The sequence below is a fragment of the Eubalaena glacialis genome, chromosome 10, assembly GCF_028564815.1.
Source record: "Eubalaena glacialis isolate mEubGla1 chromosome 10, mEubGla1.1.hap2.+ XY, whole genome shotgun sequence".
Classification (NCBI taxonomy): domain Eukaryota; kingdom Metazoa; phylum Chordata; class Mammalia; order Artiodactyla; family Balaenidae; genus Eubalaena; species Eubalaena glacialis.
The window spans coordinates 53898439-53970527 of record NC_083725.1 but is presented as its reverse complement, the minus strand read 5'-3'; the positions used below and the strand labels follow the sequence as shown (position 1 = coordinate 53970527).

General features: G+C 35.6%; 1 protein-coding gene and 1 pseudogene across 2 annotated transcripts; one reads left to right on the top strand and one right to left on the bottom strand.

Moving 5' to 3' along the window:
- Positions 1-11420: 11420 nt before the first annotated feature.
- Positions 11421-32898, bottom strand: CHORDC1 (cysteine and histidine rich domain containing 1). 2 transcript variants are annotated; one of them, XM_061202725.1, is made up of 11 exons: positions 32724-32898; positions 29260-29309; positions 26485-26541; positions 24211-24368; positions 22094-22197; positions 20876-20934; positions 16780-16850; positions 15459-15564; positions 13653-13772; positions 13072-13134; positions 11421-12783 (listed from the first exon to the last, which is right to left on the bottom strand). In XM_061202725.1, the coding sequence occupies exons 1-11, from the start codon at positions 32785-32787 to the stop codon at positions 12637-12639; spliced, it is 999 nt and encodes a 332-aa protein (XP_061058708.1). In that variant the 5' UTR covers positions 32788-32898; the 3' UTR covers positions 11421-12636. The 2 variants fall into 2 exon arrangements, with proteins under 2 accessions (XP_061058708.1, XP_061058709.1); XM_061202726.1 differs by lacking the exon at positions 29260-29309 and having other exon boundaries at positions 32724-32794.
- A 14009-nt stretch (positions 32899-46907) lies between these two features.
- On the top strand, positions 46908-50001 carry LOC133099849 (disks large homolog 3-like; annotated as a pseudogene).
- The last annotated feature ends 22088 nt before the right edge of the window (positions 50002-72089 follow it).

Genomic DNA, 72089 nt, shown 5'->3' with positions numbered 1-72089 from the left:
ACTAGTAGTTACCAGTGAGGAGGGGGAAGGGGCAAAATAGGGGTAGGAGATTAACTACTAAAAACTACTCTGTATAAAATATATAACCTACAATGATATATTGAACAACACAGGGAATATAGCCAATATTTTATAACTATAAATGGAATATAACCTTTAAAAATTGTGAATCAATATGTCATACTCCTGAAACATATTTTACATGAACTATACTTCAATTTTTAAAAAAAGTATTATACTGGCACAAAAATAGACACATAGACCAGTGGAGCACATTAGAGGGCCTAGAATTAAACCTCTGCTTATATGGTCAAGTAATATTGGATAAGGGAGTCAAGGGCACCCAATGGGGAAAGGAATAGTCAATTTGTCTTCAACAAATTGTGTTGGGAAAACTGGATAAACACATGCAGAGCAATGAGAATGGACCGTTATCTTACACCACTCACAAAAATTAACTTGAAATATATTAAAGATTTAAACATAAGACCTGATACTTTAAAATTCTTAGAGGAAAACATAGGGAAGAAACTCCTCAACACTGGTGTTAGCAATGATTTCTTTGGATATAACAACAAAAGCAAAACTCAACAAATGGGACTACATCAAATGTAAAAGCTTTTGCACAGCAAAAGAAACAAAATGAAAAGGCAACCTACAGAATGGGAGAAACTTTTTGCAAATCACATATATGATAAGGGGTTAATATCCAAAATATATAGAGAAGTCAGAAACAAAAACGCAAATAATTTGATTAAAAAATGGGCAGAAGACCTAATAGACATTTTTCCAAAGACATACAGATGGCCAACAGGTACATGAAAAGATGCTCAATATCGCTAATCATCAGGGAAATGCAAGTTAAAACCACAGTGAGTTATCATCTCATACCTGTTAAAATGGTTATCATAAGAAAAGAGGTAAGAAGTGCCGGTGAGAATGTGGAGAAAAGGGAACCCTTGGTACACTACCAGTAGGAACATAAACTGGCGCAGCCACTATGGAAAACGGTGTGGAGGTTCCTCAAAAAATTAAAGATAGAACTACCACATGATCCAGCAATTCCACTTCTGGGTTATTTATCAGAAGAAAATGAAACCACTAACTCAAAAAAATACGTGTACCCCAATATTCATGGCCGCATTATTTATAATAGCCAAGATGTGGAAAAAAACTTAGTGTCTGTCAATGGTTGAATAAAGAGAATATGGTACATATATAATGGAATATTATTCAGCCACGAAGAAAGGAGGGTATCCTGCCATTTGTGAAAATATGGATGGCCTCAGCACATTTTGCTAAGTGAGATTAAGTCAGACAGAAAACAAGTATTGTATGATATTGCTTATATTTGGAATTTTAAAAAGTCAAACTTGCAGAAACAGAATAAGATGGTGGTTAGCAGGGGCTAAGGGGTGGGGGACAAGACTAATGTTGTTTAGGGTACAAATTTACAATAAGTAGTAAAAAAAAGCTCTAGAGATATAATGCACAGTACAGGGAGTACAGACAATAGTATCGTGTTACAATCATCAAGCTTGTTAAGAGAACTTATTCCAACTACCAAAAAAAGGATAACTATGTAAGGTGATAGAGGTGCTAATTATCACCACAATGGCAATCATATTACGATATATAAATGTATCCAGTTAACGTTTTACACTTTAAATTTACACATTACATATCAGATATATTAAAACAAAAACAAAAACAAAAACAAAACACTCTAGAAGAGATTGAGTCCTGTACACCCAGAACAGCACCTCAAGTCTCATTAAGCATCAAACTTACACAAACATAGAGAACATACAATAAACTCCCATTTATCCATCTCCCAGCTCAAAGAATCATCCCCCCAAATAGAAAAAAAAAATAAAACTTTTTTCCCCTAAGCATATCCTATTCCGTGGTCCACATCCTGAGTAAGAGATTATTTCTCATAAGGATACTTGTGAAATAGCAAAGAAATATTTTGCTAGTGACAAATGTTTTACCTGTTTTATTACTGACATTTTTTTTTGGCTGTGCAGCACAGCTTGGGGGATCTTAGTTCCCCCGACCAGGACCAGAGGTTGAACCCAGGCCATGGCAGTGAAACCACTGAGTCCTAACCACTGGACCGTGAGAGAATTCCCTGTTGCTGACTTTTAAAATCAAATTTAAATAAGCCATGAATTTCTATTATAATGCAATAATTTCATCATCTAAAAAATCTAAACATGTTGCTTATATTGAGTAATATAAAAGTAAAATAATAAAAAGCATGTGAAATGTAATATAGGCATATACATTAAGAAATTCTAAAAATTTATTCTAGAGAAAATTGGAAAGAATGCCAATATTTGTGACAAAGATACTTACTGCAACATTTTATCATAGTAAAAAAGTAAACTAAATATTCATCAATGGGAAACTGCTTAACTTATAGTATAATAGTCATAAAGCTGATAAACTAATAAACATTTTTCATTTTTTGGTAAGTTGTCCGTGAGTTATTGTTGAGTTGGAAAAAAAATATGTTGATAAAACTGAATGTACAGATATCACACAAGTATCAGCAGTACTTATTACACTGGGGTGGTGGACTTTTAATCTTTGTACTTTTCTGTATTGCTTTAATTTCTTACATTGGAATATATTCCTCTTATAATAAAAACTACAGTAAGGCTGTTTTAACTTTGAAGAGAAAAAAGTACACAAAGTTCTGGGATGCAATAAAGTTCAAAAATAGAAACCTCTTTTTGTATCTTTGTAATTTACTAGTTTTTCTGTTCTGAGGATACAAACACCACTCATTTACAGATGCATACATGGGCTATTTTAATATTTTTCATATTAGCTCAGAATTTCAAAACTATCAATTGACCTTCCAACTTTCAAGTTTATATATGGAGATGACATACAAGAAAATAATTCTCCTCCAACCCTGACTTTTGAAGTACAGAAATGAGTTTGGTAAAACAGTAACGTGAGAAATAATTACCACACTGTAACGGATTTTAGTCTTGGTATTGTCATTGCTTTTTAACTTTAGTGAGTCATTTGCTCTTTGTTTCCTCTCTTTTTAGTAAGTCTGTATTCATCCACTTCTTTCAATCCCAAGTGTGATTATTCTAAATTCACGCCAACAATATCTTTCACTTAAATGATGTAAAAACTTCCTTTCAAATCACCCAACTTCCTTTCCCCTGTTGTATCACAATTATTGTAACTTCAGCCAGAATGATCTTCCTAAATGTGATCATGCTACACTCTGTTTACAGATTTTCAGTAGGGACTTCCACACTCCCAGGAATGATATAGTAGGTACTGGCAGGCAATCACTCCAGTTCCAGATACTAAAAAAAAAATGTATTAAATGCACAATATTTTTAGAGATATCAAAAAGCTGTGGAAGCAATGAAGACTAAATGTACTAAAAGTCTCCAAATACTGCTGAGAGCAACAACTGTTTACTTCCTTGGGGACATTTGCCAATTCTATGCATGGGCTAAAGGTCAGATTCGTCCTAGACTAAGGTACTTTAAGGGGAATATCAGCAGAGTTTCTGATGGCTGTATGAACTACCACGATGTACTGGAATCTAGAGGAACCTAAAACCAAGGCTGAGATGTTTGCTTAGGGGCGAAGGCAAGATAGAAAGCTTTGGGGCTAAGCAGACTAACAAGAGTTTTCCTAAGAGGCCATTGTCATCTCTCAACCCCAGGTCTTTCCACATCCTTGCCTTTCTCCATCCCCCCTCTCCTATTTGGTTAACTCCTACCCATTTTTTTTCAGGACTCTGGTGTCTACCCCTCCAAAAATCCATGTATAAAATCTACCAAACATGCTCTCACAGCAACTCTTTACAGGTTGATCTTTAGCATAGTTTTTATTTGATGACCTTTTGCTTTCCTTGTTGGAATCTTCTTTGGAAGCAGAGGCCAGTGTGTTTGGTAATTATCCCCAGCACATACGAAGTAGCTAAAAATGTTTTCTTGAATGAAATGAAATAATTAAGCAAAGGGATGGCTATAATAATTGAAGATGCTCACAAACTTTTATATCTTACCAAAAACATTAATAAGATCTGTAAATTTCATACCTACCAACTCAGAACAATTCCTTTGGGAGAAAAAAATATTAAGAAACCTAACCTCAACTAGCCTCAAGATTATCTGGCAAAGCATAATAATATATAAAAAGATCACCCATGTAGGCTACAGATCTCTCTTTGGAAGAAGTGTCCTATAATTTATAACATAATAATTTTACATGTGGTTCTTGATTCATTAAAACACTCTAGAGCTCAGGTTTAAGTGTCTTTCCCTGTACTTTGATGGGGACATCTTCCCTAACGTTTCACAAATGAAAACCTAGTTTTACATGATTGAAGTTAAGAGTGAATTTGTTTGCCTAATGCACTAATACTTAATTTTAATGCATTGCTTCTTTCACCCCATTACAGTGACATGTTATTTGCCTATGTACATTGTCTTCCAATCATCATCTAAGAATACAGATGTAGAAAACTGTTCCAGTCCTGCAGAAGCCATCCCTAATTCTTGTCAATAGCCCATCAGCCCTATAGAGGTCCTTATCAAGAAAGTCAATGGCTCAATTAACTACTGCAAAAGTTAAGAGCACATTATCTTTTCACGATAATTCACTCACTTGATACTAAGGAAGAAAAAACTAAACACTAATAAAGAAATAGCAGTTCCAATTTTAGGTTTTGCATGGTGACTCAGATGTCTTTAGTGTCATGGTGGAGAGTTTAAACAGGACTTTGAAGTTGAAGGCCCTCATTTTAAAATCCAATTTTGCCATCTGCTACCTATTGTGACCTGAGGCAAGCTATGTAGCTTCTTTTGCCTTTGTTTCTCTATCCATAAAATATGGATAATAATATATAATCATGGAGGTATTCTGAAGATAAAATGAAAAGCTATCAAAAGCACTTAGCAAAGTGCTTAGCACACTTGAATTGCCAAGCTATTGAATAAAAACTTAGTTATCATTATGTCTACAGTTCTGACTTGTAACTAGTACTTCCTAAATTCCTAAGCCTAAATCACAAACAGAATTTATGAAGTATTTTAATCTGATCAAGTGAATTATAAAGCCCTATTACTATACACCTACTTAAATGGGACAAGAATTCCACCTAACTAAATATCTTTCAATTCTGATTTTCATCATCCTGACATTGGCTTTCTGCTTCCTTAAACTTGTTCCCCTCCTTTGTGTCCAACTCAGCCTTTTTATGATGATAATTTAAGTAGCATTATGGGCAAGGGAGGGTGGGGCTGGAAGGAATCATTAAGGTAACAAAAACAGTCCAACCTGGTTTCAGGCCAGTCTGGGATCAGTCTGTTACCGGAATCCAGCTTTCATAATTAGGAAGCCTTTTAAAGTTTTACGAACAATTGTAATTATAAGGAACCCATCAATTCTAATAAGCCTAATGCATCATTTAAAATTTGTGGATTTTATTTCTAACAAATAATCTTTACATTTCCCTCCACCATAAGAATATATTATGCCTAACACTAAAATTGTTTAATGATCATACTGACAGAATCAAGGGTCTGTGGTGAATTTATGTTGTTTTTCATCCACCCAGCCTTCCTTCCGCTTTCTTCTGGTAAAGAACTTTTCTTTCATCTAGGGGACCCATTACAGGTGGTTTAGGTGGCACACGCTGCATATTCAGGATGTAAGCCTCAACACTCCTTTTTCAGGCTTACTTATCTCAATGCCTGTGTACTCCTGCATGATACAAAGGACAGGAATTGTCACTGCTTTTGGATTAAAGCAAGATGCTCTCAAAAGTTCAGAACAGTATCAACTTTGTACTCTCAAAGTTAGCTAAATGGTATATTTACATTACCGCCTATTTACTTATGACTTCCAAATTCTGAGAGGCAGACATGGCCTCGCTGTAAGCGTCAGAACTTACCAATAGCTTGGACTACTTTACCTGGGCATTATAGATTCCTTGGACTCGAGTCCTCTGTAAAAAAATCACTTCTTCCAAAATTCCCTATCTTGTTTAGGTGCTCCTTCTGTTTCAAAATGTAGGAGTTATCCTTGAAATTTCACCCTCTAATCCCTAATTCCTTTGAGTTCAAGATAAATCTCTTAATTTATCCGCTTCTCTTCCTACTGCTTCTGGTGTATTTCATGCCCTCGTCCTAAAGGGTCTTTCTCTTTAAAACACTTCTAATTGCACCTTTCATTATAATGATTATTTTATTTTTATTTATTTTTGGCTGTGCCGTGTGGCCTGGGGATCCTACTTCCCTGATCAGTGATCAAAATTGGGCCCTGTGCAGTGGAAGCGTGGAGTCCTAACCACTGCCAGGGAATTCCCTACAATGATCTTTCTAAAATAAAGTACAAGCCTTATTACAAATATATGAAAAAACCTCAAAGAAAGAAGTGAGGGGGAAAAGGTGCTCAGCTAACTCTGAGACTGTAGGAGTCTAGAAATGTAAGACTACAGGCAAAAAACTACCTAAGCACTACTCCAGTTGATAAATCTGTTTCCTATGGGAGATTAGGTTAAAAATTCTGATACTGCTGTACATGTATACTGAAACTGAACAAGTAAATGGATAGTGGATGACAGAAGCCAGGTTTTTACTGTAGGAGTGGGAAGTTACACATAAGCTAGGGGAGGACGCTGCAGTGATCTGTGTGGTAATGGACTAGTGTTGGAGAACTAAGTATGAACTCACGTTCACCTTACTATAGATACAAAGAGTTACTTATAGAAATATTTATAGATATGTGTATAGACAGGTTAGCATACACACATATATTTCCTTGCTATCAGCTTGAGTGTACCTAGACACAAAGATAAGTCAGCAATGAGTACACCTAATATCCAGATATTGGTTTCTAATACCATTTTCCAATAAAAAGAACCTAGAATCTTTGGAGAAATGACTGACTGGAGCATGCTGAAGTGCCAGAAGGTAAGAAAGTGCTAAAGAACAACACCAAAACAAAACCAAAAGTAAACCCACAATGACAGGCCAAGGATATGACAAAGGGACACACAGCCAACTGAAAGGCTACAAAAACCAAAGCTGGGACAATCTGAGAAACAAAGTAACACTGGATTATAATTCAAAGTATAAAAACGAGTCTACACTGGTATAAATACATAAATAAATAAATCAGGAGAAGAAACAAATCTTCCACACCCAAATATTCTAAATAATTTACATAGATACTCCACCCTTCAGAGGTGGAACATAGCTCCCCACCCCTTTTTAAGTGTGGGCTGCACACAGAAGGAACTAAATGATACAAGACAGGACAAAGAGTAACTTTACAGTTAAAAAATTGACAAACACTACCTTAGCCAGGAGATCAAAATGGTAAGCCATGTTGACAGTACGTACCCTTGACACCACTAATGAGAATGGCACTTTACCCCTGTGGTTTTCTTTCTCAAAACACATAAATTTAATCCTAAGAAAAACACCAGACAAATCCCAATTGGGAGACATTCTACAAAATACCTGACCAGTACTTCTCAAAATTGTTAAGGGTTTTGAAGAGAGTCTGATAAACTGTCAAAATTAAGAAGAGACCAAGGACAGACACATGATGACTAAATGAAATGTGGTGTCCTGGATGGGATCCTGGAACAGAAAAAAGACATTAGGTAAAAAACTAAGAAAATCTGAATAAAGTATGGACTTTGTTAATAATAATGTATCAATATGAGTTCATTAGTTGTAACAAATGTACCATACTAGTGCAATATATTAAAAATAGGGGAAAATAGGGGTGGAATATATGGGAACTCTGTACTATCTTCACAACTTTTCTTTAAATCCAAAACTGTTCTGAAACAAAAAGTTAACTTAAAAGAAATTAAGTTGATAAAAAGAAAAAAAAAATGCAAGCCTAATTAGATTTCCACGCTGCTAGTGTTTTCCAAACTTATCGTACAACAGAATAAAATGGAAATTCTTCCGCAAACTTTTGGGTATCACTCCAGAGTTTCTGATTTAGTAGGTCTGACAGGTTGGGGACCAAGAATTTGCATTTTTAACAGATTTCAAGATGCTGACACCTCTGGTCTAGAAGTGGTATTTTGATAACCAATGGCCTGGTCTACAAGATGAAAGCCAACAATTCAAATGATCCTTTGCTATTTATCCCCATGTTTACAATCTTATCTGTCCTTCCTCTGCATATCTTATGCTCCAGACATAAGATTGCTTTAACCAGCTCTCATATTAATGGGGAAAACAAAGATAAGTTTGATGCTGTTTCATTACACATTTTATCCAACACACAGATACGAATTCTTATCTACAAGTTATATACAAAATACATCACTATCAAAATGGCAATGGAAACTTTTTTGAACTGAGGATTCTGAAATTTCTTTGGAAGCTGTTTAGAGAAACTAGAGACCGTAAGAGTTGTCAAAACATAAATGATAAGTTTTTAATCCAGCTATTGTTATAACCAAAACCGTACAGACAAAAGGACTACATACTTTATTTTATAAATTTAGTTTCTAACAAAACATATGAAAGTAAAATTTGTTCCTGGTAACTAAACACAGTGTTACTAGTTTTCCATGCTATGTGCCAATGTTTTATGGAACCCACTAATTCAACTGACAGACATAAGCAGCATAAAATAGTAGTTAAGAGCACAGAACAGAAAGCCAGGTGCCTGAGTTTGAAATCTCTCCTCCACAACTCACTAGTTTTGCCGCTGGGCAAGTTACTTGTGCCATAAATCAGTTTCCTTGACTGTAACAAGAGAACCTACCTCACAGGGTTGTCATGAGGATTAAGTTCATATTCATGAAACTCCTTAGAACAGTGACAGGCCCATAACAAGTGCTACGTCTTTATATTTACATGAGCCAACCAACATGCCAAGTACTGTACTAGAAAATGGGGACATAATTGTTGGCCAAAACACAGTCAAGGTTTTATGTGGTCTATAAGAGTATACGAACGTTAACAAATTAATCATATAAATAATTAATAAATATGGAACTATAAACTGAAATGAGCAATATGAAGAAAAAGATCAGAGTGTTTTCAAAAACATTAATATACTCAGCTAGTCTCATTTTTGGAGGAGGGGAAAGTACTACAGGTTCAGGGAGACTACCCTCTCCCAGGCTTAATCAGTAATCTTACTTCTATTAGCAGTCTTAAAAAAGATAATTTAAGAACTCAATCACTTGAACACTGTATCTGCTTAGTCAAAAAGGATTAACAAATAAAATTATTTTGACACATAATCTTTAAGCAACATAAAAATGTTTAAGGCTGGAAGTTTTATTTCACTTTAGTAGACATTAAACGTGGCCTACTAAATTGGAAAACTAAGAAAAGGCATTAATTAGCATTTAATAAAAACATGCTCTAGAAAAACTGTTTTTCAAGGAATTCTTCACAACTAAGAATTATATAAAAACTTAAAATCAAACTATGCAAAAAAAAAAACACACAAAAAAACCTTTGCAAGTCCAGTATTTTAGAGATAATGCCAAATGTTTAAAGCAGCAGGTATCTATCTACACTTAAATAAAATAAGCAAGTCATACAACAACTCCAGATGAGTTTAAGTTGTACTCGGGAAGTAAGGAAGCAATCAGGTAAAAAACCAACTTCCCACCTACCCAGCAAACAAAAGAAATGAAAGGAAACACCTATTAACAAAACTTAAAAACAAGCTGGACTTAGCTTGCATTCCAGAATTGAGGCTATGGAATTATAACATAGGCAAAAATAAATATCAAATATGAATGCCAGGTCAAAATAATTTGCAATGAAACAAACCAAAAACCCATTAACGTTCTAATAGATAACTTAAAAGTACCTGGGCATTAAAAAAAAAATAAAAGGTTACAGACCTCATAAGTGAGCTTCTAAGCTTCCCTCCCCCTCCCCGACCCCCCCAAACCCTTGCAGTGGAAGCACAGAGCCCTAACCATTGGACCACCAGGCAATTCCCACTTTTAAGCTTTTAAGTGAATTTACTTAATATGGGTAGATGTATGACATGCATTTTCGGGCTGGGCAATGTCTGATTTGTTTTTTTTTTAAGCAAGGGGTGGTAAAGCAATAACCAAAAGTCACCTTAAAATATTTCCAAGAACTCTTTAAGGTTCTCTTCACCCTTAGATGGTTGAACTGTCTAAAGAAAACCAAACACAACAAGTTTTACTTAGTAAGAATTAAAATCTCTGGCATAAAATATAAATTTTAATAAAATAGATGATTGCAGTACTTTGCCAGTATATGGTTACAACAATAAGTTACAACATTGACCTATAGATGTCTATGATAGGTTGATTTCAATTTATATTTTTAATGGCTCATAATTACTGGTTTTAATTACTACCAAAATATTAGGATAGGTCTCAAGAACTACTCTTTAAATTGTGTTCCACTAAAAACAAATGGTCAAAATTAATGTTCAACTTTAGTTAACAGCGTTGTACCAAGGCTAATTCTTAGTTTTGTAAATGTTCTACGGGTATGTAAGATTTTAACATATAGGGAAGATTAATATAGTATATAAAAAACTGTACTTTTTTTGCAACTCTTCTGTAAATCTAAAATTATCTCAAAAATAAGAGGCTAAAAAATAATAAAAGTTCAAGTTCTTAGCACTTTTCTTCTTTTATACTAGTAAACGTGCCAGGCAAGAAAAATGGTATTTTATGTTTCCCATGTTGAGTCAGCTGTCAGATTAGTTGACTGCTTTGCTATAGTAATTACTATGAATGCTAAGAAAGATGAAGCATTTCTAGAGAAACAACTTAATAAATAAGCATTTTTTTTGACAGATGATATATATATATACACACACACATATATATATATATATATATATAAAGGTCAGTGCTTTGTAACTAACTCGTAGGTGAATAATACGCTTGCTTTAAATAGTTCACGGGCACATAACATATAAAGATACTGCTCAGGGGAAAAAGCCTCAAGAAGGAATCCTCAAAACAGGGTCTACTAATCATTACCTCAAATCGAATCAATTATCAATCCTTCCCCTAAACAATACACAAGATTACATGTCTCCAAATGAACCCACGTTCCAAAATTATGAAAGGTAACTTTAAAAAATTTAAATACAACCCCAAGTACTAGAAACATATACTCTATTTGAGTCCAATCTTCACTGCAAAAATTTCTTGCCATGGTATTTTAGTGTCATGAAAGCTGGCTGCCAATTTTTCTGTCTTTATACGTAATGCAGCTAAACCGTTTAAGAATTATATAACTACACCTAACAGTTACCTGTTAAGGGTAGTAGACTAAGATATACTATTAACTGAAATTGTACTTCTGCAAAGTTTTCTGTATAAGAAGTCCATTAATACCAAGAAAAGAAAAACACTCAAGGAGTTTAAGAAAATAATCATTTTAATCTATATAAACATAATTCATACCCAAACGTATTAAGTTCTGCCAGAGTTTCAGCTTTCATAACACGTCTTAATATCAGTTTTCTTTGTGAGCTCTGCACTGCCTCAAAAAGTAACTATCCTTTAATGACTTCAATTAGCATAAACAATCTAATTCTGTGATACCTATATTTAATCAAATACAATATATAATCAACATTGTATCACCAAGAATTGTCAAGCTGTTCATGAAAGCCTTAAAAAAAAAAAAACTCCAAAAGAATAAGCTATTTTGTTTATTTAACATGTAATAGCTGTCATAAAGCAAAGCTTAAATATTTACTTTTCTGATACCCTAATGTATTTCCATAAGCCTTTTAGTCAACAACTTTACAGACACTTTTCCATCAGGGAGGCCGGATCTTTGTAACTAATAAAAGATTCTAAGAGGGTGTAGGCTATAAATTAGGTACAATTCAGTCACAACACCATACAAAGACCTTATAAATAGTCAGGAAAAAGACGTTTAACATTATTGCTTAGTCTGATAAAATGGTGAATTTTAACCAAATTGATACCTTTATATTCTTATTTATGATGTTTCCTATACTCTTAAATCATACTGCTTAGCCAGTTATATAGGTACTGATGCAATTTTTAATCCAATTAGTTGTAAATGAATTGAAATTTGTTAATCAATGCATATATTCCCCATTACTACTTACTACACTACCTCAAGTTAATGCCCCCACAAAACGTAATTGCTGAGTGGAAAAAGGAATGCAGAGCTTCATCTCTTCCTTAAAGATTTTCAAGTATCATAGGAACACAAACTCATGAAAAAACTAATTGAAAGTTTGACATTCCATCTTGCTTTACTAATTACAGGATAAAAGAAAGAAATGTAAAAACAAATGTTTCTTTACATTTCTCTGATTAACATAATATACTACGAAATGCTGTAACTGTTGTGAGCTATTTTCTAGCTGCTTCAAGTATAAGACACAACTACAGTTCTATTAGTGAGGAGAAATGAATAATCAGTCTTAGGTAACTCAAAAGGGATACGGGAGGCACAAAAAGATAAACTGACTTTGGCTTGGACCTACTGTAGACCCTGAAACGCCAGATTCATCAACAACAACAACAACAAGAAAACAAGAGTACAGCAGCAAGCCACCACTTCACCACATATTAAGAATTCTGAAATAGTCAATAACTTTCTTTTCCTTCTCAACTCATTCTGTTGTATCTTCTTTTTGTTTTTCCTGGTTTTTGGCTGCAGGCAGTTCAAGGCTTGCCCATTGCATAGGTTCAGCTTTTCTCATGGTAATTTCAATCTTTGTTGCAGTCATAGTTACATAACTTCGCTTTACATCAATCACCTGCAACATATCAAAGAGAATTACAGTACACCTGGGTGCTTTTATTAGTTTTAGAGGCAAGTAGGTTGAAACGATAAACAAGATTTCATGTCTATGCCTATTCCTATTGCTAACAGTCAAAATTCCAAGCTTCTAAGGCCATTTCTATCCCTAGTTTAAACTTTTTGGTAAGAAGTAATGGTAAGTTATACATCTACTTTGCATCAATGCTTACTAAAGTACTGTCTTTTATTATACAATGGTATTTTAAATATTAAGAAAAAATTCTGCCGGATTCATAATACTTACACCCCATAATTTCACATTTTGATGAAATTCCTTCTCTCCTTCAAATACAATGTGCACATTTAACTGAAAAAGAAAAAGTTGATTAATTGATCAAAACCAAAGTAAAGATTTATGATGTAAAACACTGATTATAAAAATAAGAAGATACTGATAAAAATCATTTAAGCTATTTTAAGGAATTACCAATATTGTACTTTCCTTATTTGGAAAAACCATTAACCATTTTAAAACCATTAAAAAACCAATATTGTACTTTTTTTATTTGAAAAAACCATTAATTACCAATATTGTACTTTTTTAATTTGAAAAAACCAAGAAAAATTAACTTGGAGTTTCATATTGAGAATTAAGTTCCATTATTATTTGATATTCTAAGCTACTACAGTATCTCCATGCTTCAGAAATAACTACTATGCAGAAACTTCATTTAAAATAGTTTCTGTGAAAGTAATTTCAAACTAATTTTCAAATGGGGAAGATTAAAAGATCTTAAAAACAGCTCAAACAAGATCAATATTTTATAAGACATTAACATTAAGAATAATGTATAATTTTTACTCAAAGATATTTAGTGTACTTACCAATGTACTATTTGCTACTACTTGACTAAGTTCCGGAAGTGAATTTTTAGCATATACTGAAATGGTGACTTCACCCCCAGTCTGATGCCAGTCATGTCTACACGGAACAACCTTTTTCCCCTGTAATGTAAGAGAAACTTTATGAATTTACAAAGTGCCACTTAATTAACCTCTTAAAAAGAGTAATTTGACCCATCTAAATTGAGAACAAAAATACCACACAAAACTGAGCCCTTAATGCTTTTAAGCACAAACAACTTCTAAAGCTCCCATCAACAAGTTAAACCAATAAAATAAAATACAAAGAATCTTATAGTTTTATGATTTGAGAACACACTTTTGAAGACTGAAGTGAAAAACACATTTGCTTAGCAGGATAAACCAGACAACATCTTAACCTCATGCATAAGAACTTTCCATTTAATTTTCTACAAATTGAAATTTGGGAAAAAATAATAGATTAGTTATAACTATCTGTTGTTGTTATTGAATACTTTCCTCTCATAATAACATGCAAAAAAGGGTGAGAATTTGTGGAAGTAATCTTTTGATTACTATTATGAAAATATTATTACCTATGAGTGATACACTGCTATAACAATAACTATCCGAAAGTCAAATTGTGATTTGTTCTATAACTGAGGGTAATTTAATGCAGGAAACTGCGAGACACTACTGTTTTAAAAAGTAATATTTATATTTTCGTACAATTATACTAACTGAATTTAAATTACTTATATGACTTACATTTTTTTGCCCTTAGCCACCTGGCTTAGACACTCAATACTTGATAACTACATGCATTAAAAAATAACAAAAAATGTGTTTCATCAAGGGTCATACTATGAAAACTTTTGAGCATAAAACAACAGTTTATTTTTTCAAAGCAAAACTTTCAAACTTTTGAACCTTGGAGAAAATACAGGGAGATTTCACTTTTTACTAATAAAACATTGCTAGAAGTTTTGTGGTAGATAAATTATTATAACTTAATGGATACATTTATAATACCTAAACCCATGTGTTATTAAAAAGCAGAAACTATAAAATATGCAAATGTAGACTAAATGAATTCCTAAAGTAATTTGAACATAAAGACACACACACTGAAAAGGTTCATTGTCTTGAGGTTATTAGTGCCAATACAGCACATAAAACTAATTTAAGATACATTAATAATAGCTAACAAACGTTTATTTAGCAAATAATTGCTTGCCTTCTTACAATTTAATGGGATTTGGGGGGATTATTTACACAGACACAAGTCTTTTTAAAATGCTGTCAGGGAAGTAGGTACTGATGCTTTCTCTTTTCTTTTGATAAATTTCCTGGTAGCAAGCAGAGGCTTTCAAAACAATCCCAATGAAACAAGTGTGCAATCCTTCTCTTCGGCCACTAAGAGTATTTGTACATCTGTACATGGTTGAATGATGTTAAGTGGCCAAAAGAGAATCAGAAGTCTAAATGATTAATAACATCAAATGACCAGAAAAGTGATTTTTAAAAAACAAAAACTGGGAACAAGGTATGGAATTACAGAAAAATATGCTTCAATTTAGGCTAGCTTAACTATTTCACAAAAACCTACATATTTGCATCAACATACACAATGGCTACTTTGATCAAAGAGCAGTGCTTTGAGAGAGCTTGACTCAGATTAACTCCAGTTTTTAGGCTCATCAAACTTTACTGTGTGACGGAGAGAAAAACTTGTTTTTTTAAATCTAAAGACAGAATAATCTCAAATCTCTTCAAAATGACTCAGATAAATACACTCCAATAAGCTATTTTTAAAATGCTACTTACAGCATCCTTTTTAGTCCACGTGTGTTTCCCTGTTGTACAGCCCTCTTGGGCTAAGAATGTATTAAAATCAGAAGTTTTTCTTCTGCAACAGCTCCAGTATTTCATCCTTTAAATTATTATAGAAAAATTTCAGAAATAAAATCTCACAATCAAGTTCAGAAGTGTTAAGTGATAAGTGACTTAACCAAAAAAGAAATAAGTGTGTAACTTTAGTATCTTACAAGTGTCTAAATTACTAAACAATTAAAACTACCAGAAGACTATGAGAACCTACTGTATAGCACAGGGAACTCTACTCAATGCTCTGTGGTGACCTGAACGGGAAGGAAATCCAAAAAAGAGGGGATATATGTATACATATGGCTGATTCACTTTGCTGTACAGTAGAAACTGGCACAACATTATAAAGCAACTACACAATAAAAATTAAAAAACAAAAAAATAAAACAACACCCCCCGCCCCACCCCCAAAAAACCTTAAAAAACTACCAGAAGACTAAAGTTAAAACCAGAATGCCATTTAGTATAGCAGTTTTGGAGTTCCTGAGTGAAGATGCTTAAAACCATCACAAAATCCAAAATCAGCTTTTCACTGATAGTTCACACTCCAGTTTCCTCATGAAGCTACCATGAAGTGGTATGACCAAAGATTGAAAACGTTCGTATTTTAATAAACCAGCAAAGTGAGAACATGCAAACAAACTAAAAATAACTGTTTACACAACCTGTGATGGTCAAGCCCAAAGCAGGTGAAACCCACTATTATTTACTTGAGAAAAATCTAACACTGGAGGACAAAAATTACAGTAAAACTTTGGGTTTGAGTCCTGAAGAATATGGAAACAGAGTGGAAGATTTTAATACAGTTCTGCGTTTCTATAAACTACAGGGTAATATATTGAGAGGCTCTCAACTGAGAGCTGTGGAAAAGTATGGGTTTTCTCAGATGCCACAATGTTGATGTCTTAGTGTCCCAGGGCCCAAAATTCCCAATGTCCTACAATGCACAGCACAGTCCTTCAAAGAAAAAAAAAACACAAAAAAACACCTGTTCAACTCAAATAGAAAGAGTATCACACTGTAATAGAAGGGAATACGGAAAAAACATGAGGTTTGAATCACAACGGCCACTTCATTGTAATCTTGTTACAGTTTTCCCATGTGTAAAAAGAAGACAAAACCCACATTTCTAGGTTATTGTAAAAATTATATGACAATGTAAGTAAAATACCTAATATTGCTGCATGGCATTTAATGTTTGAAGGCATATTAACATTTCTAACATCTACCATAAAGTTTTAATTAGTCTGGTATAAGTTACCCTTCATGGAAAATAGGTACTCCAGAATGATATACACAGACTTCTTCTAGACTCTGTGGACCCTGGTATGTCTAAAAGAGAAAAAGAGACGAAAAAATTAGTTTCACATCTCAATGTTACATTTCACATGTATTTGCAAGTACTGGTGACCTCTATGAACTATGAAAATGCCCAAGAGATAACAGTTACCTAGAACATTCATAAATTCACCTCAGGCCATTCCAATAAGGAATGAAAAATGATTCCTTTTTGGATATGCTTAAGTTTCAGTTCCCTGTGAAAAAGGCAAATATAAAAGTAGGCAAAAGGATGTATTCAGATACTTTCAGACTTTTGCATATGAGGACACACCCAAACATATTCAGGTATGTTCTATAAATTTACAGAACAATATTGAAACCAAGAGATTAGTACTCTCATCAGAAATACAGTTATAGGATGATTTATGTGCATAGTAAACTCTGTGTGATCATTATGAATTAAAATGGAAAATCTAATAAGCAATTCTGGAAGCCCCAGATGATGATTTCTTTTCCCTACGAAGCGTAAAATGAGCTGCAGACCTATATATATATCCAGGGTTTGTCTGGAAGATCCGGGCCCCATTGCTGCTGTAGATGAAGGCTCTACAGATGAATTCACAAAAAGTTATGTTAATAAAACATAGATGCAGCCAGTAGTATATTTTCTATTTTGGTATTTACAGCAACCATCCTACAGTTACAGAAAATAAAATTCTGTACATTTACTTTTTGTAAATTCAAATTACGGGGTGTGTGTACCTCCTGAAGATATTCCATAGGCACACAAAACTCAGTATGTTAGATTCTGAACTTAACATCACTACTGCCCCCCAAACCTCCTACTCTTCTTCCCATCTTATTTGATGGCACCATATCCACTCAGTCTTTCAAAGCAAAAATTCTGTAAGTCCTCTTCAATTTCTCTTTACCCTCTACCCATATGTAGTCTATCACAAAATCCTGTCAATCTGACTTAAAAATATCTATCAGTTTAATTTGCTAAACTTCCTCATGATCACTAGCAGATTTTAGGCAATGAAACTATGCTAAAAGATTCTAATTAATTTCTCTGCCTTCAATTTCTGGACTCTACTACCTAATTAAAACATGTATCACTCTCTTGTTTAAAGTCCTTTAATTACATCTACCTCACACCATATACAATAATCAGTTCCAGGTCGTTTGCACATTTAAATGTGTCTCTATATATGAGAAAATACTCATGGCCCTAAAATAAACAGATATCTTAAATAGGACACAGAAAGCCCTAGTCATAAAGGAAAAGATGAACAAGTTGAATTTCATTAAAATTAAAGAGACTCTGTTTATCAAAAGCCATTATTAAGACAGTGAAAAGGTATATAGCCTCTCGGACAAAGGACTTGTAGCTAAAACATATAAAGAATTCCTAAAATCATTAAGAAAATGTCAACTTAATAGAAAAACAGATAAAAAAGATTTTGGACATGTCACAAAACAGGATATCCAAATGGCCATAAACATACAAAAAGGTAGTCAACATCATTATCAGGAAAGTGCAAATTAAAACCACAATGGGAACATTCCACATCCACCAGAATGGCTAAAATATAAAAGACTGATATTACAAAGTGTTACCAAGGTGTAGAACAAAAGGAACCAGCCTAATATATTGCCAGTAAGAGTGTAAATACAACCACTTTGTAAAACTATGTGGGAGTATGTTAAAGCTAAACATACACACACACACACACACACACACACACTATGAACCGGCAACACCATTTCTAGTCATATACTTAAAAGAAATGTGTACATGTATCCTAAAAGTCATGCACAAAAATGTTCACAGTAACATTAATCAAAAAACTTTACAGGGCAGTAGAAAGGATAAATTGATTGGTACATTCAAACAATGGCATGTTTTAAAGCAATGAAAATGAACAAATTACAGCTACATGAAACCAAGATAACCAACATTTTATTAAGCAAAGGAGGACAGACACGAGTACCTGTTCCATGATTCTATTTACAGTAAGTTCAGAAGTAGGCAAAACTAATCTATGTTGATAGAAAAAAGTGGTTACCTTTGGAAGAGGAAATAATGAATGAGACGAAGCATAAGGAGAGCTCTGCTTTGTGAAAATCCCTTATGCTTACATAGAATTAACATATTTATATATTTAATGTTATATTTCAATGAAAAAACTTTAAAAAAATTTCTTCAATGGCCAGCATGACCTAAAGTAAGGTTTTGAGCAGTATAAAAGTCTTTCAGGATCTAGACCCTACTTATCTCTTATAATCTCAACTTTACATCAGCAAATTTTGTACCATTGTTATTGACTATTTTTGTTTTCTGTATATTACTGCTATCACCTCTGCTTGGGATATCCTTTCCCTCTTTGTCCATTTATAGAACTGCCATTCACTTCTCAAAGTTCATCTGGGATACCTTTGCTCTGATCTTCCTCCATTACCCTACCACTTGCACGATATCTCCCTCGCCCCAAGAATTAATCATTCTCTTTTATCTACTACTTCTACCTTATACACATGTGAATGCATTCATATTTCCATCTCTAAATGAGCAAGGTGACGTCAAATTTAACATGAAGGAAGACTGCAAACCTGCCCCCAAGCCTAACTCCATTTTCTCCTTCTCAGTTAATGGTGCACAAATCACCTAGATCAGGGGTCCCCAGTCCCCGGGACTCGGACCGGTAGCAGTCCGCGGCCTGTTAGGAACCGGGCCGCACAGCAGGAAGTGAGCGGCAGGCAAGCGAGCGAAGCTTCACCTGCCGCTCCCCATTGCTCATGTTACTGCTTGAACCATCCCCCCTGCCTCCACTCCAGTCCGTGGAAAAACTGTCTTCCACGAAACCAGTCCCAGGTGCCAAAAAGGTTGGGAACCGCTGACCTAGATGCTTCACTTCCAGTTTATTAGCAAGTCCTGCTAATACTTCCAAATATCATTCATTCCACACGTTTGTCATGTGCCAGGCATTGTTCTAAGCACTCAAGACACAGCAAAGAGAAAACAAATAACATTCTTTCCTTTTAAACCTTAGTGCAAAAGGGGAAGGGAAGGGGAAGTTAGATGGGATAGAGCATAAGCAAAATAAATATGTAAAACAAGTAGTGTGTAACAAGGTGGTAAATGCTGTGGAGAAAAAAGGAGAGTATGGAATGTTGGAGGGTGTGTAATATTATATGGAGTAGGCAGAAAGAAGCCTCACTGAGATGTCTGAATACATCCTACATTTAACCACTTCTCAAAAACATATCCTAATGCCTGGTCTCCACAGTAGCACCCTAGCTGGTTTTCCTTCCCGATTCCACTCCTGCCCCATTAAATTTGCCACTTATCAGCCAAAGACATCTTTTTCAAAGCCCCTCCTTAAACAGACAATGGCTTCCTATTATACTTAGAATAAAGCCCAAACCCCTCACTGTAGCTTATAAGGACCTCCATAATCTTGCCTGCCTCTCATACTCCCTACTTTCGCACGCTTATCAAACCCCCACTGACCTTTCTCATAATTTCTCGAGTAGCCAAGCTCTAATGCCTCTACACATACTACTCTCACATCTACTCCAAGGTTTACATAACTCATCTGCTACATTATTCAGAATTCTGATTTAGTGTCACCATATCAGAAAGGACTTCCCTGACAAGTGCACTTAAATACTTTTACTCTATCTCCTTGTCTGCTTAATTTTCTTCAAGTCTACCTAAATTCACAGCATTTAAAAACTTATTTGTTATCCTTCTCCCAAAATTAGAATATCAGCTCCATAAGAACAGAGATTTTTGCTTTATTTAATACTATATTCCCAGCCCCTAAAACAATGTCTGGCACATAGTAAGTGTTCAGTAAATGCTGACTGAATTAGAACTATTTATTCCCATGATCTATTAGACACGGTGCTCCTTAGAGACAGTCTCTTATCCATGTTAATAGCCCTGCTCCATGGAATAGTGCCCAACACATAAAAGGCACCCAAATGTTTGTCTAATTAAGTCAATTACTCTCTTTTCTCAAAATTAAAAATTTACTTCCATGACACAACACAAATTTTACAATATATACCTTCGAACACCCTCCATTTTTACATGAGGTTCCAATCTTAATTTCATCACTGTCGTCTTCTACAACAAAGAAAAAAACCAAAATAGAAACATTAAAATAGAACAGTTTACTATAGTGCTATTCTTAAAAAGTAAACTATTCCATAAAACAAGTATTTAATAAAATAATCTAAATACATAAAAAATACTGATTTTTAAAATGATTTTAGATAACTAAGTTTTCTGTGTGACCTTTCATGTAATACACTTAAAGGCTAATAAGAAACTAACTATTATGAGTAAGTCTTGCCTATATCCCCAAATTGATATATGACATGACACATTTCTATTTTACAATGCAATACTATATCCAATAACTTAACCCTACGTAAAAGAGAAATCATGAAAGGGTTACTTTTTTCCCCAGATACCAGGTGTAGGTCAGAGAATACTGAATATATTTTATATCACGCACAATGAAACATTTACAACTATCAAAAAATTTTAACTCACTGTTAAAAAGTAATGAGTAATAGAAGAAAAAATTTTTAATTAACAGGTTCTCATTTTTAATAAAGACAAAATGGAATAATCCACATATTCATTTTGTGGTTTTACCGGCATTCAGTAAACAAAAATAAAAAATAAGTTCTTTACTACAATGTACTCCTTTTTTTTTTTTTTTAAATTGGGGTATAATTGCTTTACAATATTGTGTTAGTTTACGTTGTACAATGAAGAGAACCAGCTGTATGTATACATATATCCCCTCCCTCTTGGACCTCCCTCCCGCCCCCCTCAATCCCATCCATCTAGGTCACCACAGAGCACCAAGCTGAGCTCCCTACGCTATACAGCATGTTCCCACTAGCTATCCGTTTTACACATGGCAGTGGACATATGTCAATCCCAATCTCCCAATTCATGCCCCACCTCCGTCTGAGTCTACGCCTCCGTTCCCTACGTCTGCGTCTCTATTCCCGCCCTGCAAATATGTTCATCTGTACCATTTTTTTGATTCCAAATATATGCGTTAATATATGATATTTGTTTTTCTCTTTCTGACTTACTTCACTCTGTATGACAGTCTCTAGGTCCATCCACATCTCTACAAATACACTACAATGTACAATGTACTACTTTTTCGTATTTATATATGGTAAACTACACTGCTCCTGTCTCTTTTAGATAATTGGTTAATTGAACAGAAAAAATTACAAAATACAAAACAAAACCTTACCTTTCTTATTTTCTTCATTCCCCGATGATAGTTTAAGTTTATCAAGTGCTTGTTTTAGGGAGGCAGATATTTTTAATTCCAAATTTGTCATTGGTTCATCTGGGCTGGAGAATTTGCAAACTTTATTACCATTACTGATGTACCAAAATATTTCTTTGTACTAAAAATATACTTAAGACTCTACTTATGATACGCCAAATGCCTTGTCAATCAAGTTTTTCTCTTTAAAAAGTATTTTACAATAACTGCTATTAATACAGCTACATTTCTAAGTCTTAGCAGGAAAAGTTCTGATATTAAATATCAAATAATCATGCTATTGTCAACACATTAAATTATTAATCAGTAGGGCTAATGGGAAGGAAGTAAAGAGTAAGAATACAAATTTGTTAAGATGAGCAACTCCAAGGAAGGGACTGCGAAGTACCTTTACATTCCACGCCTAAGCAAAACACTGAGCATGTAATAGGCAATAAACAGGTACTAAGTGAATCCATATCCCTACTGGTGGAGATAGTTCACTTTATGTGGACACTAGTACATGCAGCTATAAATTCAGATACAGTTATATCACAAGGCAGTTTTAGTAGGGTTAAAAAAACAGTAGCAACAATGTCCCCTAACATTTCACAATGGTTTAGTGTTATATGTACAATCTGGTTAAGGCACTCAATAAGTATTAAGAATATTAATAAATGTAACAATAAAACTGAAAATCCTAGGTTATTCATTCTACATTCTTAATGAAAAACCTACTGATATAGGAGGCACTAACCAAGTACACAAAAACCTATATCCTCAGTCTCTACAATACTATCTAATGAATTTACGATAAAATATTTAATTTCTCTCACTTTCTCTTAAGTGAAATTAGTAGTAGTCCATAATTAAAAAAAAAATTAACTCATCCTGTCAATTATAGTAGACTCCACTATAACATTTAATAATGAGCCATGCCAAAATTCTTGGCTTTTTCTGACATTTTTTTCCCACTGGCAAATCAGCCAGTAAGGCATTTGGTAAAATCTCTCATGATATGAATAAGCTGGATATAGAACAAAATCATCCTAAGTAGTTTGGTTAAAAAAACAAAATAAACATCAGAAAGTCTCTTTGGGTTCTTATCTTGGTCGGGCATAATTCAAGATGCTATAAATTTATTTACATAAGATCAATAAAGAAAAAGCTGGGAAAATCATGAGTCCACAGTGTGAATAAAAATATCAACAAAGGCCATGTGTGAGGCCAAAAACCATCTGTTTTTTTAAGTCCTGTACTTTGGTTCTAAAACAATTCAATACTCAAGTGCAATATGAAGAAGACCTGGTGTTAACAGTGGTACCCAACATGCATGTGTGGGATTGTAAAATAGAGTCTAGTGGATCAGGAGGTTAGTATGAAGTACCTGTGTAATTCTACTGCAAAATGACCAAAAGCTATTTTACAAGTACGTTAACAAATATGCCATGTAAATTGAATCCATTAAAAATTGATCAGTAATGAGATTAACAGTTTTTAGGCAAACTGTTAAAAGATGAGAGACTAGGCTTGTTCTAAGTGGCAAAATATGGACAAATGAAAGAAACAGAATTTGACTCAATACAAGGAAAAGTTAAATACTGAGTTAGTAACATTAAAATGAACTGCTTTAAAATAAAAGTAAATTCTTCTTCAATAGAATTATTTGAAAGGAAATTAAATATTTTTCTATCAAGAATGTTCTAAAAATTATTTAAGAAACAGTGGTAGATTGGAAAGGAAAGCCTCTAAGTTCTTTTTCAACTCAAACTGATTCCCTGACAAGGCCGATTCTTTTACAGAATTCCACTATGCCACCGTGAAAAAGATACACACCAAGGCACAAGAAAGATGTGTGGCTCCCCCGCCCTGAGCATAACTGAGTACACAGTGAACAAACCTGTACTGCAGTTCTACTGTGTATATGCCCTCAAGGGAATAGAAATGAAAGGTATTATCTAAGAGAAAACCAAATGGTTCAAAAGTGGGTGAACTACACAGTAGCTGCAAATGATATTACGCAAAATCAGAAGAGAAAATACCAGGAACAAATGCTATTATTCAAGTGTGACAAAAATATACAACTGTATAAAGTATACCTTGGCCTTTTTATTGCTTCTATTGGTTTAGGGGCTTGAATGATATGCTCCTGAAATTTGGGTTTCAATTCAGAGAGTTCTTTCTTCTCAGTAGTCTTGACTTCAGGTTTGACTGGCTCGGGTGGCTTCTCACTATCATGCCTTCCTTTCGTACAGCCCTGTTGGTGAGAGGTATTCATTCACTGAGAGTTAGCCTATCGTCTACTTCACATGCCATGATATAAATACTATTTTTCAATTCTTTATTAATAAATTCAAGGGCATGTTTTCTCCACTTTTAACACACTGACTTATTTTAAGAAACTAAAAATAGAACTCTAAACAATATATTTGTAAATGAGTTCTTACATGCGAATAATGCATTAAAAACAGGCCTTTAAATTACACTTAATAAATATCTACTTTACTTATTCTATTAAAGGTGCAGCATAAACTTGTTTACAGAAGACAAATTCTGGAGATCTCACACAGAGAATTCTACAAATTATTTATACAAAAGGGCCCCAATTTGAGTCTCAGTTCTCCTACTACCTAGCTATATGACCTCGAGCAAGTTAATTAATCTTTTTTTTTTTTGAAACCACCAGTTAAAACTTTATTTCTTTCTAAATCACAAAGAATAAGGCATAATCATTTTACAGAGAAATTAATAGTTTAAATGTTTCACTTCTATTAACAACAAGGGTAGTTGATTTCAACAGATCTCAAATTCCAAGAGTTCATATATATAGAGAGACATACATGGCTCCAAAAACTTTATGACTTAATTATTTTTAAAATTATTTTAAATTATTTATTTATTTTTTAATTGGAGTATAGTTGCTTTACAATATTGTGTTAGTTTATACTGGACAGCAAAGTGAGTCAGCTATACATATACATATATCCCCTCTTTTTTGAATTTCCTTCTCATTTAGGTCACCACAGAGCACTGAATAGAGTTCCCTGTGATATACAGTAGGTTCTCATTAGTTATCTATTTTATACATACTATCAATAGTGTATATATGTCAATCCCAATCTCCCAATTCATCCCATTCCCCCCTCTTTCCCCCTTGGTAGCCATTTGTTTGTTCTCTATGTCTCTGTCTCTATTTCTGCTTTGTAAATAAAATCATCTATACCAATTTTTTGAGATTCCACATATATGCGTTAATATATGATATTTGTTTTTCTTACTTCACTCTGTATGACAGTCTCTAGGTCTATCCATGTCTCTACAAATGACCCAATTTTGTTCCTTTTTATGGCTGAGTAATATTCCATTGTATATATGTACCACATCTTCTTTATCCATTCCTCTGTTGATGGACATTTAGGTTGCTTCCATGTCCTGGCTATTGTAAATAGTGCTGCAAGGAACACTGGGGTGCATGTGTCTTTTTGAATGATAGTTTTCTAAAGTCAGTTTCCTCATCAGTAAAATGGAGGCAATGGCATTCAGATCTTTTTTGAGAGGATTAAATAAAACAATAGAATACTTCCCATATCTGGCAGGTGGTAAACATTCAATAAATGCTAGCTACCTTTTCTATATTCCATTGAGTTATACATACATTTTAACATCCCTGAAATCATAAGGTAAATCATATGTCATTTAATTAACAACTTTAGATTTCTTTCTTAAGGGTACACAAAATAATAGTGCATCTCTATGGTATCTTAGATATGATAAAAATTTACTGTTCCTAACTGAAAATGCTTTAAATTGTTGCGTTCCTTCTTTTTGATGGTCTTTTAAGACTACTAACATCAAACAACAAGGACCTACTGTATAGCACAGGGAACTATATTTAATATCTTGTAATAACCTATAATGGAGAAGAATCTGAAAAAGAATAGGTATATATATAACTGAATCACTTTGCTGGACATCTGAAACTAATACAACATTGTAAATCAACTACACTTCAATAAAAAAATAAATTAAAAGTTAGAGGAAAAATAATAAGCTGTAAGAAAAAATTCTAGGGTGTAATTTTGATGTATATAAAGGAATAAAGTACACTAGAAATAAAAAAAAAAGACTGCTATCAAAAATAAACTTAAACTGACAAGTGGTTAATTAATATCTTGAAACTTTAATCTCGAAAACAGATAAGTTCCTTATTTTAAATGCCATAGAAGGGAGGTGAGTAAAAGAAAGGTACTATCTGTGAGTTAACAGGGACTAGTCAACAGATGTCCAAAATCAGACTCCTCAACTCTGGAGCTCCCCATAATATGTACTTTTTGGGAGATAATCTAGGGGGAAAGGAACCCATTAATACTTACTGCAATGCTTAAAAAATCAGAAAAATCAGTTGTTCTTCTCTTACAGCAAGACCAACCCTAAGAAACATAAGAGGGAAAAAAAAAATGAAAACTCTATTTGTATGAGAACCACAACCCACTAAAACACTCTATTTGGATTTATCTCCTTGAATCCCGAAGTAACCTGTATACACATAATTTTATAGTTTTTAAGTGTTATAAATAATTCACCTAATCAAGTGAAATGATTAGTCTTTGACTTAAAAAAATGAATTAACCAATATTAAAAGTGATTTGTGCTGTGACCCATCATGAAAGGAAGCACCTTGAAATATGGAAACAGAAATTGCTTCTGTTTTCAAGAATAGTACTTGATTTTTAGAAGAAAAGCAATCTATAATTTCTAGAAACTATTTTAAAGGATCTAGGGAGTAAGTGAAGTGCTTTACTTTAAAAATCCATTAAGTTAGAGATAATAATTATAATAATTCAGTTTCTAAACAAACTCAGCATAGTTGTTCCTCAACAATAAGCATTCTATTTTCAGAAAAACATTAAGTCATGTAGCAGCTTAAGCACTGTTAGATCTTTCAAGGTTAAATGATCTTTTCAGTTAGAAGCATACAAATATAGAAACTAATGCTGTATGAGATTTCTGAACAAAGTATCAAGTAGCTAAACAATAAATGGCTTTAAGTTATCATCTATAATTCCAATGTAGTACAAAGAATAAGGAAATAAAAATGCAGCAGACTCAAAGCTTGGGATGTCTCAAATTCAGACTAAGAGTCAGCCTTGCACATATCCATCTGGGCCTCAGTGTTTTTCTCAATGTATGCATGAAGAATTTGGTAGTGACTATTTTCACCATATGCCCTTAAAGTTTTTTAAAAGGAAAATGTTAAATATTCTACAATTCATATTTTCCTTTATTCTGAAATTTAATTTTCTTTTACTCTGAACTGAAATATAGATAAAAAATTACTAATTACTACAAAATTAAATATAAGGTTTAATTAATATAGATAATATTGTCACCAGTAAAGTTATTTTATATGAAAAAAGCTTTACTGTCTTAATTCTATATGAAGAATTAGGTATTCTGGGAATATTGGGATACATACATGACATAGATTGTTCCCAACTGCCGATCTGAGATCTACGGTAGTCCTCAGTAAAATGTGAAAAGGAAATTAAAGTATGTAAGTATAAGGTTGCAAACTGTCTTTTCTTAAGGACTGCTCTTTTCCCTGAACATGCCTTTTCTAATTTAAATATTAAAATGTTTTTTCTTCTGTTAATGCTATGTTTAACTTCTCACTTGGTTAAATAGAAAACTGACAACAGTAGACACCATACTGATTTATGTATTTTGCCTGAAATCTACCGGGCCGTGAAATTCAGTAGGCTTGGAAAGTCTAAGTCTTCAAATGTTTATAGAGACAATAATAAACAGTAGAATCGGAGCAGAGAAACAAAAACACTTCGAAGTAAAATCAGTAAATTTAATTAATCAGAGTAATTAACACTTGGGTAGTAAAAAGAGGAGCAATGGACTAAATGACTAGAAAGTTAGTGATATCACTAGCAGCAAACTTGAAAGGCAGGCTATTTTTGGAATAAGGGGTCACTTCAGAACTCATCTGTGCTTGCCAATGACACAGATAAATGAAAATATGTTGCAGAAGTCACTGGCATAGAGGTGACAAGAATAAATTAAGGACAAGAATGAATGAGCTGAATGAGAGAAAACAGGAAGCCAAAACTGAGAAGTGAAGTATGCCCATGGTTAGGAGACAGGAGGAAAACATCACAGGAAAACAAAGTACAACAAGAAAAACAAACATAGAATAAATGGCAATTTAGGAAAGATAAAATCCCCTCACCCCCAGCAAAAATAAGTATTCCCACAGAACCACAGTTTCTATCCCCATAAAAGCTTGTAAAGAGGCTAAAAAGATGTAAGGAAGAGTCAGATCATAATTTGCCCTACTGAACGTTTGTTCTGTTTTTCTCACTCAGAACTAACCATATTAACATAAACTTGCTATCTGCTTGTACATCACTGTTTATACGTGGCTAACAGTTAAATACCAGAAAGGTCCAACTACTCCCTGAAAGGTAAAATTAGAAATTCAAAGGGCATCGATAATTTATAAACACATAGGACTGTTTATGTTCCTAAGAATACCTAAAACCATGGCAGCCACACTGCAACAGTTTCTTTTGAGATATACAAGGGAAAATGTACCACATTATCATAAATTTTAAAAGATCAATAAACCCAACACAAAAAAACCTGATCAAACAATATTCTATTATTTCTCTAATTCTACAGAACATCAAGGAAAACAGGTGGCATCTCTTTTCTGTACAGTATTACTCTAAACTTTCATGTCTGTCCCAAGAGTGGCACTGTTCAGTATTTATAATAATGTTCCCTAAAATTCAGAGCTGCTCTTATTAAACAGCACCTGCCTGATATATTGAAAGATTAAGAAGTGTTATGGCTTCTACAATTGCTTTCATTTCCCCTCAAAGTGAAGAAATGAGGGGCACTGAAAGTAAGAGTTGGGATAAAAGTAACAATTTTAAAACTGGAAAAGCCCTTAAGATCACCATCTACTGTCCTCTTTGCCTTTAGTGGAGCACTTGCTCAAAGCACCCCAAAATGGTCATTAAGAAAGCAGAGAGTCACAAGCTGAGGAAAAAAAAAATGAGAAATTAAAGATTTAGTATTATACCTCTGAGCTTACTATACAAATGTGAAAAGACTGAAATGTATCAAGTTCCTACCTTTAATGCATCATGAAAGACTGGAATGCCTGGGTGGTATGTGCAAGCGTCTGGTCAAAAACAAATGAAAAAAAAACCACTTTATAATGAAGAAAAATCATCATTTCCTTCAGTGTTAGCATATAATCCTTTTTCCATATGCAGGTAATACTTTTTCTTAAAAATTCAGTAATGCTTGAATTTGATGCATGACACACAGTGCTTAATATAACATTGTATTAAAATAGTAAAGGTTAAAATTCTAATTTGAGTATGAAAGCTATAAATAAAAACACAAATAGCTCAAGTATAACAAATTATATTTTGTATTCCTCTAATCTTCGTTGTAAAATTTTTTAGTACCCGAACTTCAAGCTCCAAATTTTGACCATCATATTCTGTTTTTACAAAAATACTATCAAATTTAAATGTTCTTATGTGCATCGATCCATAAACGTTGCCTAAGAGATTCCCTAAAAAGATATTTTGGAAGAACAGGTTCAAATTTTAAAAAACTGATACAATATCTAATTGCTAATTTAATTTTCCTACACAGGTGTCAATTCCTAGATAGAAACCTCATTAAAAAGAAGTTTAAATTCTACAATCTATTTTCAGGCTTGTCAATCATTGTTAGTCTATTATTTCCCTACCCCTTCCCCATTACACCACCAAGTTTTACTTAACTCTTAAGAAAATGGACTTATTATAGTCTGCAATATATAGAATTACATTAAAAAAAACAACAGATAATAGACACACTTATTCCCTAGCTAGATAGCACCATGAGCTCAGAAAAAGCATGTCAGCTCCACACCTGTGTAATTTTCTTATAAGGCTACTTTGCTCAAACTTTCACGTCTCTTTAGCTCTCAATTGTCTACAACCTCTGATTCCTGGTGTCGCCTTAAAATGATGAATTTCTGGTACTTTTTCTCCCTATCGCTGTATTAAGTCAGTATGTTTTCCTTCGTTACTACCTAGAGACCATTCTAGCTAATGAAGCAAGAAAAGTGTCAGGTATTTTCATGGTACGGTAAGTAGGCCCAGTTTAGGAAGATGCTATTAATTAAGGGTAGTAGTGGAGCTGAGGGCTGAAAAAGGAGATTCAAAGTAGAAATGAATATGCAGAGGAATATAAAGTTGAGAGGGGAATCAAAGTAGAGAACAGGTAGAATATTTTCAAATATCAAATTTACATACAGTCAGAGGCATAAAACACATAATGTCTGACACAGTAAGAGGCATGATCATAATAATGGACAGTTCTGGCAGAATGGCAGGAGTGAGTCAGGTCTTAACCATACAACTAGTATAAACAAAATTTGAAAATCAGTGCTACATAACAAGCAGATGGACATTTTCCTCTTTAGTATTTTTTTTCTTTTTAAATGAGGTTTGCCAGTTTTGCCCAAAGTAATATTATGGGTAAGAAGCTACAACACAGTAGCAATTAAGAGCCAAGGGCTTTTAACATTGAGTCTGACACTGGCTCAAATTCTGACTCTGCCTCTTGCAGCTGTTTCAGTTTCCTCGCACGTGTGGATTGAATAAAATACTGTTTGTGAAGAGGTGTTTCTTCCAGAATAGCTATTTTTAACATATGCAAGTTACCATGTGTCTTTAAAACACTCATTTAACTTTTGTTTCAAATGAAAATGTCCTATCCTCTTAGAAAGGAGTCTTCTTATTTTAGTCAATACACAAGGTCAAACCTCTCTCGTCCTATAAAACGTTCTCCTAATCAAGTCCACAGTTTGCTATTAGCTCTTGTCTTTACTCCCTAGCCCCATTTTCCATCAACCAATTCACTTGGAGTATTTATTCTAAGTCTCTAAAATAACCCCAATTTTGCTAAAGCGGATAAACTTTCAGCAACCTTAACGGAACTCTCTGCTGAATTTAGTATGGTTGACGCTCAATGCTTGAGACTGTCTACTCCTCTGGTTTTTCTGGCTTCCCCCATCTCTTTCCTGGGCACTGTACCATTTCACACACACAAAGCTGACTTCCAAAAAATTGGCTGCATCTCCCCTTAAAATTAGGCTGGTACATAACACCCTATAAATAAACATATTGTCCCACTCAACAAAGCATCAGTCTTCCCTTTAATATTAAAGTAAAATATGTACAGACACTAAAGCAATTACTTTTTACGCAGGCTACCAACAGTAAAGGGCTTTGAAACCCCTCATTCCTCGATGTTTTCATCCACTTAAGCCTCACAATTTTCTCCCTGAACTTCATATTAATATCGTAAAAACGATTAAACTTATCTTTTCCTCAGAATCCTACCAAAGATCTTATCATTTTAAATTATGTCCCCAATTCACCTGTGCACCAAGATAAACATTCAGACATCTCAAGAGGTGAAAAAGATTTTTTAAGTATCAATTTTAACCTCGTACACAATGAGGAACCATGTTGCTACCATGCTGAACTGTGCTTCTCTATTAAATGCGTATAACAATAGACACTTCACAGAGGTGCTGTGAAGGTTAAATGAGATAACATAATAAAGTGATAGACCAATGTCTGGCATATAGAAAACATACAATAAATGCTAGTCGAATTGAGAAAGTGTTATGCCTACAATTTTCAAGGATTCAACTCACTTCTTTATCCCATTCACCTATCAAAATTCAAATCCACTGGTCAGGTTCTGTTGTTCACCTAGTCTAATCACTAACTTTCACCTTACATCCTTAACTCTACACCTGGGTGCTGTAGAGGACATTCAATCACTGTATCCTATAGACCGCATGGTACTAAATGGAAAGGCCATTGCAAAAATACCCAACAAACATGGCTACAAAGTAAAGGAATGTATCTCCCATTTGGGCAGATGTATCAAAACTTAACAGCGTAAAGATACAAAATAATTTTCTTAACCAAGAACGTTTTAAAGAGTAAGGTTAAAACAGTGAGTGGGTCGAATGAATAAATCGACAGCAGGCTTTCAGACAAATACACTTCTATACTAATAGAAAGAGGCCGAATTTAAACGCTAGGATAACCCGCCCGCCGCCCAACCCTCCAGTCAATGTCGGTCTGTCTCTGACACACGGACACAGCAAATCAACCGCAAAGCGAGCCCAGAGCACCTGGTTAACTTTTGATTCCTTTAAGAGACGCTGGGGGGTGGGTGGGGAGGGGGCGAGGATAAAGATGCTCTAAATTCCAGGCCAATTAGAGAGTGAGCAGACAACTTGGGCAAACACGTGCGCCCGAGAGGGCAGTGGGTCCGTGGGTCCGGAAGCTGCAGAGGGAGAGGTTCAGACGGCGTTGCCGCGGCGCCCGCAGAGCGGTCCCGCGCCCTTGGGCGAACGGGGCGGACGGGGCGGACGGGGCGGACAGGCGGGAGGGGCGGCCCGTTGGGGGCAGCGCGGTGCCGGCTTGCGCGGAGACCCGGGATGCCCTCCGGCCCAAGGGCGTCCCCGGGAGAAGGTGGAGGGGAGGGAGGGCCGGCGGCGCGCTTCTCTTACCATCGGAATTGGTCTCGGGATCGAAGCGCTGGCCGCAGCCTCGGTTGTAGCACAGCAGGGCCATTTTCTCTTCCCACCGCTCCGGGTCAGGGCCAAACGCCTGGAACCGCCAGACAATGCCTTTACAACTCCCCTGTCGCAACCACCCGTCTGCGGGCTGGGGCGGCTGCCGGCTTCCGGAAACGGCCAGTTCCGCTTCAGGAACCTTCGCGAATTTTCCGGTCGCGCAGGCGCACAGGCGATGGGAAGAGGCGGAGGAAGCGCGGGCGGCCGGCTGCAGGCGGGGGCCCTTATAGGTGGGACTACGATGGGTGGGGGGCCGGTGTCGGAGATGCAGCCAAGATATTTGCCGGAGAGAAACCTTAAAGGCTGGAAATGTAGCCATCCGGAGCACTGACGCGCTCTCTCCGGATCTCCTCACTCATTGGCTGCGGGTATCTTGCACAGCGAACGGACCGCCCTGCCTTCTCGGCCCCCGTAGGCCGTCATCGTGCTTCCTTTCGAGACTGTAATTACCCCTAACAGCCTGATCGATATGTTTGTTTGCTCCTTAGCTGCCTGAGAGTAAGTGTAGAGTCGTACAGTATTTCCGAATCCTCTTCCCTGGAACGTGGTTGCTTAATAAATGATGAGGAGGATGGTGGACGAATCTCCCTTTGTGTCTCCCCTGGCCTGATCTCAGAAGCATTGAAGAAGTGTAGGCATCGGGAGCAATTTTGATAACGAAGTAATTGAGGTCAAATCACATTGAAATACAAAGCACTTGAAAATTAGAATATCAAGGGAAATGTTGCTCAATTACAGCGCTAAAATGGTCACTATTGCTCTAAGACGCTGGGGTAATTGTTATTATTTCGTGTTAGCGTCCATTTAATCAGTTTGCGATGCTGAATTCTCCAATCCTGGATCATCTGGTAAGATTTTATCAAAAGCATCTTAAAAAATGTAGTGATACATTAATGGGCACACGCAAACAACCCTAGTTCCAACGTATGTTTACCAGACTTGGTGTATTTGAAATAAAAGCAAATGCTTCTTGATAACAGGTATACAGAACAAACAAAATGTAGTATCAGTATTTGTTAAGTAGAAGTAAAAAGCTATACAATATTTCTAACGATCCCAAGTCTGTTAATGAGAAATGAGTTCAGTCCTCCCACCCCAATAAAGAAGACTTTTCTTTTTCTATATTCCGTTTCTCGATACCTAGAAGTATTAAATTTCTATGTAGTCATTCTAACATAGATATATACAATGTTGTATTCTCCTTTATTTTACCTAAGGAGTATTTTTCTGTTTTGTTTCATAATCACATTATGAATGATGAGGTAGATTTCTGATGAATAAATGCACTATAATCATTCTTCATTTAATCTCACCAACTTTATTATACAGTAAGCTTCAGTGATAAACTTATTGTATGTTGTTTTTCTTATTTTAGATTTTTGAGAAGTAGCAGTAAGGTGTATGAACTGAAAAAACAAAACAAAACAAAACCCCACAACATAAGAGCTGTAAGTTGAGTTTTATTCTGGGTATTATAGAGGACTCACGCCCAGAGCAGCTCTGAGGAACTGCTCTGAAGAAGTAGGGGGAGGAGCCAGTGTGTGTGTGTGTGTGTGTGTCTGTGTGTGTGTGTATGATTTTGGATAGGGAATACATGCAGTCAAGCACACATCTCAATAAAAGGTTTTTGCTAGCCAGGAGGAACAAGTATCTCAGTTAATGATTTTAGTGCCTTTTTTTTTTTCTATGTAAGGGAAGATGCAAGATTTTGGTTTCATTAAAATTCTTCCTGAGATATCTAACTATCTAGAGGGCCTATTTTGCCAAAGCACAGAGTGCCTCATCCTGTTCTTCCTCCTTAATTCCTTTCAGGGTGTACTGCTGGTCAATGACTACAGTGGCTAATGACTTGATCCTTGTAGAAGTGGATGGTGTGCAATATTCTTTGTTTTGCAAGGGCTTAAGCCTTTTAAAATAATTTTAGGACTTTAAAGGTATATACTGTCAATTGTTTCCAAAAAGGTGGTATTAATTTGCTTTTTCACCAGCCATGGATGTGAGGAGGAGCCATGAAGAGGTTTAAAAAGTTGGTTGTGGCCAAATCCACTTTCTGAGTATCCTAGCATTATCATAACATTGCACTGTTTATCAGTAAGCTAACTCATCTAAATGGCTTTAATGTTTATTGTCAGTTTTTTTCAACTATAGCATTTTACAATCAGAAAATAATAAATGCTTATAATAGATAATTTGAAAATATAGAAATGTACGAAAAACAAATCAACAATAATTCTACTTCTCAGCAATAAGTATTGAGATCACTAAAATAACTGATAAAATTATTTCCAGTGGTTCCCCCCTCCCCCCAGGCAAGTATTAGTATGAATGTTAAAAAAAAAACCAAAAAACAGAACTGGAGTCATAGTGTATACGGAAGTTTATGTTCCTCTTTTGGGTATTTTAATAAACTACACAATTAAATTATTCCTAGTAAGAAAAGAAAGTATAGAGACAGTGCATTCCACTTCACCCCCAACACTTCATGTCCATTCCCACACTCCAGTGCTGACTACCAGGAACTGTTCAAGAAACTTTGTGGTGGTAACACACATAATTTATATAGCCTTTAAATCCAGCTTCCACCTCCCTACCCACCAACACACACGAACTATTACATAGTATCTTGAGATTTTTCCCATGCTATGAAAGCAGTGCTGTAGAATAGCTAAAAGTGGAAAGTGGACCTTTGGAGTCAGACTGGGATTCAAATCTTAGCTCTGCAATGTAGTGCCTAAAAGACTTTAATCATTTCAGGAAATCTGTCTAGACTTCAATTTTCTCTTCTGTCAAATGTAAATCATAATAATTCTTTAGAGATCATGTAAATGTTGCTAGTGTTAAAAGCATGGAAATCAATTAAAGTGTGGAAATCACTTGTAAAGCTCTTTAGTGCATTGCCTTGTGCATGGTAGGTGCTCAATAAACGAAAACTATTTTTACTTTGAAATGTTCTACAGAAATCATATGACCAAATGGTATCCAATCCTATTGCCACAAATACCAATATTTTCTTAGATGACATAGGCATTCTTTGTTGTTGCACACAGATGTGGCTTCCGATATTTTTCTTTTGTAAATAATAATGTGATTAACATTCTTATATACAAATATTTGTATCTCCTTTTTTCTCAGCTTAGATCCTTGAAAGTGGAATTTCTAGGTAAAATAATATGGACATATTTAAGATGAAATATACACCTATGCTACTTTCCAGATAGATTATACAAATTTACACTCCCAACAGCAATAGATGAAAGTCCTAGGTTCACAGCATCCTTCCAGCCTTAAATACTATAACTTCTAATAATTTTGCTTTCTTTGTGTTTTGTGAATTCACTCCTCATATCCTTTGCTCATTTATCTTTTGGAGAACTAAAGATTTTTATTTTGGTTTTGAAGAGATTTTTATAATTTTAAAATATTAAAATAGACATTTTTGAAATATTTATTTCATAGTTGACCTTTCTTATTTATCATTTTTTGATAGTAGAGCAATATTTAATTTTTATGCAGTCAAATTTATGCATATTTTCCTTTGTGTTTTTTTTTTCCCCAGTGCTTTTATACTTAGGACCGTTGAGTCAACTACTCCCGTAATACTGTGTATGCACACACATGTATACCTACTGTGGTTTATTTCTGGGCTTTCTATTCAATTCTATTAAATTATCATCTGTTCTGTTTCACTTATTATTTCACCTGTTTTCCTTAATTTTATTTGTTCTTTTTTCTTTTTTTTAGGTTAAAAGCCTTAATTTCTTTTTTTCCCCTTGTTCACAGATGAAATAATTTAAGGCTATAAATTTGCCCTTGCATACTTTAGCTCCATTTCATAAATTATGTAGTCTTATCATTCTGCTATTTTACTAAGTAGCCTAAAGTTGTGGTTATATATATATTTTCATATCACATATCACAAGAATCTGAGGACTAGATATTTAAGTATTTGAAATTTGCAGTGGTAACATAGCTTTTAAATATTATAACATACATATTTTATACAAAAGATTAGATGGTAACAATATGAATACCAATGTTGTTCTAGCACAACATCATGGCACAAACTGTTCTTATCAGATTAAGAAATTTATGAAGCAGAAATGTACTTGGGCTTAGTTATGGTGCATGTACAATTTTATTTACTTAAGCTGTGATGGTGTACGAATTACATTAGAAATCTGATTGTCAGAATTTACAAATATTTTTTACATGGAATAACAACTGAATTCTTTTTTGTGGTGAAGCCTATGTTGAATCAAAAAGAAAAGGAAAAAAAAAAAGACCTAATCATAGCAGTACCTGTTTTTCTTTTTGCTTCCCTGCGTCCGTCACATTTTTAGAAATGTCCTGAATTTATTTCACTACTTTGTAAACCAGTATAAATGCCCTACAATAGTGTTGCATATTTTGTAAGTGATTCTTCCAAAATTTGGTTAGTTTTTTCCAAAATAAGCTGAACATCTTTAACAGAAACAGTTTATAAATTTGGATTACCAGAAACCCTTCAGCTTTTGAAGTCCCTTGAAAATTGCAATTTAAAAAAACAAAGATTACAAACAAGAATACATTGAAATTTATCCCTACAAAACAAAGGAGGAAATAAAATATAAATAAATAATCAGAGAAACTAGAAATGATAATTTTGTATATTAGAAAATATTGGTTTATGTTTATACTCTTTAGCACGTGTGAGCTTTTTGAAGAATACTTTTCATAGTGTTACCCATATTTGAATTTCCATACAGGCTGCAATCCTGATGGAAATAATTTATTAAATTCTCATATCAAAATTGGAAAGTACTTTTTCTTATAATAAATTCTTACTTATTTGTTTTTACTTTTTAAATTCCCACCTAAGAGGGTGTCCTTATTAGTTTCAACAGCATCATGAAATGAGAGGTGAGAATCGTACATGTTTCGTGCCCCACCTCACATTCTCTTGGCCCATCATTTTATTCTACTCATTGTGGATGTAACCTAATGTCTCATTTCAAATGAATCACATACTTTTCGTTCTCTATTCCCAGATTTCTCTGGTGCCAGTATGTATTATAAAATGTCCAAGAGAATCCAGTCAGCCCTTCTGATGCTTACCAAACCTGAAAGTGGTAGGAATAAACATCTAATGGTGCAGCCCTGACCAAGTGTTGGATGGGTCCTAGTGGGTAAGTGCGCCTGAGTCTGTGTCTCAAGTGGACAATTCTGCAATGTATCCTACGAGGCTTCTTAGACGGATTGAGCCCAGCTATTTACTGCAATAATCATACTGCTCAATAAGATATCCTAGGATTCAATTTTCTTTCTCTCCTTCTCTTTGCAGTTTCCCATTCCTCCTCTTTGGGGTGATTTCCTAAAATAGACTGTTAATAAGCTTTTGTCTCCAGCTCTGCTTTTGGAGAGGACCCATGCTGAAACAAATTGAAATATGTTGAAATGTGTGCATTCTCACTGAATATCTTTTTTTTTTAATTAAACCTTCAAAAAATGAAATTCTTCATATCTCAGAATTTTATGGACTACATGCTCTATTAATAGAAAAAGAAAAGACAATTTTACAGGCTGTAAGTTTGAAGATGTTGTCAATTAGGAAGGATGATTTCCTTGTGCAATAATTGCTGGCATTGCCGTCAAATTACATTTTTACATTACATCATCTAAAATGCAAGCCTTTCTAAACAATTTCAATTTTCATTAAACTTTGACACTTTAGATGATGCGTGTGAGCGCTAAATGACTTATTTTGCTCAGATTTGAATAAACTAATCAAAATTGTAAAATTTGTTGCTAAGTCATTTATTTGTAGCCCGCTTTTATGTCATCTTATAAATACAGAAATAATCACGAAGACTTACAGTTTCTAAGTTCCAAAATTTTATATGCATGGTCCTAATATTGGAGTATTCTAGACTACATTTTTTTCCAAGAAGAAAGCCCATTTTAGAGATAGTTTCTTTTATATCTTCCTTACTTCAAAATTAAAAACTTTTATGCAGTTTGTTATAGTGTATAACAAAGATGTTTTCAAAGAACATCAAGACAAACAAATCCACTTTATATATCTAACTAAAATGTAAAATATTTGAAAGCAGAGCTTTTTGTCTGTTTATTCACTACCATATCCTGAATGCTTAGAACAATGATGGACACAAGATATGCACTCAGTATATATATATTTTTTTCTTTTTTTTTGAATTTTGTTTTATTTATTTTTTTATACAGCAGGTTCTTATTAGTTATCCATTTTATACACGTCAGTGTATACATGTCAATCCCAATCTCCCAGTTCATCACACCACCACCACCACCCCCCAGCCGCTTTCCCCCCTTGGTGTCCATACGTTTGTTCTCTACATCTGTGTCTCAATTTCTACCCTGCAGACCAGTTCATGTGTACCATTTTTCTAGGTTCCACATGTATGTGTTAATATACGATACTTGTTTTTCTTTTTCTGACTTACTTCACTCTGTATGACAGTCTCTAGATTCATCCACGTCTCTACAAATGACCCAATTTTGTTCCTTTTTATGGCTGGCACTCAGTATATATTTATTAAATAACTTGAATGAATGAACTCATATGTACTCAGTAGAAAGGAGCTAAAAGGTGGTAAATTCATAATTAATTTGTAGCTGATGTTTTTCTTTAGCTTGTAGAATTTGGAACAAAATTGAACAAATTTAAATATAGAAATTAATTTAGAGATATTTATATTACAATTAACAAAACAAAATTAGACTCCAGAAAAGATATAGATTAAAAAGTCCATGTAAATTGAAAAGTCAGTTTGCATGAAGGCAGAAGAAGGAATACTTTTAAATGTTAAGGGGTAAGTTGAAATTTATTATTTTTTAAAAGACAAAGTAACTTTTTAAAAAACCAAGTTGAAATTTATTATTATTTTTAAAGCCTAACTATGGGTAATTTCAGGTTCAATAAGTCTTGCAAAGCTTAAACATTGTTATAAAGTATAAATTTTGTTCCACAAGGTGGCAGCAAAGATTTATTTTAGAATAATTAGACACCCTCCGTCATCATACCAAATGATGGACATTTTTAAAAGCTACAATGTATAAGGAACGTGGGGCATATTTTTTCTTATTCCTTGGAGGTACCGCTTCATCACGAAGGTTCTCTCATTGGTGGCTAGAGTATCTGTGATTCCTTATACTTGCCTCCTCTCTTTTAAATGCTCCACCTCCATTTCACTTTTCATATACTTCCAGATTAACCTTAAATTACAAATCTGAACATGTCACTCATTAACAAAAAAAAAAAAAATTCAATAATTCCCTAAACCATGCAAAATAAAGAATAATGCTTTTAGTTTATTCACTCAATCAACTCAGTAACTATATTCTATTTACAAAGCACTATGATAGGCCCTAGGAAAAGAAACAAGATAATGCATGGAGCTTTCCACTTTGGGAATTACAAACATGTAAAGATATAGGAAATTGGTTCAAGATGGTGGAGTAGAAGGATGTGTGATCACTCCCTCTTGCAAGAGCACCGAAATCACAACTAACTGCTGAACAACCATCAACAGGAAGACACTGGAACTCACCAAAAAAATACTCCACATCCAAAGACAAAGGAGAAGCCAAGATGAGATGGTAGGAGGGGCTCAATCACAATAAAATCAAATCCCATAACTGCTGGGTGGGTGACTCACAAACTGGAGAACACTTATACCACAGAAGTCCACCCACTGGAGTGAAGGCTCTGAGCCCCATGTCAGGCTTCCCAACCTGCAGGTCTGGCAACGGGAGGAGGAATTCCCAGAGAATCAGACTTTGAAGCCTAGTGGGATTTGATTGCAGGACTTCAACAGGACTGGGGGAAACAGAGACTCCACTCTTGGAGGGCACACACAAAGTAGTGTGTGCATCAGGACCCAGGGGAAGGAGCAGTGACCCCATAGGACACTGAACCAGACCTACCTGCTAGTGTTGGAGGGTCTCCTGCAGAGGCAGGGGGTGGCTGTGTCTCACCATGAGGACAAGGACACTGGCAGCAGAAGTTCTGGAAAGGACACCTTGGTGTGAGCCCTCTCAGAGTCCTCCATTAGCCCCACCAAAGAGCTGGGTAGTCTCCAGTGTTCGGTCACCTCAGGCCAAACAACCAACAGGGATGGAACCCAGCCCCACCCATCTGCAGACAAGCAGATTAAAGTTTTACTGAGCTCTGCCCACCAGAGCAACACCCAACTCTACCCAGCACAAGTCCCTCCCATCAGGAAACTTGCACAAACCTCTTAGATAGCCTCATCCACCAGAGGGCAGAAAGCAGAAGAAAGAGTAACTACAGTCCTGCAGCCTGTGGAACAAAACCCAAATTCAGAGAAAGGTAGACAAGATGAAAGGCAGAGGACTATGTATCAGATGAAGGAACAAGATAAAACCCCAGAAAAACAAATAAATGGAGATAGGCAACTTTCCAGAAAAAGAATTCAGAATAATGCTAGTGAAGATGGTATGGGACGTTGGAAAAAGAATGGAGGCAAAGATCGAGAAGATGCAAGAAATGTTTAACAAAGACCTAAAAGAATTAAAGAACAAACACCTAGAAGAATTAAAGAACAAACAAACAGAGATGAACAATACAATAACTGAAATGAAAACTACACTAGAATTAATCAGTAGCAGAATAACTGAGGCAGAAGAACGGATAAGTGACCTGGAAGACAGAATGGTAGAATTCTCTGCCACAGAACTGAATAAAGAAAAAAGAATGAAAAGAAATGAAGACAGCCTAAGAGACCTCTGGGACAACATTAAACACAACAACATTTGCATTATAGGGGTCCCAGAAGGAGAAGACAGAGAGAAAGGACCCGAGAAAATATTTGAAGAGATTATAGTCAAAAACTTCCCTATGGGAAGGGAAATAGCCACCCAAGTCCAGGAAGTGCAGAGAGTCCCAGGCAGGATAAACCCAAGGAGAAACACGCCGAGACACATAGTAATCAAATTGAAAAAAATTAAAGACAAAGAAAAATTATTGAAATCAACAAGGGAAAAATGACAAATAACATACAAGGGAACTCCCATAAGGTTAACAGCTGATTTCTCAGCAGAAACTCTACAAGCCAGAAGGGAGTGGCATGATATATTTAAAGTGATGAAAGCGAAGAAGCTACAATCAAGATTACTCTTCCCGGCAAGGATATCATTCAGATTCAACAGAGAAATCAAAAGCTTTACAGACAAGCAAAAGCTAAGAGATTTCAGCACCACCAGGCCAGCTCTACAACAAATGCTAAAGGAACTTCTCTAAGTGGGAAACACAAGAGAAGAAAAGGACCTACAAAAAAACCCCATAACAATTAAGAAAATGGTAATAGGAACGTACATATCGATAATTACCTTAAACGTGAATGGATTAAATGCTCCAACCAAAAGACACAGGCTCGCTGAATGGATACAAAAACAGGACCCATATATATGCTGTCTACAAGAGACCCACTTCAGACCTAGGGACACATACAGACTGAAAGTGAGGGGATGGAAAAAGATATTCCATGCAAATGGAAATCAAAAGAAAGCTGGAGTAGCAATACTCATATCAGATAAAATAGACTTTAAAATAAAGAATGTTACAAGAGACAAGGAAGGACACTACATAATGATCAAGGGATCAATTCAAGAAGAAGATATAACAATTATAAATATATATGCACCCAATATAGGAGCACCTCAATACATAAGGCAACTGCTAACAGCTATAAAAGAGGAAATCAACAGTAATACAATAATAGTGGGGGACTGTAACACCTCACTTACACACACAGTGGACAGATCATCCAAACAGAAAATTAATAAGGAAACACAAGCTTTAAATGGCACAATAGACCAGATAGATTTAATTGATATTTATAGGACATTCCATCCAAAAACAGCAGATTACACTTCTCAAATGCACATGGAACATTCTCCAGGATAGATCACATCTTGGGACACAAATCAAGCCTCAGTAAATTTAAGAAAATTGAAATCATAGCAAGCATCTTTTCTGACCACAGGGCTATGAGATTAGAAATCAACTACAGGGAAAAACTGTAAAAATCACAAACAAATGGAGGCTAAACAATACATTACTAAATAACCAAGAGATCACTGAAGAAATCAAAGAGGAAATCAAAAAATACCTAGAGACAAATAACAAGGAAAATACGACAATCCAAAACCTATGGGATGAAGCAAAAGCAGTTCTAAGAAGGAAGTTTATAGCAATAAAAGCCTACCTCAAGAAAAAAGAAAAATCTCAAATAAACAATCTAAACTTAAACTAAAGGAACTAGAGAAAGAAGAAAAAGCAAAACACAAAGTTAGTAGAACGAAAGAAATCATAAAGATCAGAGCAGAAATAAATGAAATATAAACAAAACAATAGCAAAAATCAATAAAACTAAAACTGGTTCTTTGAGAAGATAAACAAAATTGATAAACCATTAGCCGGAGTCATCAAGGAAAAGAGGGAGAGAACTCAATAAAATTAGAAATGAAAACGGAGAAGTTACAGCAGACACCACAGAAATACAAAGCATCCTAAGACATTACTACAAACAACTTTAGCCAAAAAATTGGACAACCTGGGAGAAATGGACAAATTCTTAGAAAGGTATAACCTTCCAAAACTGAACCAGGAGGAAATACACAATATGAACAGACCAATCACAAGTAATGAAATTGAAACTGTGATTAAAAATCTTCCAGCAAACAAAAGTCCAGGACCAGATGGCTTCACAGGTGAATTCTATCAAACATTTAGAGAAGAACTAACACCCGTCCTTCTCAAACTCTTCCAAAAAATTGCAGAGGAAGGAACACTCCCAAACTCATTCTATGAGGCTACCATCATCCTGATACCAAAACCAGACAAAGATACTAAAAAAAAATTACAGACCAATATCACTGATGAATATAGATGCAAAAATCCTCAACAAAATACTAGCAAACAGAATAAAACAACACATTAAAAGGATCATACACCATGATCAAGTGAGATTTATCCCAGGGATGCAAGGATTCTTCAATATACACAAATCAATCAATGTGATACACCATAGTAACAAATTCAAGAAGAAAAACCATATGTTCATCTCAATAGATGCAGAAAAAGCTTTTGACAAAATTCAACAACATTTATGATAAAAACTCTCCAGAAAGTGAGCATAGAGGGAACCTACCTCAACATAATAAAGTCCATATACGACAAATCCACAGCAAACATCATTTTCAATGGTGAAAAACTGAAAGCATTTCCTCTAAGATCAGGAGTAAGACAAGGATGTCCACTCTCACCACTATTATTCAACATAGTTTTGGAAGTCCTAGCCACGGCAATCAGAGAAGAAAAAGAAATAAAAGGAATACAAATTGGAAAAGAAGAAGTAAAACTGTCACTGTTTGCAGATGAAATGATACTATACATAGATAATCCTAAAGATGCCACCAGAAAACTACTAGAGCTAATCAATGAATTTGGTAAAGTTGCAGGATACAAAATTAATGCACAGAAATCTCTTGCATTCCTATACACTAATGATGAAAATTCTGAAAGAGAAATTAAGGAAACACTCCCATTTACCATTGCAACAAAAAGAATAAAATACCTAGGAATAAACCTACCTAGGGAGACAAAAGACCTGTATGCAGAAAACTATAAGACACTGATGAAAGTAATTAAAGATGATACAAACAGATGGAGAGATATACCATGTTCTTGGATTGGAAGAATCAACATTGTGAAAATGACTATAAAGCAATTTACAGATTCAATGCAATCCCTATCAAATTACCAATGGCATTTTTTACAGAAGTAGAACAAAAAATCTTAAAATTTGTATGGAGACAAAAAAGACCCCGAATAACCAAAGCAGTCTTAAGGGAAAAAAACCGAGCTAGAGGAATCAGACTCCCTGACTTCAGACTATACTACAAAGCTACAATAATCAAGACAGTATGGTACTGGCACAAAAACAGAAATATAGATCAGTGAAACAGGATAGAAAGCCCAGAGATAAACCCACACACCTATGGTCATCTTATTTTTGATAAAGGAGGCAAGAATATACAATGGAGAAAAGACAGCCTCTTCAATAAGTGGTGCTGGGAAAACTGGACAGCTACATGTAAAAGAATGAAATTAGAACACTCCCTAACACCATACACAAAAATAAACTCAAAATGGATTAGAGACCTAAATGTAAAACTGGAGACTATAAAACTCTTAGAGGAAAACATAGGAAGAACACTCTTTGATATAAATCATAGCAAGATCTTTTTTGATCCACCTCCTAGAGTAATGGAAATAAAAACAAAAATAAACAAATGGAACCTAACGAAACTTAAAAGCTTTTGCACAGCAAAGGAAACTACAAACAAGACGAAAAACCAACCCTCAGAATGGGAGAAAATATTTGCTAACGAATCAACGGACAAAGGATTAATCTCCAAAATATATAAACAACTCATGCAGCTCAATATTTAAAAAAACAAACAACCCAATCAAAAAATGGGAAGAAGACCTAAATAGACATTTCTCCAAAGAAGACATACAGATGGCCAAGAAGCACATGAAAAGCTGCTCAACATCACTAATTATTAGAGAAATGCAGATCAAAACTACAATGAGGTATCACCTCACACCAGTTAGAATGGGCATCATCAGAAAATCTACAAACAACAAATGCTGGAAAGGATGTGGAGAAAAGGGAGCCCTCTTGCACTGTTGGTGGGAATGTAAATTGATACAGCCACTATGGAGAACAGTATGGAGTTTCCTTAAAAAACTAAAAATAGAATTACCATATGACCCAGCAATCCCACTACTGGGCATATACCCAGAGAAAACCATAATTCAAAAAGACACATGCACCCTAATATTCATTGCAGCACTATTTACAATAGCCAGGTCATGGAAACAACCTAAATGCCCATCAACAGACAAATAGATAAAGAAGTTGTGGGACATATATACAATGGAATATTGCTCAGCCATAAAAAAGAACGAAATTGGGTCATTTGTAGAGATGTGGATGGATCTAGAGACTGTCATACAGAATGAAGTAAGTCAGAAAGAGAAAAACAAATATTGTATATTAATGCATAGATGTGGAACTAGAAAAATGATACAGATTAACCGGTTTGTAGGGCAGAAATAGAGACACAGATGTAGAGAACAAATATATGGACACCAAGGGGGGAAAATGGTGGGCGTGGGGGTGAGGCTGGTGTGATGAACTGGGAGATTGGGATTGACATATATACACTAATATGTATAAAATAGATAACTAATAAGAACCTGCTGTATAAAAAAATAAATAAAATTAAATTAAAAAAAAAGAATAAAATAAAGATGTAGCTGCAGCAAAGTACTACCTAGAGAAAAGTATGATTTGGGTACTGTTGAGGCACAGAAGAAAGATGGGGGAGTGAGTTGAGTGTGACTATGGTCACCCTGATCTGTAATTCAGGGGAAAAAATTTGGGCTTGAGGGAATAATTAACATACAAGTATAATTAAACAGCATGTAAATATTATTGGTGAATTTTTAATTGACTCTCCAATTTTAAAATTTATACATGATAATTGCAAAAGCATTAAAAAACTATAGAAATGATTAATGTGAAATTCACCCAGAATATCTCCATTGCCTACTAGCATTTTGGAATATATATATATATATTTTTAGACCTAGCTTACACAGACACAACTCGTACTTGTATACTCTAAATATCTATATATACAAATATATCATAAATGGGTCATAATACATATTCTGTTTTTGTAACTGCAATTCACTTAATGGTAAGTCACGAAAGGGGAGCTGGAGGGGACAGCAAATGAGACTAAAAAAAAGTGGTCAGGAAGCAGTATAAGAATGGGGAGAGAGGCGGAGGGTGGCAGGCGCCGCTCCTTCTCCCCCACCCCGCCTCGTGTGCCTCAGGCATCTCCTCCTCCTCCCTCCCCCTTCTCCCCTCCCCCTCCCCCTCCTCCTCCCCTCCCTCCACATGCCCCGCTTTGGGTCCGTGGTCTTCCGCGAGAGACAGAGGGGCCAGCCTGAGCTGACACTTTCTCAGCCCTAGACCTGGACTCCCACCCGGCGCCAGAATACAGTCGCTTTGAATCGAAGATACATGACTTGCAAGAGCAAATGATGAACAGCAGCATGAGCTCTGGGTCTGGGTCAGTCCTTGCAAATGAGTGAGAAGAGGTCCTTGTATGTCAGGGCCTTGTTTGATTATGACCAGACTCAGGACAGCTGCCTGCCGAACCAAGACCTCAGCTTCTCCTTTGGTGACATTCTACTGTCATTAATGCCTCTGATGATGAGCGGTGGCAAGTGAGACTGGTGACCCCACACGGAGAAAGTGAGCAAATCAGTGTGATCCCCAGTAAGAAGAGGGTGGAAAAGAAAGAAAGGGCTCGACTGAAAACCGTGAAGTTTCATGCCAGGATGGGGATGATTGTGTCTAACAGGTCCACCAGCCACTATGGAGAACAGTGTGGAGGTTCTCTAAAAAACTAAAAATAGAACTACCATACAACCCAGCAATCCCACTACTGGGCATATACCCTGAGAAAACCATAATTCAAATAGAGTCATGTACCACAATGTTCATTGCAACACTATTTACAATAGCCAGGAAATGGAAACAACCTAAGTGTCCATTGACAGATGAATGGATAAAGAAGATGTGGCACATATATACAATGGAATATTACTCAGCCATAAAAAGAAATGAAATTGAGTTATTTATAGTGAGTGGATGGACCTAGAGACTGTCTTACAGAGTGAAGTAAGTCAGAAAGAGAAAAACAAATACCATATGCTAACACATATATATGGAATCTAAAAAACAAAAACAAAAACAAATGGTTCTGAAGAACCTAGGGGCAGGACAGGAATAAAGATGCAGATGTAGAAAATGGACTTGAGGACACAGTGAGGGGGAAGGGTAAGCTGGGAAGAAGTGAGAGAGTGGCATGGAAATATATACACTACCAAATGTAAAATAGATAGCTAGTGGGAAGCAGCCGCATAGCACAGGGAGGTCAGCTCGGTGCTTTGTGATCATCTAGAGGGGTGGGATGGGGAGGGTGGGAGGAAGACACAAGAGGAAGGGGATATGGGAATATATGTATATGTATAGCTGATTCACTTTGTTATACAGCAGAAACTAACATACCATTGTAAAGCAATTATACTCCAATAAAGACGTCAAAAAAAAAAAAAAAAACCACGAAACATAAAAAGAGTTTCTGCCTCTCTCAAAAGTTTTCATTTTACAAGAGCAAAGAAAACATGGTATAGGAGAGCAGCATACACGAACAGGGAGTGACGTCCAACACCAGTGACAGTGAAAGCAGTTCCAAAGGACAGGAGGATGCTATTTTGTCATATGAGCCAGTGACACAGCAAGAAATTCACTATGCAAGGCCTGTCATCCTGGGCCCAATGAAGGACAGAGTCAACGATGACCTGATTTCGGAGTTCCCACATAAATTTGGATTTTGTGTGCAACATACTACCTGGCCTCCGCATGATGATGAAGTGGATGGGCAAGACTACCACTCTGTGGTCTCCTGAGAACAGATGGAGAAGGATATTCAGGACAAGTTCATTGAGGCAGGCCAATTCAATGATAATCTCTATGGGACCAACATCTAGTCAGTGAAGGGAGTTGGGGAGAGGGGCAAGCACTGCATCTTAGATATTTCTGGCAATGCTATCAAGAGGCTGCAGCAGTCACAACTTTATCCCATTGCCATTTTCATCAAGCCCAAGTCCATTGGAGTGCTTATGGAAATGAACTGATGGCAGATGTGTGAACAAGCAAATAAGATCTATGACAAAGCCATGAATCTGGAGCAGGAGTTTGGGGAATACTTCACAGCCATTGTACAGGGTGACTCACTGGAAGAGATTTATAGCAAAATCAAACAAATCATTGAGGACCAGTCTGGGCACTACATTTGGGTCCCTCCCCTGAAAAACTCTGAAGAATCCCCTCCAACCATTCTATTGTGAACAGAAGAAATCAACTCCCCCTTCCCTCCTCCCTCTTCATTACTGTCCCCATGGGGAGAACAAATGACTACTGTTCTTGTCCCCTTTTTTAGATATGTCCAAAAAATTGAGTTTTCTAGTCCTGTTCTGTTTTTTTAAAATTTTTGTTTTGTTTTAGTTTATTTTTGGGATGATGCCATCTTACTCATCATGTGACTGTGCCCATTCCTGCATGGACCTTTCCCAAGCACTAGCACAGGTGCAAATCCATCAGAGTCATTGTTTGCATAAAATGAAGCTGAAGGGAAGAGAAGAGAGGAGGACTGATGAAAAGACAGACTGGACAGCTGCGCGGCTTATGAAGCGAGCCCCGCGCACCCCGCGAGGAGAGGCTCCCAGGCTTTGCTACGATCTGTACACTGCCTTGAGGCTTGGGATGGCGCGGTCACGGTGATAGAAAGTATCTTATTTATATATAGATGTATATATATATATAATTTATATAAATATAAATTATTATATATGTATTATATACTCTCATATAGTTTGTTATATATTTACACACATTTGGACTAGAAAATCTATGGAGATTTCATCAATGGTACTGTGTTATTAGAGAAATGCTTTAATTTTCATATTCCAATCAGATGGCATCTTATATCCCAACTGGTTGGGGAGGGAGTGAAAGTGGTAGTTAAGTGCTGTACCAAGGGCACCTGCATTGGTCATTCTCTTGAGAGCTGGGCTTTTCTTTAGGAGGGGTCAGCTGGAGGATGGTGAGAAAGGGCTTTTGCCCGGGGGCCAGAGGTTTGGAGCCGTGACCCTAGAGCCGATGCTGCCCTTGGGGCACAGTCAGGCCCGCGTGTGGGGAGCGAGAGAATGGCTAACGGTACTCCCACGGTATTAAATTGCCGATTGTTTTATGCCACCTGATGTGTCTGCATGAGAGGTTTCCTTTTTGTTCATTTGTAAGCTGCTGTTAAACCAAAACCATGTTGTGCTACTGTGTCAGCCTTTTCATTCTTCCAGATTTTACTTTTACTATTTAAGTGAATGTGTAGAATCCAATTTGACCGTGTTCTAAAGGCTCATGATGTTCTGGAGGAGCCGGGCCTCGTGATAGACTTGGTGACCCGGGCTTGGCCATCCCATCAGCGGAAAGGGAAGTGGGGGCAGGTGAGAACCGACAGGAGTTAGGCCTCCTATTGTAACGTGTCCCTTCACTCACCTGCCAGGGACATGCTGGGCTCAGCTGAGGCCCTGTCATGGGGCCCACTGGCAGGGACGGGGAGTCACTTGCCTTCCAGCTCTGTGCAGAGACAGTGGGACGGCCCTGAGCTTGGCCAGCCGCGTAATGAAAAGTTTGATTTGGGTTTTTTTCGCAGCTGCTTCATATGCCCTACCTACCCCAATCCCTCACCAACAGCTGGTAGCTTACTATTTCTTCAAGAAGAAAGTAGACTTTAATGCTGTCAATTTGAGCTGTAGAGCTGATATTCACTTACTGTTGAGATGTGAAACCTTGTTGCTTTTTCCCAGAGTCAGACAGCAGTGATTGTGGTCAAGGGGGTTTTTCTCTGACCACAAATGCAGGCGGCAGGTGTGGCCCGGGCCCCGCCCCACCGCACCCCACCCCACCCCACCATGCTCCTTTGAAACCACCATGCCTCCCTCAGCTCCACGCTGGAGGCACGACCCAGGGGAGAATAATGTGGACATGCTTGGCCCCAGGGTTGGGCCTGTTGTTTCCTAGCCCACTGTGTTACAACCGGTGCAAAGGATACATGTTGAAGATGCTTTGAGCGCTACCAGCCAGATTTAGGAAGTCTGTTAACAGTTCTCCTACCAGCATGATGAAGCTAACTGTACAGTGTGGAGACCAGAATGTGGATAAAGAAAGGGCAGCAGCTTTACCTGCTCAGTACACTGGATTGGAGGCAAGAGGGGTAAAGTGGTGTCCGATTATGACTCTGGTGAGGAGGGGGTGAGCTGGGAGTGTTGTTGATTTCTCTGATGTTAAATAATGTAGTTTGAATGATGCTCAACCCTCTACCCCTCCCAGGGAACCAGGGAAGGAAAGCAGAGATTCAAAGCAAGCATGATACTAGTTGGCTTACCAGTGTTCCTTCCAAGGAGGCATATATATATATATATATATATATATATATATATATATATATATATATATATATATATATATATACTTTTTTTTAAAATAAATGATAGTTGCAATAAAAAAAAAAGAATGGGGAGAATAGTGCCATGTATCACAAGGACTGAACAATTTTTAGGAATAGGATAGTTTAGTGTCAAATTCTGCAGAGTGATTAACTGAGAAGAGAACTCAGACAAATCGATTGGATTTGGCAATTAGTATCCTGGATGGTGACCTCTGCTAGAACAGTGTTAGCCTACCTGCTGTGGGACAGGAGGCATGAGATGCAAAGAAGGGGTGAACTATTCCTGTGAGAAGATTCCTTTCAAAAGCAGGATGGTAGCTCCATAGAAAGTCTGAATAGAGGAAGAATATTTATGGATTGCTTTGTTTATTTTAAATGGAGGAGATTAGAGCATGAATATAATTTGTGAAGAAACAAGCTGGTAGACAAATAGAGGGCTAAAATATAAGAAAAACAGGGAATAGCTAGTAAAACAAGATTCTGGAAATTGTCAGATGTGATCAAAAACTAGATGAAGCATTTGTTCATACATGGAGAGAGTATTACTTTTTTTTCTTTTGGAGTCTGAAAGAAATGGTGTAAAAATGAGTGTAAGTATAGTTAAGTTTTTAGGTATAGGGTGGAGAGTTTGCATTCAAGGATCTTCACACCATGGTCTCTATCCTTTATTAATGCATTTCGTCTGACTTATACATGAGTCAAACTGGATTACTTCCTCTTGCCCTGATATGTCCCGTGATTTCCATAATGCTTTGTTTCCTTTAATTCATTCTCTCTTTTCTAATATCTCCTTGTTTAAAACTTATACATTTTTAAAGTTCCAAACAAATTATACCTCCTACTTGAAGCTATCCTCACCATATGATCCAGTTCAAGTGTGAGTTCTCATATCTGAAAGTTACAGGTTAAATAGTCAATGATACCTCCCAAAACACAACCAGTATAGAATACTGGACGGGAACAAGACGTATGTGTGTGTGTGTGTGTGTGTGTGTGTGTGTGTGTGTGTGGTGATTAGGGAAAAATCTTTCAGCATATGATCTTTTGTGGTCTGAAAACATATGAGAATCTTGTGGGTAGTGGAAGGGGTTCTTTGTTTTCATCTGGCTCAGTAGTTTTAGAAAATATATTTAGTTCTCTTAAAATTTAATTCAATTTGCTGCTTTTTGAAAACAAAAACTTCACTCTTTTTTATTAAATGTAAAATGTGTATTAGATTTGATTTGCTGAAAAGTAAGGAAATGTTTATTTTTGTTTTGTTTCTGTTTAAGTTTCCCAAAGGTAATTGTAAAATTTTGTTAAATTGCTTATATAAGCTGTGAGTTTTTATCAATATATAAGAAAAATAAAATTAAGGAATATAATAAAAAGTAATTGGATGTCAATATAGTAATCAAAAACAAGTAATGAGAAGAGCCTAAATTTGGAGTAAGAAGACCTGACATTGAATCCAAATATATAACTTGAGCATATTGCTTCACTTCTCTGGTTCACATGCTTTCTAACCTAAAAATAGGTTGTTAGGAGGATCAATTGAAAAAAATTTTTGAAAATGTGTTGTGAACCATAAAGTCTTGTAAATATATTAGTATACTTTTTAGAAGCATTCATGTAAAAGTATATCCAAGTTTTATTTAAGAAGCTTTACCGTATTTACAGTATACAATTCTCTATAAGTTTTACAGATTTTGAAATCCATATTCACAGCAATTTGCTTCTTATAACTATGCACATGTTGACAATTAAAAGTCCCTCAGCAAATTTTTATTAAATGAATTAATAGTGAATAATTGGTTCTATCCCAAGTCCTATCAAAATAATTTATTTTTATTTTTAAAACTCAGAAGGTCTTTATTATGTTTTTTTTTTTTTTTTAAAGGTTTCTGTTTATTTAGAAGACACAGACTAACATTATTAGATGGTAAGGTTCACAAATGGGTTCATTTCTTTCCTTAGCTTTTTTTTTTTTTTTTAATTTTATTTATTTATTTATTTATTTGGCTGTGTTGGGTCTTCGTTTCTGTGCGAGGGCTTTCTCCAGTTGCGGCGAGCGGGGGCCACTCTTCATCACGGTGCGCGGGCCTCTCACTGTCGCGGCCTTTCTTGTTGCGGGGCACAGGCTCCAGACGCGCAGGCTCAGTAATTGTGGCTCACGGGCCTAGTTGCTCCGCGGCATGTGGGATCCTCCCAGACCAGGGCTCGAACCCGTGTCCCCTGCATTGGCAGGCAGATTCTCAACCACTGCGCCACCAGGGAAGCCCCTTTATTATGTTTTAAATATAGATACAGAATATTTTGATCTGTTTTCAGCAAATAGGTATTTAACTTTAGATTTTGATTCTAAGATCATTTTGCTTTTCATTCATAAAAGTAAAATATTTTAATCAGAGTTATAACAAAAATTGACTTTTTTGGGGAAAATAAAATTATATTTGGCTGGATAGATGTCATTATGTCAGTTTAATCTGTTGACCAATTTTCTTTCACAGCTAGCCATTCACAATTTTGCCATTTCATTTTAAATTTACTGAAGTTATTTTTATTAATAATTTTTTAAAATAAAATGTTAAACTAAGAGTTGATCCATTTATTGGTTTTTGTCTGCATAAAATGTTATCATTTATAACTCATACTATTGGGAATTTTATTTGGTCACCATTATTTCTACCAAATCCAATATGCTTGCATTAAATTTTATATATCATAATGTTATACTTGGAGTTTTATTTATTTATAAATTTATTTGTCTTATTCGTATCAGTCATATTCACCAAAATTTCAAAGACTGAAAGGGTATATTTATTTCTTGGCTAATCTTAGAACAATATATAGAACAATTGCCTTCAGATAATTTAAGATTAAGCTAATGTCCAGGGCTGGGGATAGGCCAATTATTCATAATTTTTCAATCATTCTGTGTCCTACCAATGTTTCTTTTTTTAAAAAATACATTTATTTATTTATTTTTGGCTGCGCTGGGTCTTCGTCATTGGGTCTTCGTTGCTGCGCGCAGGCTTTCTCTATTTGCAGCGAGCGGGAGCTACTCTTCGTTGAGGTGCACAGGCTTTTTTTATTTTTAATAAATATACCCCTTTTAAATTTTTTATTTATTGATTGATTGATTTTTTTTTTTTTGGCTGTGTTGGGTCTTCGTTTCTGCGCGAGGGCTTTCTCTAGTTGCGACAAGCGGGGGCCACTCTTCATCGCGGTGCGCGGGCCTCTCACTATCGCGGCCTCTCTTGTTGAGGAGCACAGGCTGCAGACGCGCAGGCTCAGTAGTTGTGGCTCATGGGCCCAGTTGCTCCGCGGCATGTGGGATCCTCCCAGACCAGGGCTTGAACCCGTGTCCCCTGCATTGGCAGGCAGACCCTCAACCACTGCGCCATCAGGGAAGCCCTGCACAGGCTTTTTATTGCTGTGGCTTCTCTTGTTGTGGAGCACGAGCTCTAGGCACACGGGCTTCAGTAGTTGTGGCACACGGGCTCAGTAGTTGTGGCTTGAGGGCTCTAGAGCACAGGCTCAGTAGTTGTGGTGCACGGGCTTAGTTGCTTCGCGGCATGTGGGATCTTCCCAGACCACGGCTTGAACCCGTGTCTGCTGCATTGGCAGGCAAACTCTTAACCACTGCACCAGCAGGGAAGTCCCACTACCAATGTTTCTAATTCAATGTTTTACTATATTTATAACATACATTTTCTTTCCTTAAAGTCTTCAAAATGAGTCAGCTTAATAGATATTTAATAGACATTTAAAAATTATATATTTGATCAATTATCTATGGTTCTGAATAATATATGCTTATGCTTTTCTCCATTTCTTTGAATAGCTGAGTTAATATAAATTATTTTATGGGAAATATTAATGACAAAATACTCAGTTGATCATGAGATAATTGAGTGAGGAATTCATAAAAATCAAAGCAGAATGTGTTTAGAGGACTGAAGAAAAATAAGATAATATTGTAATATAAGAACAGAAAGTTTAAATAGAGTTTCAGGAAAAGTGTTCTAATACTAAAGTCATGCTATGAAATATCTTCCCGTGGGAAGTGTGAATACTTCAGTTATTCAAAACCAGTCTGGAAACAGCATTAAAAAATATACCCTAGGGAGTAATTTTATACAGTGGTTGAGCCAACTAGGAGCCTAATAGGCCTTTACCATATCTACTTGGTATGACAAGTAAAATAGCAACTTTTATATAGTACTTGCCATTGGAAAGGAGAAATTAAAAAATAACGTGACCAGCACAGGTAACACGATTCTTTTAATAAAATGCAGTCACATTTTACTAACCTATAAAATAATAATTTCAAATTGATAATTTGAATGATAATTTTCAAATAATTTTGAAAATAAAAAATGTTATGAAGTATTGTCAGGTTCTATTACATATTTTATTGACACATATTACTTCTCTGGAAAAAGAATTCTATAAGCTGGAAAGTGGGAAAGAAAGGGAACTAATATAGTGAGAAGGAAAAAATAAATAAGAAGGAAAGCAGAAAACATCTGCTAGGCACCCTAAATGGCATCAGGCTGTAATGGAGCCAGCTCAAGTATATTATTCATACTAAGATAAAAAAGAAATCCAGATGTTTCTCTGCCAAATGTGTTAAAGTTAACATTCTCTATTTTTGTGAGTAGTGACCTTCTACTGGTAGCATTATCATTTTCAAGATCTCATGTAAAAAATATTTCATTGGTTAAACTTTTGAATATCTGTTTCATAATATTTCAGTTCATTTTTCATCATTTAAAATAAGTATGTCTGAAAGACAATGATGTAAACTACAACTCCAGAAACTAAGAGTACAGTTGACCATTGAACAACAAGGGTTTGAACTTCACAGGTCCACTTAGCGGATTTTTCAATGGTCAACACTACAGTACTACACAATCTGAGGTTGGTTGAATCCACCAATAGGGAACTATAGATAAGGAGGGACCATGGATACAGAGGGCCAACTATAAGTTATACTTGGATTTTTGACTGCACAGAGGGTGGGGACTCCTAACACCCCCCACCACATTGTTCAATGGGCAGTAGTAATTCAATCAGCATATATTTTTGTAATATTTACAGTATTCCATATTTATTTTAAAAAACCAGGGGTCTTTAAAAATAGCAAAAGCTAACTAAATAATGTCTAAATAAGTGCTTGTTTATGCTTCAGCTGAACCATCTAAATATGATTTCTTAATTTTTAGTAATAGCTGAGAACATGGGATTGTTCTGTTCTTTTACATTCATTACTACTTATGACAACAAGAACAATTCAGTGCTTACTCTGTTCCAGGCTCTTTACATTAAATAATCCTCACAAAGACCAAGATGAATACTTTATTACCCCAAGTTTCCATATTAGGAAAATGAGGCATAAAGGAGTTAACTTGCTTTCCTAAGTTATCACAGCTGGTAGGTCCCAAAGACTTATTTCAATCTCAGGCATTCTGAATCCAGAGCTCATATTCTGAGGCTCTGTCTAAAGCATTTAGAATAAGTTTCTATAGTATCTGGGAGTCATGGAGTTAACACAAAAGTTCTAATATATTTTGTAGCACTTGTGTAATTAATTCGAAGACACTTTCAGTTGGAAATTGGCTATTACTATCTTCTCAGTAAGTGTTCTCTTGTAGTCAAAATTAAGTCTTACTTTCATTCCTACGTGCCTAGTATCAATACGATGTCATTATATAGTTCTGTGGATACCTAATGCATATTTGTCGAATAAGTTATATATTAAAATTTCACAGAGAAAGTTGCTCAAAAAAGGGGGAGGAGCAATATTTGAAGTTACTTTTATTCTATGGAGCAAGCTTTTAAGAAAATTTAATTAAAATTTTATTTTGTGATAATTGAAGATTCACATGAAGTGGTAAAAAAATAATACTGACAGCTCCCATGTACCCTTTACCTGGTTTGTCCTCATGATGATATCTTGTAAAACTATAGTACAAATACCATGATGAGGAAATCGACATTGATACAATCCATTCATCTTATTCAGATTTTTACAGTTTTACACGTACAGATGGTCCCTGACTTACAATGGTTTGACTTACAATTTTTCCACTTTACAATGGTGCAAAAGGGATATGCATTCAGTAGAAACTGTACTTTGAATTTAAAAAAAAAATTTATTGGAGTATAGTTGATTTACGATGTTGTGTTAGTTTCTGCTGTACAGCAAAGTGGATCAGTTATACATATACATATACCCACTTTTTTTAAGATTCTTTTCCCATATAGATCATTACAGAGTATTGAGTAGAGTTCCCTGTGCTATACAGTAGGTCCTTATTAGTTATCTATTTTATATATAGTAGTGTAGATATGTCAATCCCAATCTTCCAATTTATCCCTCATCCCCTTTCTCCCTGGTAACCATAAATTTGTTTTCTGCATCTATGACTCTATTTCTGTTTTGTAAATAAGTTCATTTGTATCAGACTTCCCTGATGGCACATTGGTTAAGAATCAGCCTGCCAATGCAGGAGACACAGTTTCTATCCCTGGTCTGGGAAGATCCCACATGCCACAGAGCAACTAAGCCTGTGCGCCACAGCTACTGAGCCTGCACTCTAGAGCCTTCAAGCCACAACTACTGAGCCCACGTGCCACAACTATTGAAGCCTGCGCACCTAGAGCCCGTACTCTGCAACAAGAGAAGCCACCACAATGAGAAGCCCGTGAACCGCAACAAAGAGTAGCCCCTGCTCGCTGCAACTAGAGAAAGCCCCCGCACATCAACAAAGACCCAGTGCAGCCAAAAATAAATAAATAAGTACATTTATTTTAAAAAGTTCATTTTTATCATTTTTTAAGATTCCACATATAAGCGATATCATATGATATTTGTCTTTCTCTGACTTACTTCACTTAGTATGATAATGTCTTTTGATCTTTTCCTAGGCTAGCAATACGTGGTAAGATACTCTAGTGATGCTGGGCAGCAGTAGGGAATCACAGCTTCTAATCAGCCATGCGATCACCAGGGCAAACAACTGATACACTCACAACCATTCTGTACCCATACAGCCATTCTGTTTTCTACTTTCAGGACAGTATTCAATAAATTACATGAGATGTTCAATCCTTTATTATAAAATAGGCTTTGTGTTAGAAGATTTTGCCCAACTGCAGGCTCATGTAAATGTTCTGAGCATGTTTGAGGTAGACAAGGCTAAGCTATGATGTTCAGTAGGTTAGGTATATTAAATGCATTTTTGAATTTTGATATTTTCAGCTTATGATGGGTTTATCAAGACGTAACCCCATCGTAAGGAAGGAAGATCTGTACTCATTTGTGTGTGTGTGTGTGTGTGTGTGTGTGTGTGTGTGTGTGTATTCAGATGTAAGCAATTTTGTCACATGTAACGGTTCATGGAACTACTACCAGTCAAGATACAAAACAGTTCCATCAATACAAGGGTATCTATTGCCTATTGTACTCTTTTAAAACCACTCCAGCTCATCCTTCTCTTCCTTAATCCCTAACAACCATGAATTTGGTCTCCATCTCTATACTTTTGCCATTTCTAGAATGTTATATGACTGGAATTTTATAGTATAACAGCTTTAGGTTTTTTTTTTTTCTTTTTTTTCACTAGGTAAAATTCCCTGGAGATTTATCCAAGTTGTTGTATATATATCAATCCTGCCTTTTTATCCCTGAGTAGTATTCCATGGTGTGTCCGTGCCATAGTTTGTTTAATCTTTCTCCCACTGAAGGACATTTTAAGTTGTTTCCAGTTTTTATCCATGACAAATGAAGCTACTATGAACTTTTGGCTACAGGTTTTTGCATTAGCATAAGTATTCATTTCTCTGGGATAAATGCCCAAGCATGCAGTTGCTGGGTCATATGGTAGTTGCATGTTTAGTCTTATAAGAAACCCACAAACTGTTCCACAGTGGCTATACTATTTTACATCTCCACCAGGAATGTATGAATGATCCAGTTTCTCTGCATGCTTGCAAGCATTTGTTATTACCACCATTTTAAATTTTAGCCATTCTGGTAGGTGTGTAGTAATATCTCATTGTAGTTTTAAGTTTCATTTCTCTAATGGCAAGCCGTATTGAACATCTTTTCCCATGCCATCAATTTATCCTTTTTAGTGGTATATAGAAGGCAAATTTTATTTACTATTTACATATCCTCTTTTGTGAAACGTCTGTTTGTCTTTTGACTATTTTCTAATTGGATTGTTCTTTACTGGTGAGTTTTGAGAGTTCTTTATATAATCCAGATACTTATTTTTGGTTCTTTATATATTCTGGGTACTAGTCCTTGTGTAAGGTTTGCAAATATTTTCTCCCAGATCATAATTCATCTTTTAAATTTCTTAACAGAGTCTTTTGTAGAAAAAAAGTTTTTAATTTTGATGAGGTCCAATTTATCAATTTTTCTTTTATGGATCATGCATTTGGCATCAAGTATAAGAATTCTTCCTATAGCTAGAGATCCTGAAGATTTTTTTTCTATGTTTTTTTTCCTAAAAGTTTAACAGATTTATGTTTTACATTTAACTTTGTGATTAAACTTATTTTATTTTTTTAGAAATTAACTTTTGCTATTTTACTTTATTTATTTATTAAAAAAAAGTTTTTTGGCTGTGTTGGGTCTTCATTGCTGTGTGCGGGCTTTCTCTAGTTGTGGTGAGCGGAGGCTACTCTTTGTTGAGGTGCACAGACTTCTCATTGTGGTGGCTTCTCGTTGCAGAGCACGGGCTCTAGGCACGCGGGCTTCAGTAGTTGTGGCGTATGGACTCAGTAGTTGTGGAACACGGGCTCTAGGGCATACGGGCTTCAGTCGTTGTGGTGCATGGGCTCAGTAGTTGTGGCACATGGACTTAGTTGCTCCACGGCATGTGGGATCTTCCCGGACCAGGGATCGAACCCATTTCCCCTGCATTGGCAGGCAGATTCTTCACTACTGCGCCACCAGGGAAGTCCCTGTGATTAATTTTAAATTAATTTAAAAATTTTTATATAACATTTAAGGTCTAGGTTGAAGTTTGTTTTGTTTTGTTTTTTAGCCCATGCATGTCCAATTGCTCCAAGACCATTTCTTGAAAAGATTATCTTTCTTCCATTGAATTGTTTTTTTCAACTTTGTTTAAAAGATCTGTTGGACATAATTTGTGTAGGTCTATTTTTTAATTCTCCACTCTGTTCCATGGAGCTATGTGAAGATTTTTTTTAAAATATTTATTCATTTTGTTTATTTATTTTGTCTGTGCCGGGTCTTAGTTGCGGCACATGGGATCTTTAGTTGCAGCATGCAAGATCTTTAGTTGTGGCTTGTGGGATCTTTTAGTTGTGGCATGCGGGCTCTTAGTTGTGGCATGCGGGATCTAGTTCCCTGACCAGGAGTCGAACCCAGGCCCCCTGCATTGGGAGCACTGAGTCTTAACCACTGGACCACCAGGGAAGTCCCATGAAGATATTTTAAGATATATTTAATACTAAGAAAAAGTGAAAATTCTAGAGTTGTAGTTAGCAAATATTTTCTGTAAAGATTCAGATAGTAAATATTTTTGCTTTTGTAGTCTCTATCAGCTCTGTTGTTATCAGGCAAAAGCAGTCATAAATAATACATAAATGAATGGGGGTGACCATGTTCCAATTAAACTTCACTTACAAAAATATGCAGCAGGTTGGATTTGGCTCATAGGCTATGGTTTTTGAGGGATGTTGCTTTTGCCAATCCTTTTCTAAAGAAGAGAGTAATAACTGAGGTAAAAATCTCATTGTCCAGAAACTATTGGATATTTATAAAATACTGCTAAATTCCTTCTAGCCACTACCATGTTTCCCATGCTAATGGCCTTGTTATCATCTTAATCAATATTTCTCACATGAGTAATGTAAGGAACCATTTTAAAGGGAAAGCACTCTTGTATATTGCTAATGGTCATTTAAGTTACTCTTTACTGTGATATTACTTAAATATGTAAAAACACAGAAATAAGTATGATTTTCTTATGCATTTGTATAAGAAAAACTATGAAGCAAATAAACTAACATTAAGAAAATTAATTTGGTGTAATGAATGAATGCCTTGTTCAAAATAAATAATTTTCTGAGGTTGAAAATGGTACTGACTCTCTTAAACAAGGACTACTTTTAGTTTGAAATGACTATGTGATGACTCAATTCTCCATAACTTTTGTCTGTGGAATTACTTTGAATACCTTGTTTAGTCAATATACTGATATCGTTGGCCTTCACTTGGCACACCTCACTAGTTACATGTAAATGGTCACATTCTTATTAGACTCTGACAATTAAAAGCTCTTCCTTGTTGTACTATTTTTATAAACACCAACTGGGTACTGAATTTATGAAGCCATTCTTATGTTTAAGATGGTTTTCAAAAGATCCAGAGTATACTTATGTTAAATATCATATCATATAAATTAAATCATAAAGCTAAAAAATCTTATAGACAATAAGCCCCGTAAAGACATAAAACATCATAAAACATCATTTGGGAAATGCTGCTCTTGAATCTTTCTATTTAAAGCTGGCAGCACGGTCTTTCATGAAAATAATATCTGTCTAAACATATCTATAGGCTTTTGAAGAAATGGGTATATGTAATTTACCTACAGGTATTTGCTTTGGTATAATTAATTTATTCTGAAGGATTCACATGGAATCCTTGTCATCAGATTCTGAATTCTAATTAGTACTATAATGTTCTTCTAAGATATAACATAATGCATTTTTGTGTTATTATTTAACAGGTATTCACTGAATATCTACTGTGCTAGTACCAGAAATGAAAATAAAATTAATGCTTGGTCCCTGCCTGGAGCAGTTTATTAACCAGTTTAGAAAACAAGACATTCACATTAAATTTGTAACATCAGTAGCTAACATTTATCAAAAGCTTACTATTTTCCAGGTTCTATTCTAGGGTCTTTACATGTGTTAAATGATTTACTCATACATATAACCTTATAAGGTAGGTTCTGTTTACCTACCTTAAGTAACTAAAGGACAACTAAAGTAACTAAAGGACAGAGAGTTTAAGTAACTTGCTCAAGATCCCACAGCTAATAGTTGGTGAAGGTACCATTCAAAGCAGGCAATCTGATTCAATAGCCTGTGACTTTTTAATTCTTACTCAGTATTGTTTCCTCCAAAAGGAAATTTGTATCATCTGATTGGTTGATCAGAGCCAAGCTTTGAGTCAATTGATTCTACAGGTTGCATTTTACCATCTTACACCCCTTTGCCAATGTAGTCAGTACATTAACACAACCATTTTTGGAAATTATATATAATTGGGGAAATTATTTGGTCATTATTATGGCCAAATTTGATTACACTTTTAGGAAAAAGCTCCACTACTTAAATATTTTCAATTTTCTTTTGGGAGGCTCCTTCAGAACCACTGACCCTTTTTTGAACTGCTCTAGGTTGGACTGGTAAAGGCATTGCATTTAATGCAAAGATTTTATTTCCTGTCTGGCCATGTTGAAGCATAAAAAGAATCAGGAAAACAATGTATTACAATCAAATAAACCTACTAGAGTTGGAAATTATTTGGCTTATATTGATATATTTTAAAGACTGTTTCTATATTCAAGTCAATTTTGACTGTTGACAATTTTAACATTCATGAATTAGTCCAGTCGGGGTTAAGAGTAGTTTTTGTTTTTGATTTTCTTTTGTTTTGTAACTTCAAAAATAATATTAACAAAACAAAAAGACAACCTTCAGAATGGGAGAAAATATTTGCACAGGAAGCAACAGACAAGGGATTAATCTCCAAAATATACAAACAGCTCATGCAGCTCAATATCAAAAAAAAAATAACTCAGTCAAAAAATGGACAGAAAATCTAAATAGACATTTCTCCAAAGAAGACATACAGATGGCCAAAAAGCACTTGAAAAGATGCTCAACATCATTAATTATTAGAGAAATGCAAATCAAAACTACAATGAGATATCACCTCACACTGGTCAGAATGGCCATCATCATAAAATCTACAAACAATAAATGCTGGAGAGGGTGTGGAGAAAAGGGAACCCTCCTACAGTGTTGGTGGAAATGTAAATTGGTACAGCTACTATGGAGAACAGTATAGAGTTTCCTTATAAAACTAAAAATAGAACTACTGTATGACCTAGCAATCCCACTCCTGGGCATATACCCAGAGAAAACCATAATTTGAAAAGGTACATGCACCCCAATGTTCATTGCAGCACTATTTACAATAGCCAGGACATGGAAGCAACTTAAATGTCCATCAACAGAGGAATGGATAAAGAAGATGTGGTACATATATGCAATGGGATATTACTCAGCCACAAAAAAGAACAAAATAATGCCATCTGCAACGACGTGGGTGGACCTAGAGATTGTCATACTGAGTGAAGTAAGTCAGACACAGAAAAATATCATATGATATCGATTATATGTGGACTCTAAAAAAAAGCATACAAATGAACTTATTCACAAAACAGAAGTAGAGTCACAGATGTAGAAAACAAACTTATGGTTACTGGGGGGAAGGGGGGAGGGATAAACTGGAAGACTGGGATTGACATATATACACTACTATATATAAAATATATAACTAATAAGAACCTTCTGTATAGCACAGGAACTCTGCTCAATACTCTGTAATGGCCTATATGGGAAAAGAATCTAAGGAAAAAAAAAAGAAAAGAGTGGATATATGTATATTTATAACTGATTCACTTTGCTGTATGCCTGAAACTAACACAACATTGTAAATCAACTATACTCCAATAAAAATTTTAAAAAATATTAATAGAACTTAAATTTGATGAAATGTTTTTCATTAAGTGCATTTTTACTATTGAGTAAAAAATTGTAAATATAAAACTTAGTTAACCCCTTTTCAGTGATGACCTGATAATTTGGGCTTTTTCTTCCTCTAATTCTGAGCCATTTAATTAACAGCATACCACTATAATTTTATAATTGCTTGTCCCCATAACTACTAAACCATAGAAACCAAATGCTTATAGAGTAATATCTTAGTTACTCTAATAAAAGTTTTATAGTCTTATTTGTTGTGCCTATTTAATTGTTAAATAACAGTGAAGGTATACAAATATGATTTGTTTGGTTATGATTCTCAGAGAAGAAGTGACATAGGTTTGATCCTTTAAAGGAATTACTTATTTAGTCATTTTAAAACCAAAAAGAAAGGTAGCCTGGGGGCAGAAGGAATAATCAGAGTGATAAAATTAGAGGAGAAATAGAATGAATTTCAATAAAATGTGAATATTTATAACTGATATCTGTATGTTTACAGCCTGAAGCTATATATCAAAGTTCTAATTACGATATGCATAAGTTAATGCATGTGAAATGAAATTATTTTGTTATACAGCTTAAGCAACAAGTGTTCAAAATGTTTATTGATTCTTTGCAATTTTAGTAATTTAATCAGCAGATTTTAGTGAAGGACATTTTTATTTGATTCAGAGATACATTGTCTCCACATTTTAACATTTTGAAATTGAGGTACCTTGTATAATCCAAGGTTCATTTGCAGCCTCAATGCCAAAACTTGGTAAAGAAATAAGTTGCCATGTGGTCCACCCTGCCTGTGAACTTAACTCTGTAGGTGCAGGTGCTTATTTATCTAATTGTCTACTCAGCTAGGTTATTTGCAAATTTGTATCCAAACAGCAGATTGAATTTTAAATTAATTTGGAACCATAATTGTAGCCCAAAATTCATAAAAATTATTATATTGGGATGCAACATTGAAATGAAAAGTACCGGGTTCAAAAGAGCATAACACAAATCTGTAAGATGAAAACATTACAAATTGGGCAAATATTTCTTGCTAGAGCATTATCTGCATGTTTTTAAAGTATCAACCAAGTAATTTACAGTACCTAATGGGAGAGAAAATATACAAGAAGATAAAGCTAAGTTTTATTTTGTCATTGAGACATTTATAAAAGGATTTCTGGTTACCCTCCAGGCAATGCAATTAAAGATAGGAGAAATTGCCAAATCTCTTGGAACAGATCACAGAATTTTCAGAGCTAGGAAAGGTTGGTGTGATGATTCATACATCATGAAAATCTATTCCTCAGATACTGAGCATGTAACATTCAAAGGCTTCCAGCTGACTTCCAAGAGAAGCTGTTAACTTGCAGGGATACATAAGTCCTATAGGGAGAAAAGGAAACCTTGAATTTAACTAAATCGGAAATGCAGAGAAAATCTTGATATTCCTTGATATGTCAGAAATTATACAGTGAATCCTAAATGTGATAAAGCAGTCAGGTTCATGAGCATAGAATATAAAAAGCAATATTTCTGGGTTCTGTAACTGCATATGCCTGGAAGTGATTCAGGAGAAGCTTTGGATTCTGAATTATTATGAATATTCCTATATTCTCTAGGGATAGGAAGACTTATTTCACAACTAATGTCCAAAGACCTCTAGCCTATAAATAGGACATCTCTCTTGCCTCCTAAATCAAGATGGTAATTCCAACAATAAAAGGGAGAACTAGAACAAAAGCTAAAGAGTGAGAAGGAGATGCTAAGAGAGAAGAGTAAAATGAATACAGGGCCTCCAGTACCTGAGAGTGATAGAGGAGCCAGCGAAAAGAGGCTGAAAGGAGGTAGACAGAGAGAAGGGAGGAAAACAAATGGAATGTAGTGTCATGAAAGCAAAGCAAAATCAATGTTTCAAGGAGGGGGTAATCAGTTGTTAAATGCTGCTGAGATGCTGAGTAGTGTGAAGGCAGAAACGTGTCCACTGAATTTAGTTATACAGTAAGTCCCCTACATACGAACAAGTTCCATTCTGAGAGCACGTTCGTAAGTCCAATTTGTTCATAAGTCCAACAAAGTTAGCCTAGGTACCCAATTAACACAATCAGTTATATAGTACTGTATTGTGATAGGTTTCTAATACTTTTCATACAAATAACATATAAAAACAAACACAAAAAATGAAGAAAACCTTTTTAATTTTATAGTACAGTAGCTTGAAAAGTACAGTACAACAGCTGGCATACAGGGGCTGGCATCGAGTGAACAGGCAAGGAGAGTTACTGACTGGACGAGGGAGAGGGGGTGGGAGATGGTAGAGCTGAAGGACCATCAGCAATAGCAGACGGAGGCCAAGCTGCAATTTCAGTCACGCCTGATGTTGATGGCACAGGTTCTGGTTCCTTGCTGGGTTCAATTCTATCACCCCTCTTGAAAAAACGATCCAGTGATGTCTGGGTAGTAGCTCTTTTTTTTCTTGTCCTAGATGACATGGTAGCCCTGGATTGCATTCTGAACGGCTGCTGCAACCTTCATGTACTGTTCTACGTTTGGGTCCTGTGCCTCAAAAACTAACAGTGCCTCCTCAAGTAAAGAAAATCCCCTTGCCACTTCCTGCATCGTGAATCTCTTGGGTTCTTCAGGTACTTCTTTTTCCTTTTGTCTCTCTTCGTCCTTTCTCTGGGCCTCCAATTCCATCAGGTCTTCATTAGTAAGCTCCTCATATTGCACAGCAACAGTAGTGTACAGTAAAGTATACAAAAGCACAACCACTTGTAGAGGCTGCACGCACGGGACAATGTACTCCAGACACGTGAACTAACTTATGTGATCGGACATGCGAATGCACGTTCACATTTTTGAAAGGTTGCAACTTGAATGTTCGTATGTAGGGGACTCACTGTAGAGAGCTAACTGAAACTTAAGGAAAGTGGTTTTCATGTGGTAGTGTGGTAGGAGACAGATTAAATTGTTCTGAGGAGTTAATGGGACAAAAATGTGCAGACTGAAATAACTTTTCTATTAAGTCTAAATGTGCGAAGTATATGAGCTGAAAGAGCATCGGAGGTAAAATTTGTTTTTTTTAACTTTTAGATGAAAGAATTTAAAGACAAATTTGTAGAGGAATAGAGTAATTCATTGTGGTTCAAACTGCAGGTTATGACTCACTATTGTGTGGTAGCATTAATTTAGTGAATGGTGACCAGCATTAATTAAAAAAAAGATAAAATATCAGTGTATCATGCATAGTAAGGTGATCTTACCTTGTAAAATTGTGTTTCTTTGGTACAAATTGTCAACTGCAAACCACAGTGAGATATATTTTATATATTTATACATGATACTTTTATACAGTGCATATGTTACATGTGATAAGTACATATATATGTATAATGTGAATATATTGGGTTGCAATGTAATACATATATTCCTTGTGGGTCTTAGTAAAAAGAAAAAAAATACTCTGAAAGTGAAAGCATTAAATGTCAGCATAGATTCTGAAGAATGTGGGAGGAACTGGGACTCAGATTACATGTAGAAGAATTGGCCTTCAAGAAGAGGAGAGACATGCACCTTTTTGTATCAGGAAGGCAGGAGGAGAAGGTTGGTACACATGCAGGTTAATGACAGATTTGGCAGCAGAATATTGAAGGAATTCCTGTCTGATGGCTCGAATCATTTTAGTTAAGTAACAATGCAATCATCTGCTGAGAGTGAAGTGTATGGACAGGGTATCACAGCTTGTAAAGAATAAAGAACATATGAAATATTTGTTATAGAAATTAGATCAAGATGATTAGAGAATTATATTAAGATTGTGTATAGGTGAAGTTGTTGACTGACTTTATCAATCCATTTATGTACTGTCAATCCATTTATGAGTGCTTAGCTATCTGAGTATAGACATAGATGCAGGTAACAAAGATGGTTGGATTCAGGGTTGGAGCTTTTCTTGTTGGAGGCTTTAAAAGGACAAATGGACAAGGGAGGTTAGTGCATTGGCAACAAAATGATTGAAGTAAAATACTGTAGAATCAAACAAAGGTATAAGGAGTTTGATATTTGGAAGAAGTGGAGAGGTCAATGGAGCTGGAGGCTGAGACTGAAGAACAGTGAGAGTTGGGGCTCTGAGCAGGCAAATGGAAATTTTCATAAGAGAGTGAAATGTTTGTAATTTTGAAAGTGGAAATTTTTTCGGTGATAAATTATAAGGGATTGGTGGAGATGATCTGAAATATACCATTAACGATAAGAAAGTCAGGGAACCATTAAAATATGATTTGGATAGATTGTCCATGTGGACACTGAATTTCCTGAGATGATGGTAAGAATAGAGAAGGAAAGGAATACCCTGAGCAGGATACCAAAATCTTTAGTGAATGAGATGAATTGGACAGGAGGTTGGTAGATAAAAACAACAAAGCACAGGAGTTTTAAAAAGTGGCTGAAAGAGCTTCTGTAGAACAAGACAACAATGACAACTCAAGCCCCACTTCTAACCCATGAGAAGAAGATGTTGCCTAAGAGTCCCAGCTCTGGATTCAGATTGCCTGGATTCCACTGCTGGCTCCATCTCTCTATACTTCTGTGACCTTGATTAATGTTACTTAATCTCTCTATGCCTCAGTTTCACATCTCTAAAATATGAATAAAATACTTACTTTATTGGATTGCTATAATAATTAAATGAAATAAGGTTATGAAATTTATTCATGAAATAAATCCATGTACAGTATAGGTGTAGTGCTGTACATCGGAAGTGCACAATAAATGCTTGCGATTATTATGGCTATTGTTTTCTAGAATGTTAAACAATTTCTACTTGGGAGAGCTGCAGAAGTTTTCTCAGTAGTCATCCATTTTCAGTTAAAGTAATGTTTGGGGAAGCTGGTAGGATTGTAGGGACTTGCTGGTTCTATGGGGAGTGCTCCAGAAAGCCCAATGTGATTGTTTTGGAGGGAAAATAAGTGTGAGTAGGAGGGCAAGTGAGGAAACAGACATACTGAGAATCATACAGATGAGAATAGAGCTAGGGGTAGCTTAAAGATCTTATGGTTTCACAGATACAATGTGAAGTCACAGTCACTGCCACAGTGGCACACCATTCACATAGACTCTACACAGAAGCTGTGGTAGAAAGCAGGGATATGGGGCATTTAGTGAATTTAGTACCAATAGTCTTTTGAGGAAGGAAAGATATTTTGGCCTTACAGAATTCACGCACTTGTGGTCTGGAAGGGAGGTCTTGTAAATGTGGGGTGGGGTGAGATATTTTCTTTCCTCCTAGAGTCATCAGCTACAATGAGAACAACTGTGACTTGGAACTATGGATAAAGGAGCACAAGCCACACGGTCTCTCATGGAAGTAAGAGGGCAGGCACTTTGGCCATAATTTCCATACATATTCAGTTGGTATAGCTACCCATCACCCTAATCACTATTGTTTCTCTATTTCCATAGAGGTTATTACCATTACCTTAAACTACTACTTGTTTACTTTTATGTTTGCTTATTTACTTGAATTTGAAGTAACAAAAAGCAATGATTCTATCTCTCTTGTTTACGATAACATCTACAGTACCTAGACAGCCACCATTATTTCTTAAGTGGAGAAGATCCTCCATTCCTTTCGATCCAGGGGACTTATATAATTCTGAGGATGATATACCTCAGTCTAATATGTGAAGTTACTTTGCCTTATAAAATTTCATATTGCTGTTAAGTGCCTACTACTTGGTGTAATTTCCCATTTTGAATTTGTCTTTCTTACGATACAAAGAGTGACATCATGATGAGTGATTAAGCACCGACTCATGGTTATGTTGTACAATCGTATAAATAATTATATTCTGTCTAAATTTAGAACTATTTTCTGTGAAACTTCATACATTTTGTTCTTTTTATTAAGTCCTCTGCAAGGAAGAACATTTGGCTCATCCAAATGTTCTTTACTTGAAAAGTGCTATACTTGAAAAGAGGCGGAGGAAGTATGACAACTTATTGATGCTTTCCTCACTAAATTGGCCTCTGCTCTGTAACAGCCCTCCTTAGTTTCCCCTCATGGCCCTCAAAATGAATTAAAATTAGTTTCAGGACTGGAAAGATCCAGTAGCTTCATGAAGAATTCAGAATCTATAGCATTTATTTTTTTTCTGAGAGTAAATTGTCAACTGGAAACCTTTCCTCAGTGCAAGTGAATAGACATTTCAGAAAGCACAATTTTCTGAATAATGATAAAATGGTACCTTCATATAGATATTTGCTTTGACAGCCCTAAGGGATTGCAGGTGTTTTTTAATAGCAAAGATCATATTTAGCATTTTGAAATTAAGCATCTGCTAAGATTCTTCGTTATGATTCACATTTTGCAATAGGATTATAATGAATATTAACAATTCCTATATTTTGTCTTATACTCTGCTCCATTTCAGTCTACTTTGTTGAGGTTCCTTAAGACTTGATCTGGGCCCTGTTAAGTTCTGTGTCTGCACTCACCCCATTACCTGTTCTAATTTCAATATACATATATATAGATATATGTATACATATACATACACCATTCATACCTCTCTCCTAAGATTCAATATCCAATTGTCTTCCTGACATATGCACTCAAAACGGCCTAAGTTGTCTCAAATTTAACAAGTACAAGAATGAATTTATTGATTTCCTCATTCACCAAATCCAGTTTAAGTCTTTTTCTTACACTGTTTGGCATCACCATCCATTCATACTGTCTCAGAAGGCAAAGTCTGAAGTATTTTTCTCCATTATTTCCATCTATTCCATTAGGAAGGCCAGTCAAATCTACTTCAAAGATATTTTACAGTGTGCCCTCTTCTCTCTTTCTCCTTCCACCCATCTATATCAAGTCACCATTATCTCTCTCTAGATTGCAGTTGACTCTTGACAACTCGGAGGTTAGGGTCTCCAATCCTCTGCACAGTAGAAAATCCAAGTGTAACTTTCCAGTCGGCCCTTTGTATCCACATGTTGCATCTGAGATTCAGCGAACCACAGATTTTGTAGTACTGTAGTTAGTACATATTTATTGGAAAAAAATCCACATAAAAATATACCTGTGCAGTTCAAACCCAGTTGTTCAAGGGTCAACTGTACTTCAAGTGTCTCCTAACTGCATTGACTTCAGTTTTAGTCAAGGTCTCCTTCCCAGAGAAAGATCACTTTTCTTTTCCAATTATTTGCTCTAGTAAAATACAACTACCATACGACCCAGCAATCCCACTTCTGGGCATATACCCTGAGAAAACCATAATTCAAAAAGAGTCATGTACCACAATGTTCATTGCAGCACTATTTACAATAGCCAGGACATGGAAGCAACCTAAGTGTCCATCGATAGATGAATGGATAAAGAAGATATGACACATGTATACAATGGAATATTACTCAGCCATAAAAAGAAACGAAATTGAGTTATTTATAGTGAGTGGATGGACCTAGAGACTGTCTTACAGAGTGAAGTAAGTCAGAAAGAGGAAAACAAATACTGTATGCTTTATATGGAATCTAAAAAAAAAAAAACAACAAATGGTTCTGAAGAACCTAGGGGCAGGACAGGAATAAAGACACAGACGTAGAGAATGGACTTGAGGACATGGGGAGGGGGAAGGGTAAGATGGGACGAAGTGAGAGAGTGGCATGGACATATATACACTACCAAATGTAAAATAGATAGCTAGTAGGAAGCAGCCGCATAGCACAGGGAGATCAGCTTGGTGCTTTGTGACCACCTAGAGGGGTGGGATAGGGAGGATGGGAGGGAGACACAAGAGGGAGGAGATATAGGGATATATGTATATGTATAGCTGACTCACTTTGTTATAAAGCAGAAACTAACACACCATTGTAAAGCAATTATACTCCAATAAAGATGTTAGAAAAAAAGTTACCAATAAGTAAATTAAAAAAAAAAATCCACAGTAGGGCTCTCATGAGCCTGGCCCAGATCATATGGGCGTCTCAGATCCAAGTACTGTATCAGAGGGAAACATTGCTCCTGTTTGTCAATAGTAGCTTTTTGGAATTCTGGTTCAAGTAGGGTAAAACCCACCCAATCCACAGGAACAGAGAGAAGGGAAAGATCATTCCCTAAAGGAACATCATGGCACTATTTCTAAGAGATGAGAAAGTGGATGTTGGGAGAACAATATATGTCCACCACTTCCACTGTTACCCTCCAGTAATACATTCTCCACATATAAGTAGGCTTATTTTTAAAACTTGAGTTCCATTATTTCACTACTGTTTAAAACTCATTCATGGTTCTTATTGCATTTAGAATCATTT

Bases quoted from the DNA above. Each gene is read 5' to 3' on its own strand.
- CHORDC1 (XM_061202725.1), bottom strand. From the start codon at position 32,787: ATGGCCCTGCTGTGCTACAACCGAGGCTGCGGCCAGCGCTTCGATCCC. The intron at 15,565-16,779 runs GTAACTTATACC...AATAATTTAAAG, and splicing joins GTACCTATTTTCCATGAAGG to GATGAAATACTGGAGCTGTT. The intron at 12,784-13,071 runs GTAAGTATTATG...GATATGTTGCAG, and splicing joins AAAATGTGAAATTATGGGGT to GTGATTGATGTAAAGCGAAG.